Here is a 72089-nt window from a genome sequence, read left to right as displayed (position 1 = left end):
TGTTCCACTTAATATGTAATTTATTTTTTCACAGAAAGAAAAAATGAACATTTTTTTATTAAAGTGAAAATGCTTTGTATGAAGCCCAATGCCTGCCAGCAAACCCAGTAAATATCTAATAAGAAAAAGAAACAAACAAAGCCTAAAGCCACCCAAATAGATAGCATATCTGAAGTAATATACCATTCTAATCTGTGTAGGACTTTATCAAAATCAATCTTGAGGAGCAGATCTTCTTGATGAATTTCTCCGGCCCACTAGATAGTTTTCAAGCTTAATTTTTTTTGTGGTTAATGCCTCTGCAGAAGTCTTCGATGCCCTTTGTTGAATCCAAACTTTCTTGGGTGGGTTGAGAATGCTTTGGGCATACGAGAATGGTTGGAATATAATGGTCACCAGTAGAACTGAGTTCCCTCTGCGAACCTGAATTTTGTTTTTGCATTCCCGGAAGCATTAGCCTGCTCGCATACCCCACCCTGCCAATACCAAAATCCAAACAGGATTTAGTTTTTCATTTATGTTTTTCAGGCCAAGTTTTATCCGAGTATCTTTTCTCAACTTCCTCTGTTCAGGTAAGAGGTTACATCACATCCTATGATTTTATGCTCCGTAATTTCCTTTCTTTTAATGGTTTGTTTGCAGCGTTCAAACACTTGATTTAGACTTTCTATTTTTTAACCTCTTTTGAATGGTTTGTAAATATCTTTTAATGATCTTCACTTATATTTTAGTGATCTAATTCCTTTTTCGATGCAGTGGCTATTGACGGTTTTGACTTTGGCTTTGGTTTTTCATATCAGATACTATATCAGGTATTCCAGTGATCTCATCATATCTGAAGTAATATACCATTCTAATCTGTGTAGGAATTTATCAAAATCAATCTTGAGGAGCAGATCTTCTTGATGAATTTCTCCAGCCCACTAGATAGTTTTCAAGCTTAATTTTTTTGTTGTTAATGCCTCTGCAGGAGTCTTCAATGCCCTTTGCTGAATCCAAACTTTCTTGGGTGTGTTGAGAATGCTTTGGGCATACGAGAATGGCTGGAATCTAATGGTCGCCAGTAGAACTGAGTTCCCTCTGCGAACCTGAATTTTGTTTTTGCATTCCTGGAAGCATTAGCCTGCTCGCATACCCCACCCTACCAATACCAAAATCCAAACAGGATTTAGTTTTTCATTTATATTTTTCAGGCCAAGTTTTATCCGAGTATCTTTTCTCAGCTTCCTCTGTTCAGGTAAGAGGCTACATCACATCCTGTGATTTTATGCTCCGTAATTTCCTTTCTTTTAATGGTTTGTTTGCAGCGTTCAAACACTTGATTTAGACTTTCTATTTTTTAACCTCTTTTGAATGGTTTGTAAATATATTTTAATGATCTTCACTTATCTTTTAATGATCTGATTCCTTTTGCAATGCAGTGGCTATTGACGGTTTTGACTTTCGCTTTGGTTTTTCATATCAGATACTATATAAGGTATTCCAGTGATCTCAGACCTTTAAGATTCAGGGTTTCCAGTTTGACACGCGCATTTTTGTTGAGAAAATTAAGATGTTCAAGATATGAAAGATCTGTCAATGTGTTTAATTCTAAGCAAAATTCCATGCATAGTTTTTCCAGTGATCTCAGGCCTTCAGGATTCATGGTTTCCTGCTTGATGCACCCATTTATGTTGAGATATTTTAGATGTTCAAGATTTGAAATGTCTGTCAATGTCTTTAATTCTAAGCAAGATTCTGGATTTGTGTTGATTTATATGTGCAGTGGCAATGTCTATCCGCTTGTGATTGATGTATATCCATCAGAACCTAATCAGTTTGCCATTGGGTTGACTGGGTGTTGTCTCAACACCAACTTGTAGAAGTTCTTCCATGTTCACATTGTCACCCTACAACAGGGAAAACCAGAGAGAGCTGTTGAAAAAGAACATGAGAGTTTGCAAAGGCAATCAGGATGGAGGAAAAAAGAAGGGACACATGGATCAGTTTTATAAACATCGGGCATCTTCCAGAAAAATAAGTAAGATACTTTATCAAAATCAATCTTGAGGAGCAGATCTTCTTGATGAATTTCTCCAGCCCACTAGATAGTTTTCAAGCTTAATTTTTTTGTGGTTAATGCCTCTGCAGGAGTTTTCAATGCCCTTTGCTGAATCCAAACTTTCTTGGGTGTGTTGAGAATGCTTTGGGCATACGAGAATGGCTGGAATCTAATGGTCACCAGTAGAACTGAGTTCCCTCTGCGAACCTGAATTTTTTGTTTGCATTCCCGGAAGCATTAGCCTGCTCGCATACCCCACCCTGCCAATACCAAAATCCAAACAAGATTTAGTTTTTCATTTATGTTTTTCAGGCCAAGTTTTATCCGAGTATCTTTTCTTAGCTTCCTCTGTTCAGGTAAGAGGCTACATCACATCCTGTGATTTTATGCTCCGTAATTTCCTTTCTTTTAATGGTTTGTTTGCAGCGTTCAAACACTTGATTTAGGCTTTCTATTTTTTAACCTCTTTTGAATGGTTTGTAAATATATTTTAATGATCTTCACTTATCTTTTAATGATGTGATTCCTTTTTCAATGCAGTGGCTATTGACGGTTTTGACTTTGGCTTTGGTTTTTCATATCAGATACTATATCAGGTATTCCAGTGATCTCAGACCTTCAAGATTCAGGGTTTCCAGTTTGACACGTGCATTTTTGTTGAGAAAATTAAGATGTTCAAGATATGAAAGATCTATCAATGTGTTTAATTCTAAGCAAAATTGCATGCATAGTTTTTCCAGTGATCTCAGGCCTTCAGGATTCACGGCTTCCTGCTTGATGCACCCATTTATGTTGAGATATTTTAGATGTTCAAGATTTGAAATGTCTGTCAATGTCTTTAATTCTAAGCAATATTCTGGATTTGTGTTGATTTATATGTGCAGTGGCAATGTCTATCCGCTTGCGATTGTTGCACATCCATCAGAACCTAATCATTTTGCCATTGGGTTGACTGGGCGTTGTCTCAACACCAGCTTGTAGAAGTTCTTCCATGTTCACATTGTCACCCTACAGCAGGGAAAACCAGAGAGAGCTGTTGAAAAGGAACATGAGAGTTTGCAAAGGCAAACAGGATGGAGGAAAAAAGAAGGGACACATGGATCAGTTTTATAAACATCGGGCATCTTCCAGAAAAATAAGTAAGATACTTCTGTCCTAGGAAGTTCACAGATTTATATTATGTAAGAACAAGAAACCAAAGACAAAGTTGCAAACTTATGATTTTCTTGGGTTAAAAGTTCATGTGTATAATCATTGGTGTGTATGCATTAGCAGCTTGTAGTTGAGCTTTCTGATACGGATTTATTATATAGACAACAAGGCTCCATTTTTATATCACCCAGAAGACACAAAAGATATAAATCAGTAACAAAGGAGGCCAATTAAAAATCTCTGTAACCCAATTAATTGTGTAAAATGAAGAATTGAAAATCGTATCATAACTCCAATATATGGAAGATGTGAGGAAGCAGTTCGATCATAAAAAACAGAAAAAAATAAAGACTGAATACAATATCTTGCTACTAACTATTAACATCTGTGGATAACATAGCATCCAGAGTAAATAACATTCATACTGATCATAAAGACATGATACACAACTCCTTTACAATGAAGAAATAACAATGATTTGATTAAAAGAAAACAACATTAGAAAAGTCCAGATTTTCATAAGCATATAGCAGTAGGTTACGGTTAGATTACTGTGAGATCATCCCCAAGGCATTTGAATGTCTCCCTACTTAATAGTCTTTTTTTTCTTCTTGTTTTCACTTTTCGCTGTTTGACTCCTATGCTCAGTCACTGCAGCTAGATATGTTCAACAGAGGCATCCCAGGGCAATATATCAAATTTGACTTATCCTCCATAACAGGTATTAGGCTCAAAACATTCTGCAAAATAAAATCAGATTATATCTATTACAGCTTCAGGCAGAACCTTTTTTGCGCTATTTTTGACACGTGGAACTACCTAAATCACGATTTCTTAATGCATTTGATTCATCTGATCTCAGATTCAAATGGAAAAGGTAAACCACTCATAAGATAAATTATATCAATCAAGTGAGAATGAATAGAAATTATATAAATAAACTGTATGTCGCATTCAAACTACAATCTTATATTGCATGCTGAAACTCATTCTCTTCCTCTTAGTCTTAAGAGAAACTACTCTGAGGAACAAGCATAAAGTAATTAGACAACGAAATCTCCCCACATACAACTGTAAACAGTGCATGCCCAAACCAATACTAATGACTGTCAATTATCACAACAACACTGGTTTAGAGGTTTCCTTGGAGTGTATAGCATAAAACCCATTTTCCAGCGCCTACTTCAGAAGAATCAATCACAGCTCAAATAATAGAGCAAATCAATTGACACAACTGACTATAGAGGAAAAGTTTTTTAAGGTGTTGAACCACATCTCGTAAGATTAGTACTTGGCAAACATGGCTTTTACCGGTATCAGAATTGACCAAATCTCTGGTTAGAAACTCATTGGCAGTAGAACCCACTTCCTTAACTCTCCACAACATATTCTCTGATTGCCCTTCTTTGTACCAGAAAGCCAGAGGACCATCCACGAACTAGCCGGGTAGTATAAGGTTGACTAATACTTTTGTGAACCTTGGTACTATTGAGGTGGCAATGCTGTATTCAAAAACGTATCTGATCCGTAGTCCCTTCTTTGAGCCATGTGATTATCCAAGGCATTTGAAGTCATGAATCTAATGCCTCTGCTTTCATTATTTTCGGACATGGAAGATTTAATCAACAACTTTGCCCAGTAACCATTTACTAAATTCCAGAAAGTGACTTCCTTACACAAAACTTCTAAACCTAATCTTTTAGATTTGAATGAATTTCAGCACATTTTACACACATTGGAAAAGATATTCATCCATATGCATTCTTAAAATCTCAAATCTGTTTTACAATTTTTACAGAGAAGATATGCACCAATTTCTTAGTTTACCCAAACTAGGTCCTGAAGAATACCATATTACCATCTCCCAAAAGATTTTATACCCAAAGTTCCTGCTACTGCGCTGCCTCATAGAATGCACAATGTCTCCAAAGCATAAGAGTCTTGGTTCTCTTTGACAATGAAATCTATCCAAATATTTAATGAAAGACTTCCATACCCAAACTAATAACAATAGCTTCCATTTTCACAGCCTCAGAAAGACAGTAGAGAGGTTGTTTTAATGCCTAGTGAATGTGGTATTGCCCTCAACCGTGATAAAGGCTCCCACAATATCAAACATTGCTCAATTAGTAAACAAAAAGAATGGAAAAATCACTGAAACAGTAAACAACTTTTCTGGCACTTCACTCATCATCATCCCTCATCAGGGATGAAAAGAAAGCATAAATGATTTATTGAGATTGAGAAACACTGATTGATACCATCGACAAATTTTATTTAAGGTGTAAAATCGTTGCAGTCATGTTCGTCTATGAATGATCATTTTGGAGATGATAATTTTGATGTTTTGTATTCAGAAATTCATAACGCATTGAACTCCAAAAACAAAAAAAACCATCAAAGAAAATCCATCACTTTTCCTAAACTTTCTTGACAATTCTCCGGGGGTGCAGACGTTAGGGATAGTCTCTCCAATTTGATTGCAATCTCCTCAATATCCGCCCCTATTTCCCTTGTATTGTCTTCAGGCGTATCAGTCATTAAACTGATAGCTTCATTCCTTTTCCAACCAGCCACAACTTTTCTGATTTATAATCAAAGGCAGCAAATTTAAAAATTTCACGCAGGCTTTACAAGGGGACTATACATCTATTATTAGTGACAACCTTTTTAAAGGATTTACGCTACAAATGATTCAACAGCAGTTTAATACACTTTCATTCTAATACAATTGTGCCTTAATACCAACGGACAACCCCCTATGGATGTATGCAATAGCGGGTCAGCGTTTAGAGTTCACACTCGGCCATCATAATTAAATAATAGAACTGTCTGCCGCAGACAGACTAGGCACACATTAATCTACTGCAGCAACGCTCTTTTGAGCCCGCACTTGTAAGTTCAACCGGCCACCACACGTAGTTGAGAGCCCTCTCTGCGCAAACAGCTAGGAACCACTAATGAAAACCACCCAGAATAATGAAACAAACTCCGTATTCGACCAAACAGAATAATGAAACAATCACGTATATACAACATATAAGGTTTTACCATCGCCAAGATGCCTTAATACACAGGTAATTATATATCACATGCAATCAATCACGCATGTTAGGAGCTGCGGAGATTCTTCAACTTTCTGGTGTATTTACTTCTTTTGTTACTGCTGCCACTGGTGCCTTTCCCTCAGCTGGAGCAACAATTGCATTCCTCTGTTTTGTTTCTGCATTCTCTGGGCACTCAAAAGCTCTATGTCCCAGCTTATTGCATCTGTAACATTTTATTTCTCTGCCTCCTCCTCTGAATCTCAGAAAAATTATTTGTGATGAGTCATATTATGATTTACATCTTCAAGAAATACTTCGTATCCTTTTTCAAGAAATACTTTGTATCCTTTTTCCAATTATTTTGGCTGTGGCATCGCATGGGCTGTGTTGTGGTTACTCTCCGATGCCCTGTCATTGCGTTTTAGTGGTTGTTCTCTCTAATCTCGATGTTATTAATTGGTTGAAAAGGCAAAGACCAGTTGTGGGCAGCTTCTTGGCTATTCACAAGTTAATCTGATCTTAGTACTTTTATATCAATACAAATATGAGGTCTCCGTTTGCTTTTAAAAATAAGAAATTGTTATGGTGCAACCAATGAATATATGGTATCGTTTGTTGCTTGCAGTCCTGTCTACTGTGCTAGACATCACGAACACTCCAGATGATTCTCAAGTTATTTTAAAGGTACGCTATCTCATAAAAAAATATTATCCAGTGCTTATGACGGTAGGTGGTAACATAAGTCTTGTCATAGATGTTCAATCCAGCTTTAAGAATTATGATGAATATAATCCAATTATTTTGGCTGTGGCATCGCATGGGCCGTGTGGTGGTTACTCTCCGATGCCCTGTCATTGCGTTTTAGTGGTTGTTCTCTCTAATCTGGATGTCATTAATTGGTTGAAAAGGCAAAGACCAGTTGTGGGCAGCTTCTTGGCTATTCACAAGTTCATCTGATCTTAGTACTTTTATATCAATACAAATATGAGGTCTCCGTTTGCTTTTAAAAATAAGAAATTGTTATGATGCAACCAATGACTATATGGTATCGTTTGTTGCTTGTAGTCCTACCTACTGTGCTAGACATCACGAACACTCCAGATGATTCTCAAGTTATTTTAAAGGTACGCTATCTCATAAAAAATATTATCCAGTGCTTATGACGGTATGTGGTAACATAAGTATTGTCATAGATGTTCGATCCAGCTTTAAGAATTATGATGAATATAATCCAATCTTGCAGCATCCAGACCTATGGATAGTTATGTTTGGTTCGACAGTAAATTTTAATATATGTTTTTTTTATGGAAACAGGGAATTTCCACAGACCGTATTCTTAATTTATGTCGATTATTAGCTGTGAATGTGGGGACATGCCATCTGACCAACTATTCTTTATCCCATGAGGTAAGAAAATCAGTAGTTCAGAAGCTCATTAAATAATGGGGTTGTTTGACACGCTGGTGGATTGCAATTGACTGGTTCTGTTCAAGATATCATGTGGTATGACCCTACTTGCATTACAACACAGGTGTTCGTGTCAAGATAGAAATAGCTATGTACAGTGAAACTGGTTCTATTATTAGTTTGTAAAGCTTAAGTGTGACCATGGCAACATTGGCCATCTTAGTTTTCTTGAAGTATCCATGACTTGGTAAAAACTTGAATTATACCAGGTTCGTGGCAACAAGTTGAGGGATTCATCAGATGTTGCAACCTTGAAGCCCTGTGCCCTTACTCTTGTAGAAGGTAACCAATAACTCTGCTCCCCCATCTGAACAAGTCAAGGGAGATAGCTAGAAATTTTGTCTTGCCTTTCTTTAAAATATAAATGTTTTTATCTTGAGTATGCATATTCCTATGGTTTTAGCCGTGTATTGAGAACATATATTATTGAGAGCATCGCTGACTAGTCCCTAATAAATAGATCCCCAATCTCTGATAAAATTCTTCCGTTCGCATAATTTTTAAGTTTGTTTATAGGTATCCAGGGTTCAAATGCTTTTCAAACAATGGAGAAAATGGTTACATCGTTTTAAGAAAGAGTTCGTGGTGAGGTCTTAGTTATGACTGAGTGCCCCTAGATTATCTGTGGGAAGAAGAAATTACAAAAATCTTTTCTATATGCAGGGGAAGTAGGGATATTTCACAAATTCCCTCCCCCAAAAATATATAGAGTTAAAAATTAATAGATCGGATCTCTGAAATTGCAGGTAAAGGTAGCAATCCCGAGTGGAATGAGCAATTTGTTTTCATTGTAGCCGACGGGGTTGCTGAACTCACCTTAAAAATAATGGACAACGATAGTGGAAACGCGGATGACTTCGTTGGGGAAGCAAGGTGCAGATGAGTCTCCAGCATTATGATCTCAGTCATTTTTTCAGATCCTACAGTCTTTCATCGTTTTTCAATATTTCTGTTTTCTGATCATATATCTTTATATTTCTGATTGTGGTGCACAACATTCCCTTGGAGGGAGTATTCATGGAAGGAAGCCTACCCCCGACTTCCTACAATGTTGTCCTTCCAGACCAGAACTACTGTGGGGAGATAAAAGTTGGCCTCACATTCACTATTAAGGTAGATTCTATATATGCAGAGGCTCTTTATATCAGAAACATTTTTTTGCATGGTAATAGGATGGATTCATATTAGCTCTGGATATTGACCAATCACTATAAATTTCATTTTCAAATTTTGTTTTACAGATGTAAGAAGATAATCTCAATAAAAAGTTTAAACTTATTCCTTCTAGATCTTTTAAAGTTAAATATCTTTTTAGAATTTAATGGATTTAAGGATATAAAGGATCTATGGATATAAAGGATGTATTGTAGATTTTGAGAATATTCAAGATATATGAATAATAGAATTTGAAAATCTTAGGGAGCAATACAAAGTTTAAACTTTAAAGTTAAATACTTTTCTAGAATTTCATGGATCCATGAATATGGTAGGTTTTGAGTATATTCAAGATCCATGAATATTGTAGAATATGAGAATCTTAGAGAGATTACAAATAAGATTAAGGTGAAACAGGTGCAGATTCTATCATATTCTCAAATTCTAAAATATTCCCAGAATTTATTATCAAATTAATTTAGATTCCATAACCCTAACATGTAATTGTGTTTTTTCATATAAATTCCCATCAAATTACTTCAATCCTATGAACTTAAATATGTTTTTTCATATTATGGTGATTGGAAATTGCAGGAAGAAGAAGATTGCTGTGAGGAAGCAGCAACGGAGGAGGTCGGAGGGTGGAAAGAAAGCTCCTACTGACCATTCCTTTCAATTGTTATGTTCAGTAGGTCAGATAACATAGAAAACCTTCAAAGAAATCGAATGTACTGTCGCATCAAACGCAAGAAATTCTGAAATAGTGTTTATTGGGAGTATATCATTCTGAAATAATGTTTATTGGGAATATATCTGCATCTTTCCTCGCCTATGACTCTCTTTTAGTGTCGCATCTAACACATAAATTCTGAAATAGTGTATCCACATCGTTCCTGGACTATGACACTTTTTGTGTGGTTTGATGTTTATCTTTTCTACCAATCATTGAAACTCTTAATGGAAACGTTATGATTTCTCTAGAGACTATACAAAATGGATTTCCACACTTTATGCCTTACGGTGTTTTCTTTGCAACATCTGGTGCAAATGCTAGTTATGAGTTTTGGTCGAGTGATTCCTTCCCGATTGAACTTCCGTGACCAAGGTAGAAATTTCAATCCTTAGCATTAGAGAATTTTGATGACTTTTGGAGTTCTAGTGACTTTTGATCATTTTAAAAACGTGGGAAAAGTTTGAGCTGTATTAGAGGTAAAATCACCAAATTCCATGCTTTCTGGCTACCCATTTGTTGACAAGTGACTTGTACACGATTATTATGAATGTTTGATGCCCATGAAATTTATATGTGAAACTGAAACTTTAGCTACATTAAAAATGATACTTTGCACTAGATTGAGCCTAGAGGTTCATTCTCTAACCCAGTGTGAAGACTATGTGTAAATATCTTTGTCTCTCTTAAAATCAAAACCAAAATAAAAATAAAATATTCTCTAAATAGAAAAGCAATGTCAACTATAATAAAAAAGGAAAAAAATGCTATGCATCTTTAATTAGTTGTTCATATGACCTAATTGAGTCCATAGGCTCATTCTAGTGTCGAGTATGAGGGATGTGTATGTCTTTTGTCAAGTCTGTTCCCTTTAAAATAAAAATAAAAATAAAAAATAAAAATTATGTTGTAAATAGAAAAATAATGTTGGCTATAATAAAAAAAATGAATATGTTGTAAGGTAATTAGAAGTGAAAAAAAAATGTCAGTAACATGTTTAAATCTTATATTTTTCAAAATTATTTGAACAAGAGATTTAAATAAACTATTTTAGGATCTATGTTAACTAATTTATGTTGAGATCAACTTCATATATATCTATATATAGAAAAAATTGTAAATTTTTTTTTTTTTTTTTAATGCTGTATATAAAAAATATTCAATGTGGGTTATCAATAAAATATTTTAATACGAATTGATATTGACATATACTTAAAAATACATTAATAATAAAAAACCCTTTTAATTTGGATGTACATGTTATGTAAAATATTTTAATGACAATTATGTATATATCATGAATAAATTAAGCTTTTATGATTAAAACGTTTATTTGGTCTTATATGTAGGCTATTTAGCATTTAAAAATACAATTTAAATAATGAAAATAACATTGTACTTTGCACGCTAAAAAAGTTTGCATGTGAAGAAATTTGATTCCTCTCGTTCATGTTAGATTTGTACTTCCATCTAGCTCATGTTAGATCTGTACTTAAGATGGATCTATGCTAGTATAATTTGATCTTAAGCAATTAAAAGTAAAAAAAATATGTGAGTAAAATATTTAAACCTTATACTTTTTAAAAATAGTTTAACACATGATATCAACTTATATATATAGATATATATATATATATATATAATATTAAAATAATTTATTTTAATGTTGCGTAGAATAAAATATGGAATGTGAGTTATGAATAAAAAAACAAGTTTAATGTGCACTAATAAAATGGTTCAAGGAACATGTTATGTAATTTGTATAACATTAAAAAAATAATAAATTTGATTCAAAATTTGATCCTTCTGTGCTCATGTTAGATCTCTGCTTAAGATGAATCTATGTTAGTAAGTAATATGTCCAACGACCATGCATAATTGATCCCCATTACATTTCAATGTCATGCACAATACACTTGGTCTATGGCCTGAGTTGGCCTAAAGAGTGTATTGAGTTGGTCGAGGGCATATTCATGAGACATTGGAATTCAAAATTGAAATTTAAAATGGCAATTTAAAATCTCAATTTTGAATTCCCACATCTCATGAATTTCTTTGTATTCTCAATTTCCTGCTTTTGTGAATAATGCATATTTTTTTCATAAAGGAAAAATGAACATTTTCTATTAAAATGAAAATTGTTTACATAAGTCATGAGGCGATGTTTAAGTATGTCTGTCTGTCTTAAAATAAAAATAACTACCAATTGCACTACATGTTGCAAAGGAAACTCCATAAGGTGGGAGCATAGGAGAGATTAGCATAGAAGGTAGAAGTAATAGTTAGGTCTTAGTCTCTTTCACATGGTAGCCCATAGGGTACATCTCGAAATACATCTAAAAAAGAATCAATCAATTTTTTCATCTCCTTTTGTCTCTTGGTTCAACATACGAGGCTTCCCATGCAAGCCTTTGATAAAATATAACTAAATTGTGGATTAGTCAAGCATTTAATCATTTTATGAGAAAACATAATTTGTTGGAACCTAGATGCGTTTCTCATCTGGTGATCCAGTGATGCCCCACTCCAAATTTCATTAGCATCTTAGACATGTTTGTGACATAAACTCCTGAATTTTTCAACCATTGAGCACACACACCCACATAAGCACCTACCAATGCAACCACATAAATTTAGAAGTTACCTCATGGCTGTACAAAGTACCTTTAGACCCTTAAGCCTTCCTTTTAATGCCATGGTAGACTTATAGGCAACCAAAATTGGAACTTGCCCAAGGGAATATTTTTTTATATGTTCTCAATACCATCTTCCAATCAATGAAGCTATGAGTACTTCCAATATCAATAAAGGAAACATCGATTCTCCTTTTTATTCTGCATTCAACTCTAACTAGTTCATGTTGGGTGACACCCAACATGGCTTTCAAAAAAATTATAGGTTAGTTTTCTCTTCTACATTTTCAATAGATTTTACTTCTAGACAGTCCATTTGTTCCCCATATCATCTTCTTTTGTATCATATGGTTCATCAAAGATTTTTATCATGTGGATTTTGGTAGGAGTGGTGCATTTTTGTAGCTCCTTTTTTCTTGCACTTGAAATTTGAAACAAAGACAAATTTATACAACAAAGCCTATTTAAAATCGAGGCATGTAATGAGGAAATTTGAGTAAAAAATTGATCGAAAGTGTAAACATAGTCTAGAATTTGTGAGGGCTAGACTATTGTTTCTAAAACTATAAGGAAATTTAAGTTTCAATTTATGCATAAGAAGTTATGCTCTTGACAATATGAACTTATTTTAGCTGATTTATGATGGTAAAATTAATAAATATTCCTTTCATAGAAAAGGAGAAAGATGGGATGGGAAGGAGCTAAAGACATGTTATATTTATAGGTGTTCTTATTTTGGATATGGATGGAGGGTGCATGATTAAACGGTGGGGATACATCTTATCATTGTATTCCTTTTGAATCCCCATCATAAAACAATGAATTCTTCTGTTTGTTAACTATTACCCTGCAATGCCTTCCACAAATGTGTTCTTAAGACAAAAAGATAACTATTCCAATGAGAGGTAGAAGGAAATGCTAACTATTTCAGCCATTGTATGGTTGTTTTGAAGCGCAAGGATGTGATCAATATTTTCTAAGAAGTTGAGAAAATCCATACCCATAAGTAGAATGGAGTTGGTCCATGCCCAAAGGCTTCACCATCCATTCCCTAGATGGAAATGATTCAACTTCTGTTGTTGATACCTATCAAAAATCACCATGTGTACATTAGGTGGATGTGGTAGTTGTAATTGCAATCATACTACAATAAACATAACACATCCTAAACATTCCTTCACACTAATTCCTGTGCTGATGTACATTTGGTGTTTCTGAAGGGATTCTAAAATGCTTTAGTGAAATCTTGATAGATAGATCAAAGTTGGTAAGCATACATATGGAAGAATACATGTGCCTTTTCTATTTTTACTTCTTCAAGAATCCATTCCATCACAATATTGAGAGATCTCTGAAATGCAGTCAGCACATCCAATGTCATGTTCATTATTTCTACTTCCTAGAAATAACAATATTGTACATGTAATGATTTTTTTATTTTCTATTTGTATGTTTTAGTTTTAGAGTCACATTCACTCTTTTGAAATAGTGTATGAAAATAATTATTTTTAGGGGTTCTATCATTATCTGAAACTTGCTTAAAAAATAATCTATATCTAAAGACCTTATTAGGAATTCTCGGTGTAACAACTTTTATTGACGTAGATAATGTCACAACACTTTTTAGAGAAAATACATCATTTTACCGATGGTTGTATTCTTAATATCATTCACTTTGGGCATTTTATTGCTTTCTAGGTAAATTGGAGTTACATAGAAGTAAGATCAATACCTATACATGGTTAAATTAATTACAGACTTCTCAATACTTTACTACCCTTGTTTAATTTAAATTTAATTATAATTAGTATTTATTTAAATAAAATTTAAATTAATTTGGTTTAATTATTATTTAAATTTATTTTAATGTGAGATGTATTTTATAATTTTTTTTTTCTAAATTGTTTGACATTTTTTTAATATAAACAATATTACAATATAACAAATTAAATTAAATCAATATATTATTATTTTTATTACTTTTTAATTTATTTTTATTTTTTTTTTCCCTTGGAAAAAGTCGTAATTTCTATTAACTTAAGAAATTACATTTTGTAGATGCCGAGGCATATGCATATGGAGGCTTTACTTGCCTTATTAGGAGACATATAAGTCTATTTACAAAAATTTGATTGCTGAGTGGTAGATCTCCTCGCAGGGAGTCTGTAATCAGTGTTAATAAAAAACTGCCCTCTATAGCTAGAGGGAAAAGAGAAGCAAAAAATATATATTTCTCCTCTGTACATTGAGAGTACTATGACTGTCTATACATGAACTGTTTTTACAGCCGACTGATATAAAAAAACTAATACATGTTTATATAATAAGCACTTCAAAAAACATGAGCTTAGAGCTCAATTTGTCCCTGTTTTATAAACGGTCTGTGGTAATATTGATGGTGGGTACCATCAATCTCCCCCTGTATCAACCAGACATTGTCCTGAAGATGCGTTGCCTCTTTTGAAAGTTGGTTAGCCTCCGTATTTTGTTCCCTGTAGATATGTTGACAGACAAAAGAGTCAAATATGTTTATCAACCTGTGCGCTTCCTCCAGAATATGTCTGAGAGTATATGCATTGCATTGAGATGTATTGTTGAGCCAATTACATACGATTTTTGAATCACCAAATAACTGCAGGTGTGTGCAATGATGAGATAATGCAAAATGTATGAGGTGTTTTGCAGAGCAGAGTTCGGCAAAATTGTTCGTGCCCATCCCCAAGTTAATTTGGATTTTGTAGCAGTGTTTATCATTCAGGTGTAATATCAGTCCCCCTCCACATCCATCTTCCTGGGCAGAGCCATCAAAGTAAGCCCATGGTTTAGATTTGTCTATGATTTCTGGGGAGATGATGCATTGAGGGGCAATGGGGTCCTCTTCTGGAAGGAGATCATAATCTGAGATTATGTGCTGAGTGATGGATGGCCAGTGCGGTTCTCTGAGATTGAAAATGGATTGATTCCTAGCTATCCAGATGGCCCAGTTGACAAGGAGAGGCATGTTCAGGGCTTTTCCTTTATGAGCAAGGCACCATAAATTCCAAGAATCTTGGATGTTGTTACCTTGCAAGGGGAGTAAGGAAGGGTAGTGAACAGATATTCCATTCCATAACTCTTTAGATGAAGGGCAATACAGGAAGAGATGATCGGTGTTCTCATGAGCCATTCGACATAGATGGCATCGGAAGGGGCTATGGAAGGATCTCTTCATTAGATTGGCACCCATTGGGACTTTTTCAAAGAGAATATTCCACATTAACAAACGGGTGCGTGGGGCGACCTTGAGTTTCTAGAAGGACTTCCATGTAGGATCAATAGATTGAGGTTTATGGGGTTCCATAAGGCTGATGTACCCTTCTTTCGAGGAGTAAAGACCAGAATTGGCAAGGGCCCAGATGATTTCGTCAGGTTCCTCTGTTAAACAAATGTGGGCCTGTGTGAGGGCTTCTATATATAGCTGCCAGTCTTGTCTCCAGTGTATAGGTATGTCCAAATCATTAGCTGTTTTCTAAGCTTGTTGAAAGACAGTGGTGTTGTGGTGGTCGCCAATGTGCTTGATGTAAATGATGCCTCTATCATTTAGATAGCTAATTAAATCGGCATGTAACCTGTGAGCGTTTCCGCATCCTACCCAAGGGTCCAATCCAATGCGGACAACGTTTCCTTCCTTAATTCTCCAGGTAATGCCAAGTCGCAGAATGGGGAGAGCATTCAACATTGCCTTCCATATGTTGGAGATATTGCTAGCAGGGGGACGAGACTGTCTGAGCCAATCCATCAAAGTTGTAGGCCATATATATTTTGCTAGTGCTACCCAGGTCCAGAGACTATTAGAGCTGATGAGCTGCCAACCCAATTTAGTAGCCAAGGCTTTCAAGAATAACTCAAGCCTTTTTATGCCCCATTCTCCCCAACGTTTAGGAATAGAGATGCATTTACTTTTTAATTTATTAAACATTATGCTTTATTATTATTATTATTGATTTAATGCTTCATTTTATTGACACTACAACATCTTCTACATTTCAATGTTTCCACTCATTTAGGACAACTAGAACATCTCTCCCATATTGAACAAACATTTTAATGCTTCCACTCATTTAAGTACACTACAACATAGCCCCCATATTGGGTTGTAGAGTGTCTCTTAGTGCCACAAACATATTAAAAGTTAAATGAGGAAAAAATTAATAAATTTTAATATCTTAGAAGAGCATGAGGATCTTTGCCATAATCTATAAAGTATTTTTTCACTAGAAAAAGTGAGTCAAATAAAATTTATGGAAAATATATAAGAGATCAAAAAATTGCTCAAATTGTTTGTTATGAACTTAAGGTATCTCTTCAATCTTGCGAGCAAAGGATGAATATATGTGTTGGTAAATACTTGAAAAGGCCAATATTTAGAGTGATAAATGCCTTGATGTTGAGAATAATTTATTCTACGAAGAAATTCTATAGAACTTAAATAGGGGAAGAAAGGTTTTATACAAATAACAAAGTAAGGGATAATGAACTAGAAAAACCCAAGCTCAATGTTTTTATTGTAGCATATTTGGCCATTATGAATATAGTTGTGGAGGAAAAAATGAGGGACAAACTAATCATTTTGGAGAAAAATGAGAAGTGTGCACTTTATTTTTGGCTTGAGATTAATTTATTAGGGCTTCAAAGAAGCTATGGATTTTGGATAGTGTCTGCAACAACCACATTGCTGTAAATAGAGATAGCCTTATGCATATAGAAGAATCTATAAATTCAAGTGACATTTTACACAATTCTATAGAGGAGGAAAATTATATTTAATTCATCAATCCTTGAGTGTTGCAACTATTATCTTATATAACCATAGGCGGTCATAATCTCCTTACTATATCCTCAATATATCCATATGCATCTCCTATAAGCTCTCCAAATACTTCAATGAATCTCTCAATATATCTTCATTCCTATTTTCACCCATTCCTTCTTATCTCATAAACTTCTAGAATTAGTCTATCTCTCATCATATTTGTTCCACACATGGTGTGGAGGAATTCTAATAGTCATAGAAATCCAAGTCATCTCTGGGAAGATGAAAACCAAGGGTTGGAAAACTATTGATTAATATGTACATTTTAAAACCAAGGGTTAGAATACTATTTATTAATATGTACATTTTGTGAATAGAATGCAATTACACAAGTTGATCTAAATTCAGTGTATTAATTTTATGTGTGTTTAACATGGTATTAGAGCATGTTCCGTGGTTCTTGACTTACCGTTGTCACCAATATGTTACATGCCCTACCTTCCATTTTACTATCCTAGATATGTTTCACTTTGACCAATGTCTTTGACCAATGTGCTTATGTTGTAAACTTGCTACAACTCATGGAGAGTGTGCTTATGTTGTAAACTTGCTACAACTCGTGGAGAGTTCGTTGTAGGTTGAGTAATTGAAGCATCTAACAGCTCCAACCAAGATTCAAAGCCATCAAAGTGGTGTAGTGCAAGTGTTGCTCTCAAACCCTGCCAATCTGTCCCTTCTCTTTGCTTCTATGCTATCTGCAAAATTTTCTAATAATTTTATTATCATTGAGTGGAGACGCTCATTTTACAGTTAAGGTATATTTGTTCTTCTTAAAATAAAAATAAAATATTATCTAAATAGAAAATCATTCTACAATTAAGTGTGATGGCGATGTGTAGGTATATCCCTCCCTCTTAAAATAAAAATAAAATATTCTCTAAATAGAAAAACAATGTCGACTATAATAAAAAAGAAAAAAAATGATATGTAGTTTTCCATATAACTTAATATAGTTTCATGTAAAATAATTAGAAGCAAAAAGAAAAAATTTAAAAGAAAATATCAACTTCATATATCTATGTAGGGAAAAAAGTTAAAAGAAAATATTTTAATATTGTATATAATAAAAGAAAATATTTTAATATTGTATACGATAAAATATCTAAAGTTGCTTATGAATAAAATATTTTAATATGAATTAATATAGATGTATATTTAAAAATATATTAATAATAAAAAAACTAGTTTAATGTAATGATAAAATGACTCAATATACATATTATGTAGTTTTTATAGCATTTCAAAATATAATTTAAATAATAAAAAATTACACATTATTTTTTACATTCTAAAATAAATTTGTACTGAAGAAATTTGATCTCTCTACTCATGTTAGATCAATGATTAAAATAAATCATATAAATATATTTAGCTTTTTCTTTCTGAAAAAATGATTAAAATAAATCTATTCTAATTATATCTAGCATTAGATTCTCTCTCACTCAACTTGTTTGTGGCCTAAAAGAGGGGCATCAATAAAAGAGGCAGCTGTAAACGGACTGGACATAGGCTAGCCCGTTGTACAAATTAATCATGCAAGAGTATAGATTACACATTACGTGGTGATTTTATGGAACTGTGGGATGAATTACAGAGCGCATTAGCAGATATCAATGGGGCCTGCATCGATCAAGTTGGGCCGACATTAGTGAACAGCTCCAAAATGTCGGCACAAGATATGCAGAAAAGGAAATTGCTGGAAGCTGTTTACGTAGCTAGAAAATCCAAAGGACTAATGGAAGAGTTGGGATGGAGTGCCAACTTATAAATTTAATATTTAATGATGACATTCATTGTTTAATATGATATTTTGGTTCAATCATTGCATCGTTGTTAGCTGTTGTTATTATTATTTTCATTATAAAAAAATATTTATTATAATTATTTTCTTATAGTTTAAGAATTGATATCATTAAAGTTGTAATGTGTAAGATTAAATTTGTTTGTAAAGTTTAATTGAATTCAAAGTTATTGATAATAATATGGGAACAATGGATGGTTATATCTATATATATAGATGTATATATTTTTGGGTTAAAATTTGTATAAATTCAAAATTATAGATAATAATATTGGAAAGTTTTAAAATAAATGTTTGTTTTAATGTTTGGGTATAAAAATGAAAAGTTGAGCAAAATTTGAAGTCTTTGGAGTATACAAATGAGAATTTTGTTTTTTCTTAAAATATGAGAAATAGTTATATATAATTTGTTGATGTTTAGGTTTTTTGTTAATTAAATTTATTTTTAAAGAAATTAATGATTTTTTTTTCAAAAATCTTTATTTTTATCTCATAAGTAGTGCATGATTTTATTTTTTAGGATGTGTTATAATAAAGAAATTAAAGGAGACATGAAAAGTATTACAATTAGGATAGATCTATCTCAACTCTAGATCTACTAAGTGTTAATAAGGACTAAATTTCTCAAGATACAAACTTCATTTTGAGTACAAAACTTGAGTAAAGATTTGCACTTAGAGAGATTTGATTCCTCTATGGGCTTGGTAAATCTAGAGTTAAGATCTCTCTACATATATTCTTATTTTTAATTTTATTAAAACCCTTATATGCATATAGGTATTTTTTTTATAATTACAAAATAACAAATTGAATTTAATAGATTTATTATTTTTATTACTTGTTAAATTAATGTAACATCATGCTTTGTTATTATTATTTTTGATCTAATGCTTCATTATAGTGACACTACAACATCTTTCCCATATTAATCTCACATTTCAATGTTTACACTCATTTAAAACCACTACAACATCTCTTGCATATTGAACCAATATTTAAATTCACTCATTTAAAGAAACTACATCATCTCCCCCAAACTAGTTTGTATAAAGTTTCTAGGTGCATGAACCATATAATTGAATAACTAAGGTAAAATCTAATAAATTATAATATCTTAGAACAAAGTTTGATACTTTTTGCAAGCAAAATTCATAATCTATAAAGTATATTTTCACTAGAATTATGGGAATAGTGAATGAAATTAGATTTTTTGGAAAATATTTAAGAGATCAAAAAGTTGTTGAACTTTTTTTCTATATTAGCTTATGGGTTTTCTTCAATCTTATGAGAAAAGGTTGAATAGATTTGTTGAAGATACTAGAAAATGCGAACATATGGAGAGATAAAAGTCATGAAGCTAGGAATGCTTTCTATGAAAAAATTTGAGGCACGCATAAATAAGAAGATTGCAAGAAAATTGAGGAAAGACTTTTATACAAATAACAAAGTAAAAGATATTGACAATAATGATGGGTCTAAAGAAATATGGAAAACCCCAAGTTCAATGTTTTGATTGTAAAATATTTGGCCATTATGAATATAGTTATTGGGAAAAATATAAGATAAGCAAGCTAACTTTTCTAGAGAAAAATGATATGTGAGCACTTTATTTTTGTTTCCAAATTCATATAATAGGGTTTCAAAGGAGGTATGGCTTTTAAATTTTGTCCACAACAACCACATGATGTGAAATAGAGAGAGATTTATGAAGACATAAGAATTTATAAATTCTAAAGTGCTTTGGGAGATGATCACTGATGACAATAAGTGGCACAAATAATAAAAACACCTATCAAGCTAATTAGAAACTCAATAAAAGCAAGGGGCACAAGGAAATTTCACATACTTCCCCAATGGGGAAAATTCTATTAATTCATCAATCCTTGAGTAATAAAACTATTATAAAATGGCCCCTTATATAACTATAGGTGATGATAGCAATGTCCTCAAGTATCTCCACTGTATCTCCATAACTGTTTCCTATAATCTCTCCATTATCTCCTCAAATCCTTCCATAACTATCTCAATAAATATTCATTCCTATTTTCACCCATTATCTATAATAGACTTCTAGAATTAATATGCCTCTTATCATATTATTTATTTTATTAATCATTACAAACTTAAGAAGTGATCATTCATGGCCCCTTCTTTTACCTCTATCTTTAATATTTTTCATCCTTTTGTCGTGGCTCTTATTCCTCAACCTACAAATCATAAAGATTGTTGAAGTTCATATTAAACAGAAACCATCTATCCATATATAGGTCTCTAATTTTCGTATCCACAAATTTTCCACCTACAAATCATAAACATTGTTAAAGTCCATATAAAAAGGTTACCATCTACCAGTGTAATGCAATGATCGGTCCCTTACTCTTCAAAAACCCACAATACAAAAATTTAGACTACCTCCACACGTACTTGTTTCACGCTTCCACACGGAATCCCCTTTCAAAATCTCTCTCCTCCTTTATCAAATTGGACTCAAAAACTTAAATTGCATGTGGTCGGTGCTTAGTTCCCGAGGTAGGCCGGGTGTTGAGACCGTAGCTAGGTTGGTTCAAAACGCCAATGGACTGCGTAGGTTGGGGTGTCAGTTCTCACGCTCGCCACTCCGAACTCCAACTACTCGGTGGGACCCACAGTGCTAGGTTAGACTCATTCAAACTGACACTAGAGAGGCTCTTCGAGAAGGAGAAAATTACAATTCACAACTTTCATAGTCATGAATTAACACATTTAATTCAATGAGCACTTGCAAAGTGCAAAAGAGAAAAAATGAAGAAGTCTAAAACAAATTGCTTTCCGGTTAATGCTTGGTTTGACGAGGAATGAAAAAAGGCAAGGAGAATGTGGAAAGAGTCAAACAAGGATAACATAAAGCTCAAAGCTTACAAGAAGTTATTAAGTAAGAAAAAGGCCAATTTCATGGTTTCAAGGAGGGAAGAACTAATCTTCCTTGGGAAAAATAATCCCAAATTATTTTGGAAGGAGCTCCAACTGAAAAAGATACAAATTGGAAATAATATTACAGATTCTAAATGGTTTGACTATACAAGACAACTCTATGAGAAGGTTCCCAAGGTTGACCCTACCCCTTGGTCAACACTGATACTGAACTCTTCACGATACAAGGGGTAGAGATGGGTATCAAGAAGTTGGGTGTTGGAAAAGAAAAAGACCTAGCTGAACTCCAAGCAGAATATCTAAAGTGGGGCTCAAAGATTCTTGCACCTCACATTACAAAAATCTTCAACAACATCATACAACAAGGGCTCCCCATAGATTGGACAACTAGTTTGGAAATACCTCTTTGCAAGAGCGGTGACGTCAATAATCCATCCAATTATAGGACCATCATGACAAACCCTTTGTTTGCAAAGCTATTTGGAAGCATGCTAGAAAAAAAAATAGCAAGTGGGTAGAAGAAAAAGATAAACGTGCTAAAGGGCAAGCGGGTTTTAGACCTAAACATTCCACAGTTGATCATTGTATAACTTTAAGAAAAAACATTGAAAATGTTTGGGAGAAAAAGGAAGAAGTCTTTTTTTACTTTGTTGATTTCAGAAAAGCGTTTGACTTGGTTCCTAGGGATAAGGTTTGGCACAAGATGAAGGTACTTGGGGTTCCTAAACATTTGAGAGCAGCTGTGCATAGGTTGTATGAAGAGGTGAAAGTCAAAATTAGAACTTTAACAGGGATTTATGAAAGTTTTAGAAATGATATCGGGGTCAAGCAAGGTTACCCAATGTCTCCTACCCTTTTTGGTTTATATATCAATAAGCTTGAGGAGTGGTTAAATTCGCAAGGGGGTGATCGTATTTATTTGGGTAAATTTGTTATAAGGCTTATTTTGTATGAAAATGACCTTATTCTGATTGCTAAATTGGCTCTTGGTTTGCAAGAGCACTTACTATCCCTTGAGAATTTTTGTAGAAGTGTGGGGATGCAAGTCAATGTCAACAAAACGAAAGTAGTGGTCTTCTCTAAGAAAAGAAAACATAACCAACATAAGTTCTAATTTGAAGGCAACATTATGGAAGAAGTTGCGGATTACAAATACCTTGAAACTGACTTCAACAAAAATCTAAGCTAGAATGGTTGTAGAAAGAAAAGAAATTTGGGGGGTTGGAAAGTATTTTATGCTTTTCAAAATAGGTGTAGAGAGGTAGAGTTATGGGGCTGGAAAACCATTCAAAATCTGTTTGGCTTCTAGTGATTTCGGTGATTCTCTATGGTTGTGAACTATGGGCTAGCAGTACATCTGACATGCATTGGAAACAAATTTAAGATTAAAAGTGCAGTTCCTTATGATATCTTGTTAAGTGAAACAAGGACTGCTCCTATTGAAGCAATTGCTATGGTGCGAGTCATAAGGTATTTAAAAAGAATTGAGTAAATGGAAGAGGGTAGATGGCCTACAGTTGTCTTTAATGATAGATCGTGCAAGAGCAAAAGAACTTGGATGTAGCAAAATAACAAATGGTTTAGTAAATGAGGTATTTGCTTGAATGTGTGTCCCATATACAACAAAGAGATAAAAGATTTTGTTATGGAAAAGTTCCACAAACGTACTTGGGATAAGGAGTTAGGAAGAAAGAAAAATTACTATATTGAAGTGTTTAATCCCACTCATAGTCATCAACCAAAAGCATACATAGAGGCCAATATCTCTTGGACAGCCAACATTTTTATTGCTCAGTTAAGGACTAATTCTCATAAACTTTGTTGTGAAACAGGGCGATGGAAAAGGCCAAAGGAAGTGTTGGAGGAAAGAGTATGCATTTTTTGTTCTTCTGGAAAAGTGGAAATAGAAAAACATTTCATTTTAGAATGTGATGCCTTCAAAGACAACAGGGAAAGTTATGTAGATATGTTGGCAGCTAGCTCTTGGGATAATCTATTTAGTGAGGGGTTTGTCAAGAAGCTGGGAGCATTTATTTTGAAGTTTCACAGAAAAAGGGCCGAATACATCAAGTAGATGAAGAAGCAATCTGTCCCATAGGCTATCTTTAGCCTCGTGGACATTAAAATAATTTCTTCTTCTTTCACGAATTTGGAGTGTTAAGGAGTGAAAATAGGTCCAAGGGTCAACCTCCAACTACTAGCACACCACCTCGGTTCTTGGCCTATGAGCTGAGAACATAGGGTTAATCATATTCATTCTTACCATTAGGTTTTTATTTGTGTTAACATGATGCTTCAACTCCCTAACAAAGACATTGTACCAGAAAATTTCAACATGTAGATTCTCACTTAGTCCTTCGAATCTGAACCCAAATCACTCTCGTACAAAAACCACAATTTGAAAACTATCCAATAATTTGTCCTCTTCTATAGACTTGTTTCCATTTGACTATTTGTTAATATTATTGTAGAACACACAATTCAAGGAAATTAAAACACAAATTCTAATCTTCAAACAGTAATTGAGACAATAATGAAATGTATGATAAAAATTTCAAAAGAACAACAAAAAATTTCCTTCTTTCCTTGGGATTCTTCCGTGCCTGCAAGATTCCTGAAGCCACATTATATACAAAATATGGGGCATTTTTCCCATAAAAAATAGAAATGTTCTCGCTAACAACAATCTTCCCAAAGGTGACACCTAGACCTTTTTCTAGAAGCCCTTAGGACACGAACACGACTGTCCTAAATAGAAAAGACACATATGGTAATAGAAAAAAACAATTTGTACATGTTTCCCGAGGGACACGCAGACACAACAAATTGTAAGATAGTTACCATATTTTGTTTTTGGAACAAAATTTGGAATGATGCTCCTACATCAAACTCCCTTAAAACAAATAGTTTCATGGACTCATGTCCATGAGATTTACAACAATGTTACCATGATTTAGAATCTCCCCTTCACTTATCCAAACTAATTCTTCAGCTAAAAGACCCTTAAACTTGACCAAATACTCGCAATAATCTTTGTTCTTGATCCTTTTGATGAGCTTGTCATAAAAAATACTCTCCACTCAAAATTTCTGGGATGTAGGTAGTTGAGTCTCTCTCTCAACCCACTCTTGTTCATTTTGTGTCTCTTCTGTAGGTTCCTGATAAGGATATATGTCTACAACATTAAATATAAGAGAAATTCCCATATAAGGAGGTAATTTGATCTCATAAGAATTTGTTGAGAACATCCTAAAGACCTTGTAGGGACCCATTTTTTTAACTTCAGCTTATCACATTCATGCTTTGGAACATTTCCTTCCTCAAATGAGTTAAAACCATCTCCCCGACTTCAAAATTTACCTATCTTCACTTGGGATCAACTCTCTGCTAATTTTTACGACTGCTTTCCTGTAATTCCCCTTTGACATGCTCATGGATCATTGGCATTGTTGTGGAAAACTCTTTCACATCTGCACTTTGATTTTCTTCTTTCCCCAAGTTCCTGAGTTTAGAAATACCTTTAGGGTGCACACCATGCACAATTTGCAAAGGGATTTGTTTATGGTCATATTAGGAGAATCGTTATAGGAAAACACAACTTGTGGGAGTACTTGATCCCATTGTTTATTATGTTCATGGATTAAACATCTCAACAAATTTCCCAAACTTCTATTTACAAACGCAATATTCCCATCTATTTAGGGATGGTAAGTTGAGATGGAGGTTACATTTGTTCCCAATTTCCTCTACAAAGTTCTCCAGAAATGTCCAACAAATTTTGTGTCTTGATTTGAGACTATACTTCTGGGAAGTCCATGTAGTGTCACCACTTCCCTGAACAACATATTTGCAACGTGGATTGCATAATTTGTTTTTGAACAGGGTCTAAAGTGAACCATTTTAGAAAACCTATCTACTATTACAAAAACTGAGTCATTTTTCCTATGTGTTTTGGTAAACCCAAAACAAAGTCCATACTAATGGCTTCCCAAGGTTTGTTGGGTATGGGAAGTGGGTTATATAACCGTGCATTCTGTTATCTTACCTTTGCATTCTAACCAATCCTGCATTTGCCTACAATCTTTTTAACATCAATTCTCATACCTGACCAAAAATAAAAATAACATAATACGACATATGTCTTGCTATGGCCAAAATGACTAGAAAGTCCTCCACTATATTTCATTTTCAATAGATTATCCCTTAACGACCCTCTTGGAATGCATATATTGTTGCCTTTAAACACCAGTCCTTCCCGAATATTATACTCAAGCCACAAACTTCTATCCATGGCCATAGGATTTTCACAAGATCCATAAAGTTCCTTGAAATATGGATCTTCCTTATACAATTCTTAGATGTGTTCATACCCCAAATTATTGACTTGTATCTCGTGCAAAACCAGAAATTGCCTACGCAAACCATCAACAACTTTGTTATCACTTCCATTAATATGTTTTAGAACAAAATATTTTTTTTGCATGTCTCTAGGTCAACTTGTCTTGTTTGGATATGAACTGCAATGTAAGATTATCTGTGTATAAAATGAACTCCTTGGGAATAAGGTAATGCCTCCACTTGTTGAGGGACTTAATTACTACATAAAATTTCTTATTGTAAGTGGAATACTTCTGTTGGTTTCATTTATTTTTTCACTTAAGCAAGCAACTAGCTTATTGCCTTGGCTAAGAACACTCCAATAGTTGTTCCACTGGTATCACACTTCACCTAAAAATGATTTTGGAAATTAGGTAGAACCAAAATTGGTTGCTCTGTTATTTTTTTATTTAGTAATTGAAAATCCTCTTCCCTCGTTGTTGTTGTCCACTTAAAATGTTGTTGCTCCTTCTTAATAGTTTTTCACTCTCAGTGCACATATGCAAGTCAAATTTCGAATGAACATTTATTAAAACCTATCCTACCCATGGAATATTTTTACTTTGGATACTTGTTGGTGAAGGCCAATATTTAATGGCTTTTACCTTCTTAGGGACCATTTTAAGCCCTTCAGAAGAAATCACAAATCCTAAATAAACCAATTATTTCTTAAGGAAAGAACATTTCTTCAGATTTATTAGAAGTTTTTCTTGCTATAATTTCTTTAGTACCATTTTTAAAAATCATAGATGTTCCTCCTTGGCCCTGTTGTACATAAGCATATTATCTAAATAAATAATCACGAGCTTCCTAATCAATTCCTTGAGGACTTCGTTCATGAGCCTCATAAAAGTGTTGGGTGTGTTAATCAAGACAAAAGGCATAATATTTCATTCATACAAACCATCATTGGTTTTGAATGCAATATTCCACTCATCTCCTTCTCTCATTCTAATATGATGATGTATTCTCTTTAAATCTGTTTTGGAAAAATATTTAGCAACACTAAGACAATCTACTATATCATCCATGCGAGGTAAAGGAAATCTATACTTGGCATTTATCTTATTAATAGATCTAGAATGAGTACACATATTTTAGCCTCTGTCTTTCTTTGGACTCAAGACAACTGACACAACATAAGGACTCAAAATTTCTCTAATCAATCCTTTGTCTAACAATTGCTAGACTTGATTTCTAATTTCTTCATTCTCTTTAGGTTTCATTTGATAAATTGCCTTATTGGGTAAATTGGCTCTTGGAATTAGATATGCATGATGAATGATGCTCCTTACAAGTGGTAATACATTTGGAAACTCATCAATGATAATATCAATAAATTCATCCAACAATGATTTAATTTCAATACGAAACTCATTCAAATTTGTATACATAAGGAAAATCTTAGGCTTACCAATTAAAGTCAATTGCATCTCTTCTTCTCACTTTACTTCTTACACCAACTCCTTCCCGATCATCATTAATACACTTGGTTCCATTTCCTCTTTGGTTCCTTTCGCTTCTGGGGGTAACAACATATTCCTGAAGTTATCCTTTATGAAGGAGTAGATATTCCTCCTCCCATCATGGATATCTCCTCTATCATACTTCCACGACCTTCCTAATAAGGCATGGAAAACATCCATAGGCATGATGTCACATAACACCTCATCCTTATTGATGTTGATTTGAAACTCTAGCTTGCTTTGTTAATTAACCAAGGTCTAATGCCCTTTTTGCAACCACACCACATGATAAAGAGTAGGGTTTTTCATCCTTTGTAGCCCTAATTCCTCCACCATCTCTACAAAGATCAAGCTATTAGTGTTGCCACTATGAATAATTACTTTGCAAGATTTTTTCATGGACTTCTAGACTATTCTAAACAAGTTCCTTTGTTGTGTTGGCTCCTGCCTCTCCTTTTCTCCTTTAATTAAAATTCTCTTCAACATTAGGTATTCACCCAACTTAGGGGTTTATTCTTTTACTTATATTGTTTCTGCCTAATCCCTAACTTCTACAAATGCACTCCTCTCTGACTTACTAATTTATTTTCAGGGTAGATCCATGATATATGGTCTATATTTCAACATATGTGGCATTTGACCTCTCTATCTCTGCCTCTTCCTCTTTGGAAAAAAATTCTACCCTTTGACTCTCCTCCCCTTAGATATTAATTATTTGAACTCCTTGCTTCTTCTCTCAAGGTTTTAGCTCTTTCCCTATTGGGAAATCATTTCCCTCTAGCTAGATTCCTTCCTCTGCTTTGTTGGATCTATTTCCTCACCAACTTTTCTTCTACCGTCAGTGTTGCTTGATAGGCATCCTCCACATTTTTCAAGGGTAAGAGGCCAATTTCATCTTGGATCTTGTACCTCATGCCATTTATTTATCTTACCACCTTCTCCACATATTCTTCGATGCAACATGTTCTTATATCCATCTTGTTAAATTCCTCTTTGTATTATTTCACCATCATGGACTTCTACCCAAATTATGTAGTTTCCTGAACAAATTCAGTTGGTAATCCTTGGGTATCAACTTTCTCTTGAACTTAGCCACCATCCTATCCCAAATTTTAAGCTTTTATTTTCCTTTTTTTCCTCCAATTTTCATGTAATGCATCCCACCATATTGTTTCATGTCCCCTTAGTCTAGTCACAATGTACTTGACCTTCTGCTCCTCCTCAACATCCTCACAATCAAAATAGTTGTCTAGAGTGCCGGTCTGATCTAGTAGCTCTTCCATATGGGTTTCTATCATATAGAGGTACTTCCAACTTTGGTGTGGACCCAACCTTGGTAGCTAGCTTAATCAACTACTCATCTAACTGCTCTCTTCTTAGATTTCTTTCCACTTCTTCCTCAGAACTCGTGTCCTCACTCTTGCTGATGTATCTCACGACAGGTTATTTTCTTTGGGTAGTTTCCAAAACCTCTAATATTTATTGGATATGCCTCAATTCCATTCTCATGAGGCCCTCATCCATTTCACTCCCTTCTCAACTTCTTCTTCCAGGTGGAATACTTGGAACACAAATCTTAAAAACTTCTCAAATTATTTTACTTGTTAAAGATATTGTTGAGCTCAAAAGCTCTGATACCACAAATGATGTAATAGTCACATGGTCAATCCCTTATTCTTCAAAATACTGTAGATAATCCTATAGATTCATAGGCTAATGTAATCTACTAAAACAAGAGATAAGAATCTAATTCTACTCTTTATAATGGAAGCCCATAAAGATCAAGAAAAACAATAATTGATAAGAGGAAGAACATCAATGGCACATAGCACAATAAATATCCGGGAAAAGCCACAAATCAAAACCCCACTATCTGTATTGCATAAATCAGAAATCCAAGATGATAATACAATGCTTGTTCTCACAAGAACAATGCTAGCACTTAGTAAAATCAATCTCCCAGCTCACAAGCAAGCTCAAGCCAAATCCATGCCTCTTCTCTGCTCTCCAAGCTCCCTATTTATTTATGCCCTTGGTCAAAGAATTCAGATGAATACAATATTCTCTGCTCAACCTTGAGCTTAACCTGCACAATTATTTCCTATTCTCCACTTGATGACTTCCTTTGGCCAATACTTAGCCAAATTTCCAAGCCTCCAAGATTCTAATTCTTTTCACAGTTCTTGAGAGAGTTGGCCCGTATTTAAAGGGAAATTCATCAATCCTTGAATGCAAGAACTATCAGTGCAACTCAAAAAAATATAAAACAAATAGTACATTATCCCTGCACTCTAGCCTCAACTGGGTCTTTCTCAGAATTGACATGCATGAGCTTCTGATGAGGGAATATTCAGTTAACTAGAGTAGCACTAGTTGAGTGCACTAATGCATCAATTGATTGTTAACTCACTATTAGTTCCTCAACCAGTTTGGAACTAATTTATTTGGACTTAACTCAATAAACTGGGTTAACTAATTACGATTCATACTTAAATCATCTTGGACCCTTGTAATATAGGGAGAACATATACATGACTCTAGAAAGACTTCCAACTCAAAATTCCTAAGTTAATTAAGTTAATTAAACTTAATTAACTATTTACAAGTTATTATGAGAAAAGAATTACAATTTAATTCAAGGACAAATTAAATTGGAATTTATGGATTCTATTTTTAACATTTCTTGTTGCTATTTTCAACACTCCCTCTCAACAAGAAAGTAATTCAACTCAATCTCGATCCTGAACCTTTGGAACGTTTTGCATGCAACACTTCTCTCGAGTGTTGTAGCTCCAACAACTCCAGAAACAAAAAACATCCAACCTGAATAAGAATGATGCCTCTATCTTCAAAGTCTCTTACTACTATTGCCTCTATCGACTGAAAAATTTGCACTTATGTTGACTCTGCCTTTCTGCACTTGTTGTCAACCCTCTCTACGCTTTTCAGTATCTGACAGCTCTAGCCTTTGTCACTTGATCTCTCACTGCATCAATCCCACTGATTCCTCCCATTACTATGTACTTTGGGCTCTCTTAGCAAGGTACGATCCATGAGATAAAACCACTCAATGGACCCTGCCCAATTTCAGCCCTCTCGAGACTATCACTTCAAATCTCCTTACCTCACACCTGGAGGTATGGCTACATGTGATCCCTCTACACACCTGGCTCGAAATTTCCCCCTACTAGAGGTCTCTGCATGAGTGGAGGCCTCCACTCAGTCTCCTCTCAGCTTCTCCAATAGTGGCTGCTCGACAATTGTCTGAGAATGCTTCTTCTCAGCTTGAGTGGATGTCTCCACTCGTTCTCCTCTCAGCTTAGTTGTGGCTGTTCCATAAATTCCTAAAGCTACTTCCGAGGCTTCTTCTGGGGTGGCATGTTGAGAGGCAATTTACTCTCCCTCTCAACCACCAAGTCTCTAACCTTTTCCTTGCTCCTCAAGGCTTTGCATGCATCTTGAACCTTAAGAGCATACAGGTTCTTGACCCATGCACTGATATTTTTCACCTGTCCCGTGGTGATGTGTCGAAGGAAAACCTCTCCCTTACTAAAAACCACATCATAGCCATGGTCTTCCAATATCGCGACTTAAACAAGATTCTTCTTTAGTCCCGGAACATACATAACATCTGTGATCTTGAGAGGGGAGCTCGACTCCCTCTGAAAAGTAACCATACCGATCCCAGTAGCTCTATACCTCTCTTCATCTCCAAACTCTATGCTCTTCTTGAGGTATTTCTCCTCAAAATCATTAAAGAGATCTCTTTTTCCCATCATATGGAATGAGGCACCGATATCAAGATAGTACATGCTTTCCATGGTAGTGGTGGCCATGCATGCAATGAGAGAGAAATAAAGTTCAAATTGGGAAGCTAGAGTTTCACCTGCTACCGCTATTGTCAGATCCTTCTTGCTTTCTTTCCTCTATGGGCAGTCCTTGGCATAGTGCTCATGCTCGTGATAGTGAAAATACTTGACTTTCATCAAGTCCATCTTCTTTTTGCCCTCCTCCCCTTGGGACTTCTTTCCCTTGGCCCACTTTGACTTACTCGCTAAGGAAAAATCCTCTTCCACTTCTTTGGAAGAGGTCCCATCTTTGGTGTTCCTCCTGATCTCATCCTACATCAAATCTAGCCATAGTCATTCCTAATTTGGTAGCTTCTCTCGACCATTGATAGAGTCCTGATAGCTATTTGAATTCTTTGGGAGTCCAAGAAGAGAAAGGGTCACCGTATCTTCCTCGGAAACTGTGATTCCAACACGACATTGAGTGAACTGGGTCAAGTAATTTGGAATTGACTCGCTCGCCTCCATCTTGATTTTTCGAAGTTTATCTTTTAGTGCCAACTTCCTTGGTCACTTCTATTCTAAGAAAGGTCCTTCAATGCTTTCCACATAGCATGCAGAGTTTCCTTCCCATTGAGACTCAAGACAATGTGGTCTCAAACTCCCTTAAGGATTATCTGCCTCGCCCTTGCCACACACTTCTTCCATTTAGCCAGATTCTGAGCATGCGATGTTGGTGGCTTAGGAATGTCCTGATCAATGAATTCCTTCAAGCCACTATCCTCCAACACGGCCTCCATCCTGTCCTTCCAGGATATATAATTCTAGCTTCCATCCAAGGTACACGCGAGCCACAAACTGTATAACACCATTTGTCAACCCTCAAGTATGTATTGAAAATTCGAATTTCACCTATAACCCAGAAACTCAAAACTTTGAAATCTCCTCTAGAGAGCTGATTTTAAATCAACGATGTCTCCCTCATACAAACTCCGATTTGGCCGATTTTCCTTTGAATTTGGGTATCTCTTCCTAAGGAATCCAGATCTGAAATCTGTTTATGAAAATTTTGCATAGAAATTCTCAGATCTGCTATGCAAACTCTCAGCCCAAAAAATTCTTGCTCCGATACCATGTAGAAAATTTCCTACAAATCTAGCTCTGATACCATGTAGTAAATCATGTAGATTCACAAGCTCATGTAATCTACTAAAACAAGAGACAAGAATCTACTTCTACTCTTTACAGCAGAAGCCCATAAAGATCGAGCAAAATAATAATCGACAAGAGAAAGAACATAAATGTCACATAACACAATAAATATTCATGGAAAGTCACAGCTCAAAACGCCACTATATGTATTGCATTAATCATAAATCCAAGATGATAATATAATGCTTTTTCTCACAAGAACAATCCTAGCACTCAATAAAATTAATCTCCCAACGCACAAGCAAGCTCAAGCCAAATGTAGGCCTCTTCTATACTCTCCGAGCTCCCTATTTCCTTGCACCCTTGGTCAAAGAATTCAGATGAATACAATATGCTATGCTCAACCTTGAGCTTAACCTGCACAAGTATTTCCTATCCTTTGCTTGATGAATTCCTTTGGCCAATATGTAGCCAAATTTCCAAGCCTCCAAGATTCTAATTATTTTCACAATTCCTTAGAGAATTGGCCCATATTTAAAGGGGAATTCATCAATTCCTGAATGCATGCACTATTAGTGCAACTCAGAAAAATCTAAAACAAATAGCACATTGTTCCTACACTTTAATCTCAACTGGGTCTTTCTCAGAATCGACATCCATGAGTTTCTGATGAGGGAATATTCAGTCAACTGGAGTAGCACTAGTTGAGTGCACTAATGCATCAACTGATTGTTAACTCACTATTAGTTCCTCAAACAATTTGGAACCAATTTAACTGGAATTAACTCAATAAACTGAGTTAACTAATTACAACTCATACTTAACTCATCCCGGACCCCTATGATATGGGGAGAACATATACATGACTTCAGAAAGACTTCAAACTCGAAATTCCTAAGTCAATTAAGTTAACTAACTATTTACAAGTTGATATGAGAAAAGAATTACAATTTAGCTCACAATTTAATTCAAGGACAAATTAAATTGAAATTTTTGGATTATATTTTTAGCATTTCTTGTTGATACTTTCAAAAAATACCACAACATAAAAACTTAGACTATCTCAACATGTACTCATTTCACACTTCCATGCAGAATCCCCTTTCAAACCCTCTCTCCTCGTTTATCGAATTAGACCTCAAAACTTAAATTTTGCGTGGCCCACGCTCAGTTCTCAAAGAAGTTCGGGGGTGAGGACCATAGGTAGATCGGTTCAGAATGAAAATGGACCATGCAAGTTATGGTGTCAAACCCAACTTATAGTTAGGGTCAGAAACTCTCCTATTTCCCAAGTTCTCATGTTTTCCACTTTGACTTTTGACTACTCTGTGAGACCCACAGTGCAAGGTTAGACTTGTTTATGAAATTCAAGTTCTAAAGAGTGAAAAGCGGTCGGAGGGCTGACCTTTGACTACTGGCCCACCACCCAATTCTTGGTCTATGAGTTGAGAAGTTGGTGTTAATCATATTCATTCCTGTTGCTAGGTTTTGGTGTTACCAAGATGCTTCAACTCCTTCCTAACAAAGACTATGTGCCAGGGAATTTCAACATGCAGATTCTCGCTCAATCCTTCAGACACAAACCCAAATCACTCTCCTATGAAAACCATGATTCAACGACTAGATAAGAATTTATCCTTTGCTGTGGACATTTTTCCATTTGACTAATTACTAATTTTGTTGCAGAAGATACAATTCAAGTAAATTAAAACACAGGTACTAATTCTCAAACAAGAATTGTGATGATAATGAATTGTACGATAAAACTTGCCAGAGAACAACAAAACATCTCCTTCTTTTCTTGGGCTTTCTCTGCACTTGCGAGATTCGCGAAACCACTTTATATGCAAGATACTAGGGATTTTTCCCATAACAAAATAGGGATGCGTTGACTAACATCAACCTTTCCAAAGGTGACACTTGGGGCCTTTTTTAGAAGCCCTTAAGACAAAAACATGACTCTCCTAAATGGAAAAGACACATATGTTAATAGAAAAACAACAATTTGTATAGGTGTCCCCTCAAGGGCACATAGACATAATAGACAGTAAGATATTTACAATATTTTTTTTTTGGAACAAAATGTGGAGTGATGCTCCTGCATCACAGTGCATTGGTTGCCAATTGTTTTATCCATAGGTTTTCTAAGAAATTCTTTCTAATACATGATTCATTAACCTCCACCTGTTTTCTAAGAAATTCTTTCTCTTGTATGATTCATCAACCTCCATCTGTTTTCTAAGAGCTTCTTTCTCGTATATGATTCATCAACCTTTCTTCAACTATTTAACTTGCTCAATGATAATGATAATGGAAAAGGTTAAAAAATAACTAATGGGATTTCTGAGAACTAAAATGTATGTGTGGATATTGAGTTCTTAATATGCTGGTAATGCACAATATCGCATTGGTTTGAAATTCCTGTGTCGAAGAGATCATCTTGGCACATTAACCATGGAAACAAATTTTTATATGCCACCAAAAAGTGTTGGAAGCTAACGATACTCTCATTGATCAATATAATCATCCAACTTCCAAGCATTTGAACTTATGGATTCGTTGGATGAGTCCAATCCATAAACCAATATCTTGTTGTGTAGATCAACCTATAGATTATACAAAACATTGTGTGATCAAAATATAGATTTTCTAATAGCTACTACAACAATAGAAGTAGTTGCAAAGATTTCTAAGATTGTAGAAGAATGTAAAAAGTACAATGAGGTGAGATTTTATGGATTGGAAGAAGGTAGTAGCAGACAACACGTTATACAAATTATGCAAGAGTATATACTACACATCAGGTGGTAATTTTATGGAACTATTCAACTAATAGCATATCCCCTAAATGGCTGCGCCAGAGCTGTACCATCAACTGGCATCAGATCAGGGTGCTCTCCCCCAGCGTCTCCCCGCGATGAATGCTATAGGACTGCTCCATCACCATAGCAATAATTCAGGTTATCTCCCTTGGCGGTTCCCCTTGATAGTTGCTTTAGAGTTGCACCAACTAATAGCAGTGAATCTGGGTCTTCAAACACGGGTTGAAAAGACTTCCCATAGTGGGATTGAAAAGACTGTCCATAGTTGCGTTCATAGAAGTAAACACCTCACCCGCAAGGTCTGGATTCGGTATTTTCTATTGAGTGTGGGACGAGGAAACCGATCGAACCCCAGGAGGTCTTTATTCGGTGTGTTCGCTTAGTGAGTGTGTTCATGGCTAACCCGGGTGTGGTCTTACAGTAAGTCTGGTTCCGGGGTGTGAAGCCCACTACACGAGAGAGAGGAAGGATAGAGTGGGTTACTAGGTGAATCTCGCAGTAAAGGCACCTACACTTGGTTACTGGGTTGGTTACTGGGTTACTGGGTTGTTCCCTCGATAGCTGCTCTATGACTGTCCCATCCTAATAGCAGGGATCCGGGTCTTCCCAACTCATCTATCCTCCATAACTGCTATCGAGCTGTCTCATCACCATAGCATTAATCTGGGTTCTTTTAATACGTTACATGCCATAAATCCTAAGGGGGAAAATGGCATATTTTGTAACCAGAGTGGCGCATCGTATTATAATATGTAACATCGGCATACCACCCCACAACCCACCCCCCCATACCGACAACTCAGGTCAACTGACAGATTAAGCCGAGGAGGAACTACTCGCTTGACCATCGAGAGAGCGAAGAGGGCCCATCGAGTCTTAATCCTTCTTCCTACCTTCCTTAAGGGGAGGGAAGGAGGGAAACTCTAACTAGCCTAACGGGACCAGTAGAGTCTCTTTCCTTCCCAACCCAATCACGAAATCGAGGCAAGGAGAAAGCTTAGGATTCATAGTAAGAGTACCGGGCACATAGTTGAAAACAGTACATAGTCCCCTTGCCCCGCCCACGAGCTATGCAACTCACTCTAGCAGCACCTCTAGCCATTCTCTCTTATGTCGATGGGGTATCCTCTTATTGGAAGAACAATAGGGGTAATTTATCCCCGGTATGGCTGCTATGGCTATGGACTGACCGTGGCTGGCTCTGACCGTGCTAATATGTACTATGAATGGCGTATGATGCTCAACAGGTGAATCATATATAACAAAAGCTTGAGTAACTCGCTCTTGGCATGAAGGTATCACTGCAAATAGCTCTGCCCCATGTGCATCGTTGTTAACAGCACATAGTCCCCTTGGCGCACCCACGAGCTATTCAACTCACTATATCAACCAACACGTCTATCCATTCTCTCGTCTGGCATACAAATCTTCTCTCGTCTGGTGGGTAACGTGGGGGAAATGATAAAGCAAGCAAACCCATGGGAAGTTCATATTCATCTCAAGGGATGGCAAGATCGATAAAACAAGAGGCCTACCTACCTTGGGCGAGCAGCAAGTTTGATCAGCAGATTATTCACTGTGTCCTTTCGGTGTTGTCACTGTTTCACGATGGATACTTGTCTGTATGAAACTTGGCTCTCTCTTATCCGTCGGGTATGCATTGAAAGGGGCCTTATCCTCTTCTCTCGGGCATGGGAACCTGGGGTAACCTCACTTGTATGGTGTTAAGGACTTCTCTCTGCTGGGTATGGTTAATAGTAATCTCATCATCAAACAAGAGTATTGCCTATCAATAGTATAGGTTCCGCATATCAGGACATCAATCATATGTACATACATAAAAAGTGATTCATCCCATGAGTAATAAAAAATGGAATACAGGGTCGCCCCAATACTTGGAGTCGCCCTCACAAAGGTATGCACCTTGACCATTTCCGTCTCGCCTTAAAAGATTTCATTTACATAATGACCGGCTTAGTCAACTGCGTAATCTATCGCTGCATCTACTGAATCAACCGCTGCTACGACATCTGTATCACCCGCTGAATCACCCGCTGGATCAACTGTTGCTGTACCTGGAACTGCTGCAGGAGGTTATTTAACTAAAAAGGGTACAGGTCCTGGTTCAATTGCAATTATAGAGCCCATTAATAGATATCACTGTGGCTTGCATCAAGCAAGTTGGGGGCACTTTAGTGAACATCTTTAAAAATGGGACACTAAAATATGCATAAGAGGAAATTGATCAAAGGTGTTTACATAATTAGGCTATAGTAAACATGTTCCAATATTCAATAAAAATTCGGATAAAATTTATTTATTCCAAAAAAATTCAATAGTATACATCTTAAAGACTTAGATTCGTATACTTTTTTCCCTCACAATGATGCATTTTGTTAATTTTTATTCTAATTCATTTTAAATTTTGGATAATTTCTAATAACTCTACATAATATAGCAATTCTAAAATTATAATTCAAAAATCGTACTTCCTCTTCCTAAAATCGTACTTCCTCTTCCTTTTCCCTCCAAGATTTTTCTTTGAAACTTAAATCTAATATGATTATTCAGTTTCAAAACTTACTTGTCCAAAACTCTTACCAATAGATAAATATATATTCTAAACATATAAACCTATTTAAAAAATAACTCCTAATCTATTCTCTTTTTCTATTTTTTTTTTGGCTTTTCAGCATTAAAAGTCAAATTAAAATATATAATTATTCCAATTTCACACTTATTTTTATTTCTTTTCTTTTAAATATTAGCCCAACACTAACTTTAACATTCCATGCAAATAAATTCTAAACAGAGCTATCTGTGCACGAGTCCGGGCTAGATTGGGAATAAGACTAATTACAATGGTATGTAAACTCTTAAATCCATACACAAAATACTAGTAGGTTAAGAAGTATTGCGTTGTTTAGAGGAGGTTCCCAAATAAACAAATCCTAAGTATTACCTTTTTTTTAGAAGAAGTTCCCAAATAAACAAATCTATGCGAGGTCAAATTTAATTTCATCAAATCATTAGTTATCAAATTCGACATCAAATCATTCGTTATCAAATTCGAGAATTTTCAAACTTATAAATTTAATGATTTTTATGATATGAAGTCAAACATTGAAATCTATGGTATTTTGCTTAAATCAGTGTATTTTTTATTAATAATTTTTTTTTTCATTGTATTTTTTATTAATAATTTTTTTTCAAAAATTTGATATTATTAAAATTGCAGTAGTAAATAAGATTAAATTTATTTGTGAAATTTATATTGATTCAATTATTTAGAAGAGTGCTGGAAAGTTTTGTTTTAAAGAAGTGTAAAAAGTTAATATTGTAAATATTGAAATGTGAGATTAATAGGGAAAAATGTTATAGTGTCTATATAATGAAAAATAATTTTAAAATTATTAAAAGATTAATATTGTGATTAGCTATTTTGTAAGTGAGAATTCTAAGAGTGACACTGGCATTAACACTGTGATGTTACTGTTTTTCTTAATAATGTCATAATTAAACTTATTGCAGGTTTTTTACCTAAACTAAAGCGGAAACTAAACTCGAACAAATTTCAAATTAATATTATTAATGGAATTTTTTTGTGTAAAACTTTCCTCACCAGCATCTCCAGTATATGGAATCCAAGAATTAAAGTGTAAAGTTAAATTTACAGAAATTTACTTGTGAGAACTTCCACTGTGCGAAAAGTTCTAGACAAGCAAAGCATAGATCCACACGCTGCGAAGAGCAGCACACTGCACTGTTGAACTGCGGAGAAGACTGACATCTTAAAGTGTGAAGTCAGATTTACGGAAGTTTGCCTGTGTGAAGAGGTTTGCTTGTATAGAGCTTTCACTATGCGAAAAGTTTTATAGAAGAAAAACTCCGCAGGTTGCGAAGAGCAAATTGCAGAGGAGAGTTGATAAGCAGTATTAATGGTATTCAAATATAGGTTTCTGTGATCTATATTATGGTGATAAAAATGAATTATTTAGTGGTTAGGTTTATTATTTTATTATTTATTAAGTTTGTATTTATTTTGGCTGTATTTATGTGCAGAGTTTTTACAAGTGGAATTGGTCTGTGACATCTTTTATATATTGTTTTAACAAAATATTCTCTAGATTTTAGCAAAATCATGCTGAAATTTCCATTGCTTTCGAGGCAAATACATCCCCTCCTAGAACATGATTTAATTTTTCATAGCAATTTACATTAAACAACATTAATAAATTGGTTTCTTAGAAATACATAATACTGATTTGGAAATGGAGTAAAGTTTATTGACACATATAATTAATTCAAATTAAAATAAAACTAAATTAAAAATTAAAATTAAAAAAGAAATATTTATATTTATAATTATAAATATAATTAATAATTAAACAAGTATAGATTTATCTTAGTTTTATATTAATCAAGTTTTAAAAAAAATCAAATCTTTATAGATGCAAAATTCTTTTATAATGAAAAAACATTTGATCCCAAATAAATCTTAGACTATTTGTAATACATTTCATATCTCTTTTAATTTGTTGTTACTATAAGTTTCAAAAAAAAAAAAAATCATCCTTTACTTTTTTAATGAAAAGGAAAATTTTCAGTTTTTTTTTTTTTCCTTTATTAATTTCTTTAAATTTAATAGTTAAAAAATACAACATCAACAAATTCTATATAACCATTTTCCAATAAATCTCACAATCCCAACCAATTTTTTATTTTTTATTTTAATTTTATATTCCCTATATATATATATATATATATAAACAATAAAATTTAAAATAAAAAATATTAAAATGACATTTATGTAAAAGCTTTCCAACCATTTTCCAATATATCTCACAATCCCGACCAATTTTTTATTTTAATTTCATATTCCCGAAATATATATATATATATATATATATATATTAAACAATAAAATTTAAAATAAAAAATATTAAAACGACATTTATGTAAAAGCTTTCCAATGATATTATCAATGATTTGGATTTATACAACCTTCACAAACAAATTTAATCTCACGTTACAACTTCAACAATAATAACAAAAAAAAAAAATGTATTAAAAACAGGGCAAAATAAATTTATACATTGGGACTCCATCCCAACTCTTCCATTAGTCCAGTGGATTTTCCAGCTACGTAAACCGCTTCCAGCAATTTCCTTTCCTGCATTTCTTGTGCCCATTTTTTGGAGCTGCTCACTAATGTGGCCCCAACTTGTTTGATACAAGCCCCAATAATATCTGCTAATGCGCTCTGTAGTTCATCCAACAGTTCCCTAAAATCACCACCTGATGTGCAATCTATACTCTTGCATAATTTGTACAACGCGTTGCCTGCCGCTGCCTTCTTCCAATCCACAGAATCTCTCCCCTGTCCAATCATTTCAGCGTCCTTTTTACTTTCTTCTGCAACCTCAGAAATCTTTCCAGCTGCGTCTTCTATTGTTGTAATAGCTGGGGAATCTCTACCCTGATCACACAATGTTTGGTATACTCTATCTGCTGCTCTACTCAGCAAGTTATCGGTTTCCGGATTGGACTCATCCACCAAATCCATGAGTTCAGATGCCTGCAAGTATACTTTTAAAGAATGTGTACCACATGGCGGGGACAGCCGGATGATTAGATGGATCAATGAGACTGCTGTTAGCTTCCAAGACTGTTTGCTGGCATACGAAAAATTCGTTTCCAGGGCCAACGTGCCACAGGGGTCTCTTCTACACAAGAACTTCAAACCAGTTTCACATTGTGAAGTTCCAGGATTTGAACACTGCATACCCACTCCTCCCGGCGACATCTTAGCTGTGAGAAATTCGATCAGTTCTTTGCAACCTTGTCCATTTGGTTGCCTTTTAACAGAATTTCTTTGGCTTGCTTGATGGACTTTCGATTCGCTAGAAACACGCTCCGATGAGTCTCCCCTGCAACATTTACGTTCTGCAAAATTGCATCGTATTCTAACAACTCCTTTTGAACTTCTTCCTCGTGCTTTGATAATAACATTGACAATAATCTGACCATAAGCCTATTATAGAGTATCAGCTCTGTGAGGAAACCACATGCCTTACTGAATGAAACCACAACATATTGCACCCAAAATACCAGTCGGAGCAATATGTTTGGTAAACTTATTGATTTTTCTTCCGTGACCATTATTTTACTTACCCATTCATCAACTTCTCGTTTCCTCATCTTCAATTCTTTGGCTTCCTGCAACTCAAGAATGTGCCTAGTCCAAAAGTCCTCTACCCGAAAATATTCACGCCATGTCTCCATCTTGTCGGTTCGCAATTTTCTGTAATATGTGACGGAGGTAATACATCTCCAGCCTATGATTGCCCATCCTACGAGACTGAATACGACTTCTAGGATGGATATTATGAATTTCAACCAGAACTGGGGGCCGTAAAATATTTGAATCATTGGACCCTGCACAATCCATCCAAGAACTGAACTTAAAATGCAAACAGTGACTGCCAGTGCGGCTGATGAGGCTAACACTGATCTGGCCATGAGGTATTCTGGGTAACATCCACGGGCAACGATCCAAGACTTCAGTACTTGATTTTCTACTGCTTCCCACGTGTTTCGTTCAGCACCATTTGATTGCTGTGCAAGAATTAAAGGAATTCTTTGACTCATAATATTCCGGATGCTAATATTAGCTATAGTTGCAGAACTGAGAAGTAGAATGAGCCATACCAGTGATAGAGATATTATGAGACTAGATACAATGAACGAATTCTCAGTAAGCTCGTTCACATGTGGCCAGAAATAGAAGGAGCGATGAACCAGGGATAAGCCCTTAGAGTGCCCTAAACGTTGATGAACAGTAAACAACTCAGAGGAAATATGCAGGAACATAGTCAATCCTACAGCTGTTAATTTACCCCATGAATCTTCATAGCCGGGGCGGGCCATACCTGGCAGCAAATAACCTACCAACACACACACCATTACTCTGCTGCAATGTGTCATAAATAAATTATTCTTTATGAGCTCACCGTTTAATGCCCCGGGGTTGTCCAAGATCTGTTTGAGCAAAGTACTGTCACCATTGAGCAAGTTCATAAGCTGAATTGTGAGCGCACTGAGTATGAGAGCATCTCCAGGTATCCAGTGCAGTCCCTTCTTTAATCCATTGTAGGTGTCTAGGCCAACAAGGGTAAAGAATACCAGAACTCCTGCTAAAAGACTCAATAATTCGGTCAACTCATCCAGTGTTAGCTTCGGGTTGCCGTGAGCTACCTCCATGTCTCACAACTGAAAAGCAATCATTTCTTCAGGGGTGGGCAATCTTGTATTCGCAATTTCCTGCTTTTCTGAATAATGTTCCACGTTTTAAAAGATAATTTTTTGTTTTTTGGAATAGCAAAAAGGGAAAAATTATAAGCGTTTTTACCTCTGCTTCAAAGTGCAAAATAGTCTGTTAACATTTTTTCTTTTAATAATTTAATTTAATGACTTATATTTTCACATTTATTTTAAATATTAGGGAAAAATTATAAGCGTTTTTACCTCTGCTTCAAAGTGCAAAATAGTCTGTTAACATTTTTTCTTTTAATAATTTAATTTAATGACTTATATTTTCACATTTATTTTAAATATTTAGTCAATATGTTTTGGAATATTACCAGAAAAGTTGAAACTTTTTATATTGGTTTGAAATTTAACCTCCATAAAATATATTAGAATATTTTTAATATTAATTATAAATCATTTTTAAATTAGTTATTTCTTTTTGATTATTTTATTTTAAATTAATTTATTAAAAAATGTCATATCTATCTGTCATATTAAGTATGTAATATAATATTATAACAAAATGTTATTTACAAATTAACAGTTTTCATGATAAAGTAGAGTTAAGCCTCTATTATTATATGTTTTTTAAAAAGTAAATACATTATTCCTATATAATTTTTTTTTATAACTATTTAATAATAATTTAAAATAAAGTTATAATTTAGTTATTTTTTATGATTTTTTTTTAAATAAATTTTATTGTGAGGTTTATAGGGTCTTGGATAGACGGTGATGTGGTGCTCTATTAAGGCACTCTTTGATGTGAAGTCAATAGTTCAATTACCGGTGCTTTGTTAACACACTCCTTGATGTGAAGTCACTGGTTCAATTACATGCCACTCCTTGATGTGAAGTCAACAGTTCAATTACCGGTGCTTTGTTAACACACTCCTTGATGTGAAGTCACTGGTTCAATTATGTGCCCCACAATTAGGGTGATATATTGGACAAGATGAAAATGTAGTCCTGTCAAGCTTACAAAAAAAATTATTTTGAGATTGTGAAATGTATTATGGGCCAAATGTTTTGATGCCTATTTATTTTTAGGAACTAAATTATGTTAATATTTATGTAAATATATTTTAAATAAATATTATATATTTAATTATTTATCTTATTTATTTATTATAATTTTAAATTTAATTAACTAATTAATTACGCCGTAAGGCGTTTCCCTTTGAAATCAACTTTCCTCTTGGGTTACGTGTACATTTCTGAGCCTTTGATTTAAGTGTTAGACGATGAAAATAATCTCATCCATCCAATTGATTAGATGGGTATACGATGAGACCCCGCAGATAGACGGTTGCCCTCGCTCGATGCTATGCTACTTCCAGGTGCACTTGCCCTCGCTCGGCGATACTATATTCCAGGACCCTGGATCTGTGGAAATCGGCTTCAGGAGGTAGAAGGAAAAGAATCAAGATGCCGAGGGGAACTCTGGAGGTGCTGCTCGTCAACGCCGAGGGGCTGCAAAACACTGCCGAGGGGCTGCAAAACACTGATTTCCTCTGTAATATATTATCATCCGAGCCGATCTCTTGCGTTTTAGGCGATCTGATAAATCTTTGGATTCGAATATTGCTAATGAGACAGCTGAATTATGTGTTCTGGTGTATGTTCAGTTGGATCTTTGATTTAATTTTTCTCTAATGTGGCTGTGGTTGCAGGTAACATGGATCCCTATGTCATTATCCAGTGCCGAACTCAGCAACAGAAGAGCAGCGTTGCGTCCGGTGAGTATGCATATTCGTATGGTTTTAGCCGTGTATTGAGAACAGATATTATTGAGAACATGGCTGACTATACTCCGCCTGCAACCCTTCATAATGATCTTTAGTGGAAATCTCTATTTCAGGGGAGCCAATTTTGGGGTCGGCTGGGCAGAAGGTAAATCGAATTTTTCCGTGTCAAATCCCGCCTGGAAAACCTTTAGTACTCATTTTGATTATCAATCACCTTCCACGAAGGAGAGCCTTAGGGAATCCTACATAGTAAGCCATAAACCAACATTTTTACATAGAACTTGGGGAGTCTGCAATTCTCAATGTGGATTTAGTTTTTCATTTATGTTTTTCAGGCCAAGTTTTATCCGAGTATCTTTTCTCAACTTCCTCTGTTCACGTAAGAGGCTACATCACATCCTGTGATTTTATGCTCCGTAATTTCCTTTCTTTTAATGGTTTGTTTGCAGCGTTCAAACACTTGATTTAGACTTTCTGTTTTTTAACCTCTTTTGAATGGTTTGTAAATATCTTTTATGATCTTCACTTATATTTTAATGATCTGATTCCTTTTTCAATGCAGTGGCTATTGACGGGTTTTGGCTTTGGTTTTTCATATCAGATACTATATCAGGTATTCCAGTGATCTCAGTGATCTCAGACCTTCAAGATTCAGGGTTTCCAGTTTGACACGCGCATTTTTGTTGAGAAAATTAAGATGTTCAAGATTTTAAAACATCTTGTAGGCACCTGATAATGATCATTCCTTCGATTTGCACTTGACTCTAGCTAACCTAGAGCATTAGCTGCGATGAAATATTTTATTGGACAAAGAAAACCCTTTCTGATGGACCATTGCAGAATAACTTGATTGGTTAGGTTCTCAACGTTATACCTCATTGCTTTTTTGACCTTAGGATACCAATCCATGTCATCATATCTGAAGTAATATACCATTCTAATCTGTGTAGGACTTTATCAAAATCAATCTTGAGGAGTAGATATTCTTGATGAATTTCTCCAGCCCACTAGATAGTTTTCAAGCTTAATTTTTTTGTGGTTAATGCCTCTGCAGAAGTCTTCAATGCCCTTTGTTGAATCCAAACTTTCTTGGGTGTGTTGAGAATGCTTTGGGCATACGAGAATGGTTGGAATATAATGGTCACCAGTAGAACTGAGTTCCCTCTGCGAACTTGAATTTTGTTTTTGCATTCCTGGAAGCATTAGCCTGCTCGCATACCCCACCCTGCTAATACCAAAATCCAAACAGGATTTAGTTTTTCATTTATGTTTTTCAGGCCAAGTTTTATCCGAGTATCTTTTCTCAACTTCCTCTGTTCAGGTAAGAGGTTACATCACATCCTGTGATTTTATGCTCCGTAATTTCCTTTCTTTTAATGGTTTGTTTGCAGCGTTCAAACACTTGATTTAAACTTTCTATTTTTTAACCTCTTTTGAATGGTTTGTAAATATCTTTTAATGATCTTCACTTATATTTTAGTGATCTGATTCCTTTTTCAATGCAGTGGCTATTGACGGTTTTGACTTTGGCTTTGGTTTTTCATATCAGATACTATATCAGGTATTCCAGTGATCTCATCATATCTGAAGTAATATACCATTCTAATCTGTGTAGGACTTTATCAAAATCAATCTTGAGGAGCAGATCTTCTTGATGAATTTCTCCAGCCCACTAGATAGTTTTCAAGCTTAATTTTTTTGTGGTTAATGCCTCTGCAGGAGTCTTCAATGCCCTTTGCTGAATCCAAACTTTCTTGGGTGTGTTGAGAATGCTTTGGGCATACGAGAATGGCTGGAATCTAATGGTCACCAGTAGAACTGAGTTCCCTCTGCGAACCTGAATTTTGTTTTTGCATTCCCGGAAGCATTAGCCTGCTCGCATACCCCACCCTGCCAATACCAAAATCCAAACAGGATTTAGTTTTTCATTTATGTTTTTCAGGCCAAGTTTTATCCGAGTATCTTTTCTCAGCTTCCTCTGTTCAGGTAAGAGGCTACATCACATCCTGTGATTTTATGCTCCGTAATTTCCTTTCTTTTAATGGTTTGTTTGCAGCGTTCAAACACTTGATTTAGACTTTCTATTTTTTAACCTCTTTTGAATGGTTTGTAAATATATTTTAATGATCTTCACTTATCTTTTAATGATCTGATTCCTTTTGCAATGCAGTGGCTATTGATGGTTTTGACTTTCGCTTTGGTTTTTCATATCAGATACTATATCAGGTATTCCAGTGATCTCAGACCTTCAAGATTCAGGGTTTCCAGTTTGACACGCGCATTTTTGTTGAGAAAATTAAGATGTTCAAGATATGAAAGATCTGTCAATGTGTTTAATTCTAAGCAAAATTCCATGCATAGTTTTTCCAGTGATCTCAGGCCTTCAGGATTCACGGTTTCCTGCTTGATGCACCCATTTATGTTGAGATATTTTAGATGTTCAAGATTTGAAATGTCTGTCAATGTCTTTAATTCTAAGCAAGATTCTGGATTTGTGTTGATTTATATGTGCAGTGGCAATGTCTATCCGCTTGTGATTGCTGCACATCCATCAGAACCTAATCATTTTGCCATTGGGTTGACTGGGCTTTGTCTCAACACTAGCTTGTAGAAGTTCTTCCATGTTCACATTGTCACCCTACAACAGGGAAAACCAGAGAGAGCTGTTGAAAAGGAACATGAGAGTTTGCAAAGGCAAACAGGATGGAGGAAAAAAGAAGGGACACATGGATCAGTTTTATAAACATCGGGCATCTTCCAAAAAAATAAGTAAGATACTTATGTCCTAGGAAGTTCACAGATTTATATTATGTAAGAACAAGAAACCAAAGACAAAATTGCAAACTTATGATTTTCTTGGGTTAAAAGTTCATGTGTATAATCATTGGTGTGTATGCATTAGCAGCTTGTAGTTGAGCTTTCTGATACGGATTTATTATATAGACAACAAGGCTCCATTTTTATATCACCCAGAAGACACAAAAGATATAAATCAGTAACAAAGGAGGCCAATTAAAAATCTCTGTAACCCAATTAATTGTGTAAACTGAAGAATTGAAAATCGTATCATAACTCCAATATATGGAAGATGTGAGGAAGCAGTTCGATCATAAAAAACAGAAAAAAATAAAGACTGAATACAATATCTTGCTACTAACTATTAACATCTGTGGATAACATAGCATCCAGAGTAAATAACATTCATACTGATCATAAAGACATGATACACAACTCCTTTACAATGAAGAAATAACAATGATTTGATTAAAAGAAAACAACATTAGAAAAGTCCATATTTTCATAAGCATATAGCAGTAGGTTACGGTTAGATTACTGTGAGATCATCTCCAAGGCATCTGAATGTCTCCCTACTTAATAGTCTTTTTCTTCTTCTTGTTTTCACTTTTCGCTGTTTGACTCCTATGCTCAGTCACTGCAGCTAGATATGTTCAACAGAGGCATCCCAGGGCGATATATCAAATTTGACTTATCCTCCATAAAAGGTATTAGGCTCAAAATATTCTGCAAAATAAAATCAGATTATATCTATTACAGCTTCAGGCAGAACCTTTTTGCGCTATTTTTGACACGTGGAACTACCTAAATCACAATTTCTTAATGCATTTGATTCATCTGATCTCAGATTCAAATGGAAAAGGTAAACCACTCATAAGATAAATTATATCAATCAAGTGAGAATGAATAGAAATTATATAAATAAACTGTATGTCGCATTCAAACTACAATCTTATATTGCATGCTGAAACTCATTCTCTTCCTCTTAGTCTTAAGAGAAACTACTCTGAGGAACAAGCATAAAGTAATTAGACAACGAAATCTCCCCACATACAACTGTAAACAGTGCATGCCCAAACCAATACTAATGACTATCAATTATCACAACAACACTGGTTTAGAGGTTGCCTTGGAGTGTATAGCATAAAACCCATTTTCCAGCGCCTCCTTCAGAAGAATCAATCACAGCTCAAATAATAGAGCAAATCAATTGACACAACTGACTATAGAGGAAAAGTTTTTTAAGGTGTTGAACCACACCTCGTAAGATTAGTACTTGGCAAACATGGCTTTTACCGGTATCAGAATTGACCAAAGCTCTGGTTAGAAACTCATTGGCAGTAGAACCCACTTCCTTAACTCTCCACAACATATTCTCTGATTGTCCTTCTTTGTACCAGAAAGCCAGAGGACCATCCACGAAACAGCCGGGTAGTATAAGGTTGACTAATACTTCTGTGAACCTTGGTACTATTGAGGTGGCAATGCTGTATTCAAAAATGTATCTGATCCGTAGTCCCTTCTTTGAGCCATGTGATTATCCAAGGCATTTGAAGTCATGAATCTAATGCCTCTGCTTTCATTATTTTCGGACATGGAAGATTTAATCAACAACTTTGCCCAGTAACCATTTACTAAATTCTAGAAAGTGACTTCCTTACACAAAACTTCTAAACCTAATCTTTTAGATTTGAATGAATTTCAACACATTTTACACACATTGGAAAAGATATTCATCCATATGCATTCTTAAAATCTCAAATCTGTTTTACAATTTTTACAGAGAAGATATGCACCAATTTCTTAGTTTACCCAAACCAGGTCCTGAAGAATACCATATTACCATCTCCCAAAAGATTTTATACCCAAAGTTCCTGCTACTGCGCTGCCTCATAGAATGCACACTGTCTCCAAAGCATAAGAGTCTTGGTTCTCTTTGACAATGAAATCTATCCAAATATTTAATGAAAGACTTCCATACCCAAACTAATAACAATAGCTTCCATTTTCACAGCCTCAGAAAGACAGCAGAGAGGTTGTTTTAATGCCTAGTGAATGTGGTATTGCCCTCAACCGTGATAAAGGCTCCCACAATATCAAACATTGCTCAATTAGTAAACAAAAAGAATGGAAAAATCACTGAAACAGTAAACAACTTTTCTGGCACTTCACTCATCATCATCCCTCATCAGGGATGAAAAGAAAGCATAAATGATTTATTGAGATTGAGAAACACTGATTGATACCATTGACAAATTTTATTTAAGGTGTAAAATCGTTGTAGTCATGTTCGTCTATGAATGATCATTTTGGAGATGATAATTTTGATGTTTTGTATTCAGAAATTCATAACGCATTGAACTCCAAAAACAAAAAAAACCATCAAAGAAAATCCATCACTTTTCCTAAACTTTCTTGAGAATTCTCCGGGGGTGCAGACGTTAGGGATAGTCTCTCCAATTTGATTGCAATCTCCTCAATATCCGCCTCTATTTCCCTTGTATTGTCTTCAGGCGTATCAGTCATTAAACTGATAGCTTCATTCCTTTTCCAACGAGCCACAACTTTTCTGATTTATAATCAAAGGAAGCAAATTTAAAAATTTCACGCAGGCTTTACAAGGGGACTATACATCTATTATTAGTGACAACCTTTTTAAAGGATTTACGCTACAAATGATTCAACAGCAGTTTAATACACTTTCATTCTAATACAATCGTGCCTTAATACCAACGGACAACCCCCTATGAATGTATGCAATAGCGGATCAGCGTTTAGAGTTCACACCCGGCCATCATAATTAAATAATAGAACTGTCTGCCGCAGACAGACTAGGCACACATTAATCTACCGCAGCAACGCTCTTTTGAGCCCGCACTTGTAAGTTCAACCGGCCACCACACGTAGTTGAGAGCCCTCTCTGCGCAAACAGCTAGGAACCACTAATGAAAACCACGCAGAATAATGAAACTAACTCCGTATTCGACCAAACAGAATAATGAAACAGTCACGTATATACAGCATATAAGGTTTTACCATCGCCAAGCTGCCTTAATACACAGGTAATTATATATCACATGCAATCAATCACGCATGTTAGGAGCTGCGGAGATTCTTCAACTTTCTGGTGTATTTACTTCTTTTGTTACTGCTGCCACTGGTGCCTTTCCCTCAGCTGGAGCAACAATTGCATTCCTCTGCTTTGTTTCTGCATTCTCTGGGCACTCAAAAGCTCTATGTCCCAGCTTATTGCATCTGTAACATTTTATTTCTCTGCCTCCTCCTCTGAATCTCAGAAAAATTATTTGTGATGAGTCATATTATGATTTACATCTTCAAGAAATACTTCGCATCCTTTTTCAAGAAATACTTTGTATCCTTTTTCCAATTATTTTGGTTGTGGTATCGCATGGGCCGTGTTGTGGTTACTCTCCGATGCCCTGTCATTGCGTTTTAGTGCTTGTTCTCTCTAATCTCGATGTATTAATTGGTTGAAAAGGCAAAGACCAGCTGTGGGCAGCTTCTTGGCTATTCACAAGTTAATCTGATCTTAGTACTTTTATATCAATACAAATATGAGGTCTCCGTTTGCTTTTAAAAATAAGAAATTGTTATGGTGCAACCAATGACTATATGGTATCGTTTGTTGCTTGCAGTCCTGCCTACTGTGCTAGACATCACGAACACTCTAGATGATTCTCAAGTTATTTTAAAGGTACGCTATCTCATAAAAAAATATTATCCAGTGCTTATGACGGTAGGTGGTAACATAAGTCTTGTCATAGATGTTCGATCCAGCTTTAAGAATTATGATGAATATAATCCAATTATTTTGGCTGTGGCATCGCATGGGCCGTGTCGTGGTTACTCTCCGATGCCCTGTCATTGCGTTTTAGTGGTTGTTCTCTCTAATCTGGATGTCATTAATTGGTTGAAAAGGCAAAGACCAGCTGTGGGCAGCTTCTTGGCTATTCACAAGTTCATCTGATCTTAGTACTTTTATATCAATACAAATATGAGGTCTCCGTTTGCTTTTAAAAATAAGAAATTGTTATGGTGCAACCAATGACTATATGGTATCGTTTGTTGCTTGCAGTCCTGCCTACTGTGCTAGACATCACGAACACTCCAGATGATTCTCAAGTTATTTTAAAGGTACGCTATCTCATAAAAAATATTATCCAGTGCTTATGACGGTAGGTGGTAACATAAGTATCGTCATAGATGTTCGATCCAGCTTTAAGAATTATGATGAATATAATCCAATCTTGCAGCATCCAGACCTATGGATAGTTATGTTTGGTTCGACAGTAAATTTTAATATATGTTTTTTTTATGGAAACAGGGAATTTCCACAGACCGTATTCTTAATTTATGTCGATTATTAGCTGTGAATGTGGGGACATGCCATCTGACCAACTGAGGTAAGAAAATCCTTAATTTATGTCGATTATTAGCTGTGAATGTGGGGACATGCCATCTGACCAACTATTCTTTATCCCATGAGGTAAGAAAATCAGTAGTTCAGAAGCTCATTAAATAATGGGGTTGTTTGACACGCTGGTGGATTGCAATTGACTGGTTCTGTTCAAGATATCATGTGGTATGACCCTACTTGCATTAACAACACAGGTGTTCGTGTCAAGATAGAAATAGCTATGTACAGTGAAACTGGTTCTATTATTAGTTTGTAAAGCTTAAGTGTGACCATGGCAACATTGGCCATCTTAGTTTTCTTGAAGTATCCATGACTTGGTAAAAACTTGAATTATACCAGGTTCGTGGCAACAAGTTGAGGGATTCATCAGATGTTGCAACCTTGAAGCCCTATGCCCTTACTCTTGTAGAAGGTAACCAATAACTCTGCTCCCCCATCTGAACAAGTCAGGGGAGATAGCTAGAAATTTTGTCTTGCCTTTCTTTAAAATATAAATGTTTTTATCTTGAGTATGCATATTCCTATGGTTTTAGCCGTGTATTGAGAACATATATTATTGAGAGCATCGCTGACTAGTCCCTAATAAATAGATCCCCAATCTCTGATAAAATTCTTTCGTTCGCATAATTTTTAAGTTTGTTTATAGGTATCCAGGGTTCAAATGCTTTTCAAACAATGGAGAAAATGGTTACATCGTTTTAAGAAAGAGTTCGTGGTGAGGTCTTAGTTATGACTGAGTGCCCCTGGATTATCTGTGGGAAGAAGAAATTACAAAAATCTTTTCTATACGCAGGGGAAGTAGGGAGATTTCACAAATTCCCCCCCCAAAAATATATAGAGTTAAAAATTAATAGATCGGATCTCTGAAATTGCAGGTAAAGGTAGCAATCCCGAGTGGAATGAGCAATTTGTTTTCATTGTAGCCGACGGGGTTGCTGAACTCACCTTAAAAATAATGGACAACGATAGTGGAAACGCGGATGACTTCGTTGGGGAAGCAAGGTGCAGATGAGTCTCCAGCATTATGATCTCAGTCATTTTTTTCAGATCCTACAGTCTTTCATCGTTTTTCAATATTTCTGTTTTCTGATCATATATCTTTATATTTCTGATTGTGGTGCACAACATTCCCTTGGAGGGAGTATTCATGGAAGGAAGCCTACCCCCAACTTCCTACAATGTTGTCCTTCCAGACCAGAACTACTGTGGGGAGATAAAAGTTGGCCTCACATTCACTATTAAGGTAGATTCTATATATGCAGAGGCTCTTTATATCAGAAACATTTTTTTGCATGGTAATAGGATGGATTCATATTAGCTCTGGATATTGACCAATCACTATAAATTTCATTTTCAAATTTTGTTTTACAGATGTAAGAAGATAATCTCAATAAAAAGTTTAAACGTATTCCTTCTAGATCTTTTAAAGTTAAATATCTTTTTAGAATTTAATGGATTTAAGGATATAAAGGATCCATGGATATAAAGGATGTATTGTAAATTTTGAGAATATTCAAGATATATGAATAATAGAATTTGAAAATATTAGGGAGCAATACAAAGTTTAAACTTTAAAGTTAAATACTTTTCTAGAATTTCATGGATCCATGAATATGGTAGGTTTTGAGTATATTCAAGATCCATGAATATTGTAGAATATGAGAATCTTAGAGAGATTACAAATAAGATTAAGGTGAAACAGGTGCAGATTCTATCATATTCTCAAATTCTAAAATATTCCCAGAATTTATTATCAAATTAATTTAGATTCCATAACCCTAACATGTAATTGTGTTTTTTCATATAAATTCCCATAAAATTACTTCAATCCTATGAACTTAAATATGTTTTTTCATATTATGGTGATTGGAAATTGCAGGAAGAAGAAGATTGCTGTGAGGAAGCAGCAATGGAGGAGGTCGGAGGGTGGAAAGAAGGCTCCTACTGACCATTCCTTTCAATTGTTATGTTCAGTAGGTCAGATAACATAGAAAACCTTCAAAGAAATCGAATGTATTGTCGCATCAAACACAAGAAATTATGAAATAGTGTTTATTGGGAGTATATCATTCTGAAATAATGTTTATTGGGAATATATCTGCATCTTTCCTCGCCTATGACTCTCTTTTAGTGTCGCATCTAACACATAAATTCTGAAATAGTGTATCCACATCGTTCCTGGACTATGACACTTTTTGTGTGGTTTGATGTTTATCTTTTCTACCAATCATTGAAACTCTTCATGGAAACGTTATGATTTCTCTTGTGATTTCTCTAGAGACTATACAGAATGGATTTCCACACTTTATGCCTTACGGTGTTTTCTTTGCAACATCTGGTGCAAATGCTAGTTATGAGTTTTGGTCGAGTGATTCCTTCCCGATTGAACTTCCGTGACCAAGGTAGAAATTTCAATCCTTAGCATTAGAGAATTTTGATGACTTTTGGAGTTCTAGTGACTTTTGATCATTTTAAAAACGTGGGAAAAGTTTGAGCTGTATTAGAGGTAAAATCACCAAATTCCATGCTTTTTGGCTACCCATTTGTTGACAAGTGACTTGTACACGATTATTATGAATGTTTGATGCCCATGAAATTTACATGTGAAACTGAAACTTTAGCTACATTAAAAATGATACTTTTACACTAGATTGAGCCTAGAGGTTCATTCTCTAACCTAGTGTGAAGACTATGTGAAAATATCTTTGTCTCGCTTAAAATCAAAACCAAAATAAAAATAAAATATTCTCTAAATAGAAAAGCAATGTCAACTATAATAAAAAAAGGAAAAAATGCTATGCATCTTTAATTAGTTGTTCATATGACCTAATTGAGTCCATAGGCTCATTCTAGTGCCGAGTATGAGGGATGTGTATGTCTTTCGTCAGTCTGTTCCCTTTAAAATAAAAATAAAAATAAAAAATAAAAATTATGTTGTAAATAGAAAAATAATGTTGGCTATAATAAAAAAAATGAATATGTTGTAAGGTAATTAGAAGTGAAAAAAAAAATGTCAGTAACATGTTTAAATCTTATATTTTTCAAAATTATTTGAACAAGAGATTTAAATAAACTATTTTAGGATCTATGTTAACTAATTTATGTTGAGATCAACTTCATATATATCTATATATAGAAAAAATTGTTAATTTTTTTTTTTTAATGTTGTATATAAAAAATATTCAATGTGGGTTATCAATAAAATATTTTAATACGATTTAATATTGACATATACTTAAAAATACATTAATAATAAAAAACCCTTTTAATTTGGATGTACATGTTATGTAAAATATTTTAATGACAATTATGTATATATCATGAATAAATTAAGCTTTTATGATTAAAACGTTTATTTGGTCTTATATGTAGGCTATTTAGCATTTAAAAATACAATTTAAATAATGAAAATAACATTGTACTTTGCACGCTAAAAAAGTTTGCATGTGAAGAAATTTGATTCCTCTCGTTCATGTTAGATTTGTACTTCCATCTAGCTCATGTTAGATCTGTACTTAAGATGGATCTATGCTAGTATAATTTGATCTTAAGCAATTAAAAGTAAAAAAAATATGTGAGTAAAATATTTAAACCTTATACTTTTAAAAAAAAGTTTAACACATGATATCAACTTTTATATATATATATATATATATATATATATATATATATATATGTTAAAATAATTTATTTTAATGTTGTGTAGAATAAAATATGGAATGTGAGTTATGAATAAAAAACAAGTTTAATGTGCACTAATAAAATGGTTCAAGGAACATGTTATGTAATCTGTATAACATTAAAAAAATAATAAATTTGATTCAAAATTTGATCCTTTTGTGCTCATGTTAGATCTGTGCTTAAGATGAATCTATGTTAGTAAGTAATATGTCGACGACCATGCATAATTGATCCCCATTACATTTCAATGTCATGCACAATACACTTGGTCTATGGCCTGAGTTGGCCTAAAGAGTGTATTGAGTTGGTCGAGGGCATATTCATGAGACATTGGAATTCAAAATTAAAATTTAAAATGGCAATTTAAAATTTCAATTTTGAATTCCCAGATCTCATGAATTTCTTTGTATTCTCAATTTCCTGCTTTTGTGAATAATGCATATTTTTTTCATAAAGAAAAAATGAACATTTTCTATTAAAATGAAAATTGTTTACATAAGTCATGAGGCGATGTTTAAGTATGTCTGTCCGTCTTAAAATAAAAATAACTACCAATTGCACTACATGTTGCAAAGGAAACTCCATAAGGTGGGAGCATAGGAAAGATTAGCATAGAAGGTAGAAGTAATAGTTAGGTCTTAGTCTCTTTCACATGGTAGCCCATAGGGTACATCTCGAAAAACATCTAAAAAAGAATCAATCAATTTTTTCATCTCCTTTGTCTCTTGGTTCAACATACGAGGCTTCCCATGCAAGCCTTTGATAAAATATAACTAAATTGTGGATTAGTCAAGCATTTAATCATTTTATGAGAAAACATAATTTGTTGGAACCTAGATGCGTTTCTCATCTGGTGATCCAGTGATGCCCCACTCCAAATTTCATTAGCATCTTAGACATGTTTGTGACATAAACTCCTAAAGTTTTCAACCATTGAGCACACACACCCACATAAGCACCTACCAATGCAACCACATAAATTTAGAAGTTACCTCATGGTTGTACAAAGTACCTTTAGACCCTTAAGCCTTCCTTTTAATGCCATGGCAGACTTATAGGCAACCAAAATTGGAACTTGCCCAAGGGAATATTTTTTTATATGTTCTCAATACCATCTTCCAATCAATGAAGCTATGAGTACTTCCAATATCAATAAAGGAAACATCGATTCTCCTTTTTATTCTGCATTCAACTCTAACTAGTTCATGTTGGGTGACACCCAACATGGATTTCAAAAAAATTATAGGTTAGTTTTCTCTTCTACATTTTCAATAGATTTTACTTCTAGACAGTCCATTTGTTCCCCATATCATCTTCTTTTGTATCATATGGTTCATCAAAGATTTTTATCATGTGGATTTTGGTAGGAGTGGTGCATTTTTGTAGCTCCTTTTTTCTTGCACTTGAAATTTGAAACAAAGACAAATTTATACAACAAAGCCTATTTAAAATCGAGGCATGTAATGAGGAAATTTGAGTAAAAAATTGATCGAAAGTGTAAACATAGTCTAGAATTTGTGAGGGCTAGACTATTGTTTCTAAAACTATAAGGAAATTTAAGTTTCAATTTATGCATAAGAAGTTATGCTCTTGACAATATGAACTTATTTTAGCTGATTTATGATGGTAAAATTAATAAATATTCCTTTCATAGAAAAGGAGAAAGATGGGATGGGAAGGAGCTAAAGACATGTTATATTGATAGGTGTTCTTATTTTGGATATGGATGGAGGGTGCATGATTAAACGGTGGGGATACATCTTATCATTGTATTCCTTTTGAATCCCCCTCATAAAACAATGAATTCTTCTGTTTGTTAACTATTACCCTGCAATGCCTTCCACAAATGTGTTCTTAAGACAAAAAGATAACTATTCCAATGAGAGGTAGAAGGAAATGCTAACTATTTCAGCCATTGTATGGTTGTTTTGAAGCGCAAGGATGTGATCAATATTTTCTAAGAAGTTGAGAAAATCCATACCCATAAGTAGAATGGAGTTGGTCCATGCCCAAAGGCTTCACCATCCATTCCCTAGATGGAACTGATTCAACTTCTGTTGTTGATACCTATCAAAAATAACCATGTGTACATTAGGTGGATGTGGTAGTTGTAATTGCAATCATACTACAATAAACATAACACATCCTAAACATTCCTTCACACTAATTCCTGTGCTGATGTACATTTGGTGTTTTTGAAGGGATTCTAAAATGCTTTAGTGAAATCTTGATAGATAGATCAAAGTTGGTAAGCATACATATGGAAGAATACATGTGCCTTTTCTATTTTTACTTCTTCAGGAATCCATTCCATCACAGTATTGAGAGATCTTTGAAATGCAGTCAGCACATCCAATGTCATGTTCATTATTTCTACTTCCTAGAAATAACAATATTGTACATGTAATGATTTTTTTATTTTCTATTTGTATGTTTTAGTTTTAGAGTCACATTCACTCTTTTGAAATAGTGTATGAAAATAATTATTTTTAGGGGTTCTATCATTATCTGAAACTTGCTTAAAAAATAATCTATATCTAAAGACCTTATTAGGAATTCTCGGTGTAACAACTTTTATTGACGTAGATAATGTCACAACACTTTTTAGAGAAAATACATCATTTTACCGATGGTTGTATTCTTAATATCATTCACTTTGGGCATTTTATTGCTTTCTAGGTAAATTGGAGTTACATAGAAGTAAGATCAATACCTATACATGGTTAAATTAATTACAGACTTCTCAATACTTTACTACCCTTGTTTAATTTAAATTTAATTATAATTAGTTTTTATTTAAATAAAATTTAAATTAATTTGGTTTAATTATTATTTAAATTTATTTTAATGTGAGACGTATTTTATAATTTTTTTTTTTTCTAAATTGTTTGACATTTTTTTAATATAAACAATATTACAATATAACAAATTAAATTAAATCAATTTATTATTATTTTTATTACTTTTAATTTTTTTTTTTTTTTTTTTTTTTTTTTTTTTTTTTTTTCCCTTGGAAAAAGTCGTAATTTCTATTAACTTAAGAAATTACATTTTGTAGATGCCGAGGCATATGCATATGGAGGCTTTACTTGCCTTATCAGGAGACATATAAGTCTGTTTACAAAAATTTGATTGCTGAGTGGTAGATCTCCTCGCAGGGAGTCTGTAATCAGTGTTAATCAAAAACTGCCCTCTATAGCTAGAGGGAAAAGAGAAGCAAAAAATATATATTTCTCCTCTGTACATTGAGAGTACTATGACTGTCTATACATGAATTGTTTTTACAGCCGACTGATATAAAAAAACTAATACATGTTTATATAATAAGCACTTCAAAAAACATGAGCTTAGAGCTCAATTTGTCCCTGTTTTATAAACGGTCTGTGGTAATATTGATGGTGGGTACCATCAATCTCCCCCTGTATCAACCAGACATTGTCTTGAAGATGCGTTGCCTCTTTTGAAAGTTGGTCAGCCTCCGTATTTTGTTCCCTGTAGATATGTCGACAGACAAAAGAGTCAAATATGTTTATCAACCTGTGCGCTTCCTCCAGAATATGTCTGAGAGTATATGCATTGCATTGAGATGTATTGTTGAGCCAATTACATACGATTTTTGAATCACCAAATAACTGCAGGTGTGTGCAATGATGAGATAATGCAAAATGTATGAGGTGTTTTGCAGAGCAGAGTTCAGCAAAATTGTTCATGCCCATCCCCAAGTTAATTTGGATTTTGTAGCAGTGTTTATCATTCAGGTGTAATATCAGTCCCCCTCCACATCCATCTTCCTGGGCAGAGCCATCAAAGTAAGCCCATGGTTTAGATTTGTCTATGATTTCCGGGGAGATGATGCGTTGAGGGGCAACGGGGTCCTCTTCTGGAAGGAGATCATAATCTGAGATTATGTGCTGAGTGATGGATGGCCAGTGCGGTTCTCTGAGATTGAAAATGGATTGATTCCTAGATATCCAAATGGCCCAGTTGACAAGGAGAGGCATGTTCAGGGCTTTTCCTTTATGAGCAAGGCACCATAAATTCCAAGAATCTTGGATGTTGTTACCTTGCCAGGGGAGTAAGGAAGGGTAGTGAACAGATATTCCGTTCCATAACTCTTTAGATGAAGGGCAATACAGGAAGAGATGATCGGTGTTCTCATCAGCCATTCGACATAGATGGCATCGGAAGGGGCTGTGGAAGGATCTCTTCATCAGATTGGCACCCGTTGGGACTTTTTCAAAGAGAATATTCCACATTAACAGACGGGTGCGTGGGGCGACCTTGAGTTTCTAGAAGGACTTCCATGTAGGATCAATAGATTGAGGTTTATGGGGTTCCATAAGGCTGATGTACCCTTCTTTCGAGGAGTAAAGACCAGACTTGGCAAGGGCCCAGATGATTTCGTCAGGTTCCTCTATTAAACAAATGTGGGCCTGTGTGAGGGCTTCTATATATAGCTGCCAGTCTTGTCTCCAGTGTATAGGTATGTCCAAATCATTAGCTGTTTTCCAAGCTTGTTGAAAGATAGTGGTGTTGTGGTGGTCGCCAATGTGCTTGATGTAAATGATGCCTCTATCATTTAGATAGCTAATTAAATCGGCAGGTAACCTGTGAGCGTTTCCGCATCCTACCAAAGGGTCCAATCCAATGCGGACAACGTTTCCTTCCTTAATTCTCCAGGTAATGCCAAGTCGCAGAATGGGGAGAGCATTCAACATTTCCTTCCATATGTTGGAGATATTGCTAGCAGGGGGACGAGACTGTCTGAGCCAATCCATCAAAGTTGTAGGCCATATATATTTTGCTAGTGCTACCCAGGTCCAGAGACTATTAGAGCTGACGAGCTGCCAACCCAGTTTAGCAGCCAAGGCTTTCAAGAATAACTCAAGCCTTTTTATGCCCCATCCTCCCCAACGTTTAGGAATAGAGATGCATTTACTTTTTAATTTATTAAACATTATGCTTTATTATTATTATTATTGATTTAGTGCTTCATTTTATTGACACTACAACATCTTCTACATTTCAATGTTTCCACTCATTTAGGACAACTAGAACATCTCTCCCATATTGAACAAACATTTTAATGCTTCCACTCATTTAAGTACACTACAACATAGCCCCCATATTGGGTTGTAGAGTGTCTCTTAGTGCCACAAACATATTAAAAGTTAAATGAGGAAAAAATTAATAAATTTTAATATCTTAGAAGAGCATGAGGATCTTTGCCATAATCTATAAAGTATTTTTTCACTAGAAAAACTGAGTCAAATAAAATTTATGGAAAATATATAAGAGATCAAAAAATTGCTCAAATTGTTTGCATATGAACTTAAGGTATCTCTTCAATCTTGCGAGCAAAGGATGAATATATGTGTTGGTAAATACTTGAAAAGGCCAATATTTAGAGTGATAAATGCCTTATGTTGAGAATAATTTATTCTACGAAGAAATTCTATAGAACTTAAATAGGGGAAGAAAGGTTTTATACAAATAACAAAGTAAGGGATAATGAACTAGAAAAACCCAAGCTCAATGTTTTTATTGTAGCATATTTGGCCATTATGAATATAGTTGTGGAGGAAAAAATGAGGGACAAACTAATCATTTTGGAGAAAAATGAGAAGTGTGCACTTTATTTTTGGCTTGAGATTAATTTATTAGGGCTTCAAAGAAGCTATGGATTTTGGATAGTGTCTGCAACAACCACATTGCTGTAAATAGAGATAGCCTTATGAATATAGAAGAATCTATAAATTCAAGTGACATTTTACACAATTCTATAGAGGAGGAAAATTATATTTAATTCATCAATCCTTGAGTGTTGCAACTATTATCTTATATAACCATAGGCGGTCATAATCTCCTTGACTATATCCTCAATATATCCATATCCATCTCCTATAAGCTCTCCAAATACTTCAATGAATCTCTCAATATATCTTCATTCCTATTTTCACCCATTCCTTCTTATCTCATAAACTTCTAGAATTAGTCTATCTCTCATCATATTTGTTCCACACATGGTGTGGAGGAATTCTAATAGTCATAGAAGTCCAAGTCATCTCTGGGAAGATGAAAACCAAGGGTTGGAAAACTATTTATTAATATGTACATTTTCAAACCAAGGGTTAGAATACTATTTATTAATATGTACATTTTGTGAATAGAATGCAATTACACAAGTTGATCTAAATTCTGTGTATTAATTTTATGTGTGTTTAACATGGTATTAGAGCATGTTCTGTGGTTCTTGACTTACCGTTGTCACCAATATGTTACATGCCCTACCTTCCATTTTACTATCCTAGATATGTTTCACTTTGACCAATGTGCTTATGTTGTAAACTTGCTACAACTCATGGAGAGTGTGCTTATGTTGTAAACTTGCTACAACTCGTGGAGAGTTCGTTGTAGGTTGAGTAATTGAAGCATCTAACAGCTCCAACCAAGATTCAAAGCCATCAAAGTGGTGTAGTGCAAGTGTTGCTCTCAAACCCTGCCAATCTGTCCCTTCTCTTTGCTTCTATGCTATCTGCAGAATTTTCTAATAATTTTATTATCATTGAGTGGAGACGCTCATTTTACAGTTAAGGTATATTTGTTCTTCTTAAAATAAAAATAAAATATTATCTAAATAGAAAATCATTCTACAATTAAGTGTGATGGCGATGTGTAGATATATCCGTCCCTCTTAAAATAAAAATAAAATATTCTCTAAATAGAAAAACAATGTCGACTATAATAAAAAAGAAAAAAATGATATGTAGTTTTCCATATGACTTAATATAGTTTCATGTAAAATAATTAGAAGCAAAAAGAAAAAAGTTAAAAGAAACTATCAACTTCATATATCTATGTAGGCAAAAAAGTTAAAAGAAATATTTTAATATTGTATATAATAAAAGAAAATATTTTAATATTGTATACAATAAAATATCTAAGGTTGCTTATGAATAAAATATTTTAATATGAATTAATATAGATGTATATTTAAAAATATATTAATAATAAAAAAACTAATTTAATGTATTGATAAAATGATTCAATATACATATTATATAGAGCATTTCAAAATATAATTTAAATAATAAAAAACTACACATTATTTTTTACATTTTAAAATAAATTTGTACCCAAAACTTTGATCTCTCTACTCATATTAGATTAATGGTTAAAATAAATCTATGTTAATTATATCTCCCATTAGATTCTCTCTCCCTCAACTTGTTTGTGGCCTAAAAGAGGGGCATCAATAAAAGAGGCAGCTGTAAAGATTTCTGAACATGGAGAAGAAAGTAAAACGGACTGGACATAGGCTAGCCCGTTGTACAAATTAATCATGCAAGAGTATAGATTACACATTACGTGGTGATTTTATGGAACTGTTGGATGAATTACAGAGCGCATTAGCAGATATCAATGGAGATATTAGTGAACAGCTCCAAAATGTCGGCACAAGATATGCAGAAAAGGAATTTGCTGGAAGCTGTTTACGTAGCTAGAAAATCCAAAGGACTAATGGAAGAGTTGGGATGGAGTGCCAACTTATAAATTTAATGATGGAATTCATTGTTTAATATGATATTTTGGTTCAATCATGCATCGTGTTAGCTGTTGTTATTATTATTTTCATTATAAAAAAATATTTATTATAATTATTTTCTTATACTTTAAGAATTGATATCATTAAAGTTGTACTGTGTACGATTAAATTTGTTTGTAAAGTTTAATTGAATTGAAAGTTATTGATAACAATATGGGAACAATGGATGGTTGTATATATATATATTTTTTGGGTTAAAATTTGTATAAATTCAAAGTTATTGATAATAATATTGGAAAGTTTTTAAATAAATGTTTGTTTTAATTTTTGGGTATAAAAATGAAAAGTTGAGCAAAATTTGAAGTCTTTGGAGTATACAAATGAGAATTTTGTTTTTTCTTAAAATTATGAGAAATAGTTATATATAATTTGTTGATGTTTAGGTTTTTGTTAATTAAATTTATTTTTAAAGAAATTAATGATTTTTTTTTGCAAAAATCTTTATTTTTATCTTGTAAGTAGTGCATGATTTTATTTTTTAGGATATGTTATAATAACGAAATTAAAGGAGATATGAAAAGTATTACAATTAGGATAGATCTATCTCAGCTCTAGATCTACTAAGTGTTAATAAGGACTAAATTTCTCAAGATACAAACTTCATTTTGAGTACAAAACTTGAGCAAAGATTTGCACTTAGAGAGATTTGATTCCTCTATGGGCTTGGTAAATCTAGAGTTAAGATCTCTCTACATATATTCTTATTTTTAATTTTATTAAAACCCTTATATGCATATAGGTATTTTTTTTTTATAATTACAAAATAACAAATTGAATTTAATAGATTTATTATTTTTATTACTTGTTAAACTAATGTAACATCATGCTTTGTTATTATTATTTTTGATCTAATGCTTCATTATAGTGACACTACAACATCTTTCCCATATTAATCTCACATTTCAATGTTTACACTCATTTAAAACCACTACAACATCTCTTGCATATTGAACCAATATTTAAATTCACTCATTTAAAGAAACTACATCATCTCCCCCAAACTAGGTTGTATAAAGTTTCTAGGTGCATGAACCATATAATTGAATAACTAAGGCAAAAGCTAATAAATTATAATATCTTAGAACAAAGTTTGATACTTTTTGCAAGCAAAATTCATAATTTATAAAGTATATTTTCACTAGAATTATGGGAATAGTGAATGAAATTAGATTTTTTGGAAAATATTTAAGAGATCAAAAAGTTGTTGAACTTTTTTTCTATATTAGCTTATGGGTTTTCTTCAATCTTATGAGCAAAGGTTGAATAGATTTGTTGAAGATACTAGAAAATGCGAACATATGGAGAGATAAAAGTCATGAAGCTAGGAATGTTTTCTATGAAAAAATTTGAGGCACGCATAAATAAGAAGATTGCAAGAAAATTGAGGAAAGAGTTTTATACAAATAACAAAGTAAAAGATATTGACAATAATGATGGGTCTAAAGAAATATGGAAAACCCCAAGTTCAATGTTTTGATTGTAAAATATTTGGCCATTATGAATATAGTTATTGGGAAAAATATAAGATAAGCAAGCTAATTTTTCTAGAGAAAAATGATATGTGAGCACTTTATTTTTGTTTCCAAATTCATATAATAGGGTTTCAAAGGAGGCATGGCTTTTAAATTTTGTCCACAACAACCACATGATGTGAAATAGAGAGAGATTTATGAAGACATAAGAATTTATAAATTCTAAAGTGCTTTGGGAGATGATCACTGATGACAATAAGTGGCACAAATAATAAAAACACCTATCAAGCTAATTAGAAACTCAATAAAAGCAAGGGGCACAAAGAAATTTCACATACTTCCCCAATGGGGAAAATTCTATTAATTCATCAATCCTTGAGTAATAAAACTATTATAAAAATGGCCCCTTATATAACTATAGGTGATGATAGCAATGTCCTCAAGTATCTCCATTGTATCTCCATAACTGTTTCCTATAATCTCTCCATTATCTCCTCAAATCCTTCCATAACTATCTCAATAAATATTCATTCCTATTTTCGCCCATTATCTATAATAGACTTCTAGAATTAATATGCCTCTCATCATATTGTTTATTTTATTAATCATTACAAACTTAAGAAGTGATCATTCATGGCCCCTTCTTTTACCTCTATCTTTAATATTTTTCATCCTTTTGTCGTGGCTCTTATTCCTCAACCTACAAATCATAAAGATTGTTGAAGTTCATATTAAACAGAAACCATCTATCCATATATAGGTCTCTAATTTTCGTATCCACAAATTTTCCACCTACAAGTCATAAACATTGTTAAAGTCCATATAAAAAGATTACCATCTACCAGTGTAATGCAATGATCAGTCCCTTACTCTTCAAAAACCCACAATACAAAAATTTAGACGACCTCCACACGTACTTGTTTCACGCTTCCACACAGAATCCCCTTTCAAACTCTCTCTCCTCCTTTATCAAATTGGACTCAAAAACTTAAATTGCATGTGGTCGGTGCTTAGTTCCCGAGGTGGGCCGGGTGTTGAGACCATAGCTAGAAAACGCCAATGGACTGCGTAGGTTGGGGTGTCAGTTCTCACGCTCGCCACTCCGAACTCCAACTACTCTGTGGGACCCACAGTGCTAGGTTAGACTCATTCAAACTGACACTAGAGAGGCTCTTCGAGAAGGAGAAAATTACAATTCACAACTTTCATAGTCATGAATTAACACATTTAATTCAATGAGCACTTGCAAAGTGAAAAAGAGAAAAAATTAAGAAGTCTAAAACAAATTGCTTTTCGGTTAATGCTTGGTTTGACGAGGAATGAAAAAAGGCAAGGAGAATGTGGAAAGAGTCAAACAAGGATAACATAAAGCTCAAAGCTTACAAGCAGTTATTAAGTAAGAAAAAGGCCAATTTCATGGTTTCAAGGAGGGAAGAACTAATCTTCCTTGGGAAAAATAATCCCAAATTATTTTGGAAGGAGCTCCAACTGAAAAAGATACAAATTGGAAATAATATTACAGATTCTAAATGGTTTGACTATACAAGACAACTCTATGAGCAGGTTCCCAAGGTTGACCCTACCCCTTGGTCAACACTGATACTGAACTCTTCACGGTACAAGGGGTAGAGATGGGTATCAAGAAGTTGGGTGTTGGAAAAGAAAAAGACCTAGCTGAACTCCAAGCAGAATATCTAAAGTGGGGCTCAAAGATTCTTGCACCTCACATTACAAAAATCTTCAACAACATCATACAACAAGGGCTCCCCACAGATTGGAAAACTAGTTTGGAAATACCTCTTTGCAAGAGCGGTGACGTCAATAATCCATCCAATTATAGGACCATCATGACAAACCCTTTGTTTGCAAAGCTATTTGGAAGCATGCTAGAAAAAAAAATTAACAAGTGGGTAGAAGAAAAAGATAAACGTGCTAAAGGGCAAGCAGGTTTCAGACCTAAACATTCCATAGTTGATCATTGTATAACTTTAAGGCACAACATTGAAAATGTTTGGGAGAAAAAGGAAGAAGTCTTTTGTTGCTTTGTTGATTTCAGAAAAGTGTTTGACTTGGTTCCTAGGGATAAGTTTTGGCACAAGATGGAGGTACTTGGGGTTCCTAAACATTTGAGAGCAGCTGTGCATAGGTTGTATGAAGAGGTGAAAGTTAAAATTAGAACTTTAACAGGCATTTATGAAAGTTTTAGAAACGATATCGGGGCCAAGCAAGGTTACCCAATGTCTCCTACCCTTTTTGGTTTATATATCAATAAGCTTGAGGAGTGGTTAAATTCGCAAGGGGGTGATCGTATTTATTTGGGCAAATTTGTTATAAGGCTTATTTTGTATGAAAATGACCTTATTCTGATTGCTAAATCGGCTCTTGGTTTGCAAGAGCACTTACTATCCCTTGAGAATTTTTGTAGAAGTGTGGGGATGCAAGTCAATGTCAACAAAACGAAAGTAGTGGTCTTCTCTAAGAAAAGAAAACATAACCAACATAAGTTCTAATTTGAAGGCAACATTATGGAAGAAGTTGCGGATTACAAATACCTTGAAATTGACTTCAACAAAAATCTAAGCTGGAATGGTTGTAGAAAGAAAAGAAATTTGGGGGGTTGGAAAGTATTTTATGCTTTTCAAAATAGGTGTAGAGAGGTAGAGTTATGGGACAGGAAAACCATTCAAAATCTGTTTGGTTTCTAGTGATTTCGGTGATTCTCTATGGTTGTGAACTATGGGCGAGCAGTACATCTGACATGCATTGGAAACAAATTTAAAATTAAAAGTGCAGTTCCTTATGATATCTTGTTAAGTGAAACAAGGACTGCTCCTATTGAAGCAATTGCTATGGTGCGAGTCATAAGGTATTTAAAAAGAATTGAGTAAATGGAAGACGGTAGATGGCCTACAGTTGTCTTTAATGATAGATCGTGCAAGAGCAAAAGAACTTGGATGTAGCAAAATAACAAATGGTTTAGTAAATGAGGTATTTGCTTGAACGTGTGTCCCATATACAACAAAGAGATAAAAGATTTTGTTATGGAAAAGTTCCACAAACGTACTTGGGATAAGGAGTTAGGAAGAAAGAAAAATACTATATTGAAGTGTTTAATCCCACTCATAGTCATCAACCAAAAGCATACATAGAGGCCAATATCTCTTGGAGAGCCAACATTTTTATTGCTCAGTTAAGGACTAATTCTCATAAACTCTGTTGTGAAACAGGGTGATGGAAAAGGCCAAAGGAAGTGTCGGAGGAAAGAGTATGCATTTTTTGTTCTTCTGGAAAAGTAGAAATAGAAAAACATTTCATTTTAGAATGTGATGCCTTCAAAGACAACAGGGAAAGTTATGCAGATATGTTGACAGCTAGCTCTTGGGATAATCTATTTAGTGAGGGGTTTGTCAAGAAGCTGGGAGCATTTATTTTGAAGTTTCACAGAAAAAGGGTCGAATACATCAAGTAGATGAAGAAGCAATCTGTCCCATAGGATATCTTTAGCCTCGTGGACATTAAAATAATTTCTTCTTCTTTCACAAATTTGGAGTGTTAAGGAGTGAAAAGAGGTCCAAGGGTCAACCTCCAACTAGTAGCACACCACCTCGGTTCTTGGCCTATGAGCTGAGAACATAGGGTTAATCATATTCATTCTTACCATTAGGTTTTTATTTGTGTTAACATGATGCTTCAACTCCTTCCTAACAAAGACACTGTACCAAAAAATTTCAACATGTAGATTCTCACTTAGTCCTTCGAATCTGAACCCAAATCACTCTCGTACAAAAACCACGATTTGAAAACTATCCAATAATTTGTCCTCTTCTATAGACTTGTTTCCATTTGACTATTTGTTAATATTATTGTAGAACACACAATTCAAGGAAATTAAAACACAAATTCTAATCTTCAAACAATAATTGAGACAATAATGAAATGTATGATAAAAATTTCAAAAGAGCAACAAAAAATTTCCTTCTTTCCTTGGGATTCTTCTGTGCCTGCAAGATTCGTGAAGCCACATTATATACAAAATATGGGGCATTTTTCCCATAAAAAATAGAAATGTGCTCGCTAACAACAATCTTCCCAAAGGTGACACCTAGGCCTTTTTCTAGAAGCCCTTAGGACACGAACATGACTGTCCTAAATAGAAAAGACACATATGGTAATAGAAAAAAACAATTTGTACATGTTTCCCGAGGGACATGCAGACACAACAAATTGTAAGATAGTTACCATATTTTGTTTTTGGAACAAAATTTGGAATGATGCTCCTACATCAAACTCCCTTAAAACAAATAGTTTCATGGACTCATGTCCATGAGATTTACAACAATGTTACCATGATTTAGAATCTCCCCTTCACTTATCCAAACTAATTCTTCAGCTAAAAGACCCTTAAACTTGACCAAATACTCGCAATAGTCTTTGTTCTTGATCCTTTTGATGAGCTTGTCATAAAAAATATTCTCCACTCAAAATTTCTGGGATGTAGGTAGTTGAGTCTCTCTCTCAACCCACGCTTGTTCATTTTGTGTCTCTTCTCTAGGTTCCTGATAAGGATATATGTCTACAACATTAAATATAAGAGAAATTCCCATATAAGGAGGTAATTTGATCTCATAAGAATTTGTTGAGAACATGCTAAAGACCTTGTAGGGACGCATTTTTTAACTTCAGCTTATCACGTTCATGCTTTGGAACATTTCCTTCCTCAAATGAGTTAAAACCATCTCCCTGACTTCAAAATTTACCTATCTTCACTTGGGATCAAGTCTCTGCTAATTTTTAAGACTGCTTTCCTGTAATTCCCCTTTGACATGCTCATGGATCATTGGCATTGTTGTGGAAAACTCTTTCACATCTGCACTTTGATTTTCTTCTTTCCCCAAGTTCCTGAGTTTAGAAATACCTTTAGGGTGCACACCATGCACAATTTGAAAAGGGATTTGTTTATGGTCATATTAGGAGAATCGTTATAGGAAAACACAACTTGTGGGAGTACTTGATCCCATTGTTTATTATGTTCATGGATTAAACATCTCAACAAATTTCCCAAACTTCTATTTACAAACGCAATTTTCCCATCTGTTTAGGGATGGTAAGTTGAGATGGAGGTTACATTTGTTCCCAATTTCCTCTACAAAGTTCTCCAGAAATGTCCAACAAATTTTGTGTCTTGATTTGAGACTATACTTCTAGGAAGTCCATGTAGTGTCACCACTTCCCTGAACAACATATTTGCAACGTGGGTTGCATAATTTGTTTTTGAACAGGGTCTAAAGTGAACCATTTTAGAAAACCTATCTACTATTACAAAAACTGAGTCATTTTTCCTATGTGTTTTGGCAAACCCAAAACAAAGTCCATACTAATGGCTTCCCAAGGTTTGTTGGGTATGGGAAGTGGGTTATATAACCGTGCATTCTGTTATCTTACCTTTGCATTCTAACCAATCCTACGTTTGCCTACAATCTTTTTAACATCAATTCTCATACCTGACCAAAAATAAAAATAACATAATACGACATATGTCTTGCTATGGCCAAAATGACTAGAAAGTCCTCCACTATATTTCATTTTCAACAGATTATCCCTTACCGACCCTCTTGGAATGCATATATTGTTGCCTTTAAACACCAGTCCTTCCCGAATATTATACTCAAGCCACAAACTTCTATCCATGGCCATAGGATTTTCACAAGATCCATAAAGTTCCTTGAAATATGGATCTTCCTTATACAATTCTTGGATGTGTTCATACCCAAAATTATTGACTTGTATCTCGTGAAAAACCAGAAATTTCCTACGCAAACCATCAACAACTTTGTTATCACTTCCATTAATATGTTTTAGAACAAAATATTTTTTTTGCATGTATTTAATTAATTTGTCATGTCTCTAGTTCAACTTGTCTTGTTTGGATATGAATTGCAATGTAAGATTATCTGCGTATAAAATGAACTCCTTGGGCATAAGGTAATGCCTCCACTTGTTGAGGGACTTAATTACTACATAAAATTTCTTATTGTAAGTGGAATACTTCTGTTGGTTTCATTTATTTTTTCACTTAAGTAAGCAACTAGCTTATTGCCTTGGCTAAGAACACTCCAATAGTTGTTCCACTGGTATCACACTTCACCTAAAAATGATTTTGGAAATTAGGTAGAACCAAAATTGGTTGCTCTGTTATTTTTTTATTTAGTAATTGAAAATCCTCTTCCCTCGTTGTTGTTGTCCACTTAAAATGTTGTTGCTCCTTCTTAATAGTTTTTCACTCTCAGTGCACATATGCAAGTCAAATTTCGAATGAACATTTATTAAAACCTATCCTACCCATGGAATATTTTTACTTTGGATACTTGTTGGTGAAGGCCAATATTTAATGGCTTTTACCTTCTTAGGGACCATTTTAAGCCCTTCAGAAGAAATCAAAAATCCTAAATAAACCAAATATTTCTTAAGGAAAGAACATTTCTTCAGATTTATTAGAAGTTTTTCTTGCTATAATTTCTTTAGTACCATTTTTAAAAATCATAGATGTTCCTCCTTGGCCCTGTTGTACATAAGCATATTATCTAAATAAATAATCACGAGCTTCCTAATCAATTCCTTGAGGACTTCGTTCATGAGCCTCATAAAAGTGTTGATTGTGTTAAACAAGACAAAAGGCATAATATTTCATTCATACAAACCATCTTTGGTTTTGAATGCAATATTCCACTCATCTCCTTCTCTCATTCTAATATGATGATGTATTCTGTTTAAATCTATTTTGGAAAAATATTTAGCACCACTAAGACAATCTACTATATCATCCATGCGAGGTAAAGGAAATCTATACTTGGCATTTATTTTATTAATAGATCTAGAACGAGTACACATATTTTAGCCTCTGTCTTTCTTTGGACTCAAGACAACTGACACAACACAAGGACTCAAAATTTCTCTAATCAATCCTTTGTCTAACAATTGCTGGACTTGATTTCTAATTTCTTCATTCTCTTTAGGTTTCATTTGATAAATTGCCTTATTGGGTAAATTGGCTCTTGGAATTAGATATGCATGATGAATGATGCTCCTTACAAGTGGTAATACATTTGGAAACTCATCAATGATAATATCAATAAATTCATCCAACAATGATTTAATTTCAATACGAAACTCATTCAAATTTGTATACATAAGGAAAATCTTAGGCTTACCAATTAAAGTCAATTGCATCTCTTCTTCTCACTTTACTTCTTACACCAACTCCTTCCCGATCATCATTAATACACTTGGTTCCATTTCCTCTTTGGTTCCTTTCGCTTCTGGGGGTAACAACATATTCCTGAAGTTATCCTTTATGAAGGAGTAGATATTCCTCCTCCCATCATGGATATCTCCTCTATCATACTTCCACGACCTTCCTAATAAGGCATGGAAAACATCCATAGGCATGATGTCACATAACAACTCATCCTTATTGATGTTGATTTGAAACTCTAGCTTGCTTTGTTAATTAACCAAGGTCTAATGCCCTTTTTGCAACCACACCACATGATAAAGAGTAGGGTTTTTCATCCTTTGTAGCCCTAATTCCTCCACCATCTCTACAAAGATCAAGCTATTAATGTTGCCACTATGAATAATTACTTT

General features: G+C 34.4%; 3 protein-coding genes and 2 long non-coding RNA genes across 6 annotated transcripts; all 5 read left to right on the top strand.

Moving 5' to 3' along the window:
- Positions 1-2578: 2578 nt before the first annotated feature.
- LOC149208495 (uncharacterized) lies at positions 2579-6925 on the top strand. The gene is made up of 3 exons (XR_016252130.1): positions 2579-2637; positions 2926-3180; positions 6866-6925. It is a non-coding gene; the product is annotated as an uncharacterized LOC149208495 (long non-coding RNA).
- A 380-nt stretch (positions 6926-7305) lies between these two features.
- LOC149208494 (elicitor-responsive protein 3-like) lies at positions 7306-9744 on the top strand. Of its 2 annotated transcripts, XM_089394082.1 has the most exons (4): positions 7306-7364; positions 7555-7647; positions 8454-8820; positions 9457-9744. In XM_089394082.1, the coding sequence occupies exons 3-4, from the start codon at positions 8725-8727 to the stop codon at positions 9523-9525; spliced, it is 165 nt and encodes a 54-aa protein (XP_089250208.1). In that variant the 5' UTR covers positions 7306-7364; positions 7555-7647; positions 8454-8724; the 3' UTR covers positions 9526-9744. The 2 variants fall into 2 exon arrangements, with proteins under 2 accessions (XP_089250208.1, XP_089250209.1); XM_089394083.1 differs by lacking the exons at positions 7306-7364; positions 7555-7647 and adding an exon at positions 7933-7989.
- A 34295-nt stretch (positions 9745-44039) lies between these two features.
- Positions 44040-53634, top strand: LOC149208491 (elicitor-responsive protein 3-like). The gene is made up of 5 exons (XM_089394081.1): positions 44040-44220; positions 44378-44443; positions 52562-52688; positions 52812-52929; positions 53566-53634. Exons 1-5 carry the CDS (start codon positions 44133-44135, stop codon positions 53632-53634), a joined length of 468 nt encoding a protein of 155 aa, XP_089250207.1. The 5' UTR covers positions 44040-44132.
- LOC149208493 (uncharacterized) lies at positions 45704-46240 on the top strand. Its single transcript, XR_016252777.1, has 3 exons — positions 45704-45773; positions 45958-46013; positions 46172-46240. It is a non-coding gene; the product is annotated as an uncharacterized LOC149208493 (long non-coding RNA).
- Positions 46668-51671, top strand: LOC149208492 (protein REDUCED CHLOROPLAST COVERAGE 2-like). The gene is made up of 3 exons (XM_089396632.1): positions 46668-47221; positions 51345-51403; positions 51594-51671. The coding sequence occupies exons 1-3, from the start codon at positions 47074-47076 to the stop codon at positions 51669-51671; spliced, it is 285 nt and encodes a 94-aa protein (XP_089252758.1). The 5' UTR covers positions 46668-47073.
- Positions 53635-72089: the final 18455 nt, after the last annotated feature.

The sequence above is a fragment of the Pinus tabuliformis genome, chromosome 1_2, assembly GCF_031772625.1.
Source record: "Pinus tabuliformis cultivar Carrire ecotype Pingquan chromosome 1_2, CPIR1, whole genome shotgun sequence".
NCBI lineage: Eukaryota > Viridiplantae > Streptophyta > Pinopsida > Pinales > Pinaceae > Pinus > Pinus tabuliformis.
Note: the sequence above shows the minus strand (reverse complement) of the source record. Positions and strands in the feature narration are given on the sequence as shown.

Excerpts from the sequence above, each read along its gene's own strand:
- LOC149208494 (XM_089394082.1), top strand. The coding sequence starts at position 8,725 with ATGGAAGGAAGCCTACCCCCGACTTCCTACAATGTTGTCCTTCCAGAC. Across the intron at positions 8,821-9,456 it reads GCCTCACATTCACTATTAAG|GAAGAAGAAGATTGCTGTGA; the intron begins GTAGATTCTATA and ends TGGAAATTGCAG.
- LOC149208491 (XM_089394081.1), top strand. The coding sequence starts at position 44,133 with ATGCCGAGGGGAACTCTGGAGGTGCTGCTCGTCAACGCCGAGGGGCTG. Across the intron at positions 44,221-44,377 it reads GCAAAACACTGATTTCCTCT|GTAACATGGATCCCTATGTC; the intron begins GTAATATATTAT and ends CTGTGGTTGCAG. Across the intron at positions 44,444-52,561 it reads GAAGAGCAGCGTTGCGTCCG|GTAAAGGTAGCAATCCCGAG; the intron begins GTGAGTATGCAT and ends CTGAAATTGCAG.
- LOC149208492 (XM_089396632.1), top strand. The coding sequence starts at position 47,074 with ATGTTCACATTGTCACCCTACAACAGGGAAAACCAGAGAGAGCTGTTG. Across the intron at positions 47,222-51,344 it reads GGCATCTTCCAAAAAAATAA|TCCTGCCTACTGTGCTAGAC; the intron begins GTAAGATACTTA and ends TGTTGCTTGCAG. Across the intron at positions 51,404-51,593 it reads ATTCTCAAGTTATTTTAAAG|GGAATTTCCACAGACCGTAT; the intron begins GTACGCTATCTC and ends TTATGGAAACAG.